The 72,089-nt window shown below is 39.1% G+C and overlaps 3 protein-coding genes across 3 annotated transcripts; 1 reads left to right on the plus strand and 2 right to left on the minus strand.

Annotated features, from left to right (window-relative positions):
* Window positions 1-3,924: 3,924 nt before the first annotated feature.
* Window positions 3,925-4,907, minus strand: LOC143568926 (uncharacterized). Its single transcript, XM_077054957.1, has 4 exons — window positions 4,758-4,907; window positions 4,606-4,685; window positions 4,177-4,474; window positions 3,925-4,104 (listed from the first exon to the last, which is right to left on the minus strand). Exons 1-4 carry the CDS (start codon window positions 4,905-4,907, stop codon window positions 3,925-3,927), a joined length of 708 nt encoding a protein of 235 aa, XP_076911072.1.
* Window positions 4,908-7,375: 2,468 nt separating this feature from the next.
* Window positions 7,376-12,690, plus strand: LOC143568929 (auxilin-related protein 2-like). The gene is made up of 8 exons (XM_077054961.1): window positions 7,376-7,940; window positions 8,676-10,119; window positions 10,748-10,889; window positions 11,306-11,406; window positions 11,508-11,573; window positions 11,671-11,760; window positions 12,271-12,447; window positions 12,633-12,690. Exons 1-8 carry the CDS (start codon window positions 7,549-7,551, stop codon window positions 12,669-12,671), a joined length of 2,451 nt encoding a protein of 816 aa, XP_076911076.1. The 5' UTR covers window positions 7,376-7,548; the 3' UTR covers window positions 12,672-12,690.
* A 1,197-nt stretch (window positions 12,691-13,887) lies between these two features.
* LOC143568923 (reticulon-like protein B2) lies at window positions 13,888-42,487 on the minus strand. Its single transcript, XM_077054954.1, has 5 exons — window positions 42,119-42,487; window positions 24,070-24,250; window positions 23,781-23,922; window positions 14,654-14,723; window positions 13,888-14,067 (listed from the first exon to the last, which is right to left on the minus strand). Exons 1-5 carry the CDS (start codon window positions 42,234-42,236, stop codon window positions 13,922-13,924), a joined length of 657 nt encoding a protein of 218 aa, XP_076911069.1. The 5' UTR covers window positions 42,237-42,487; the 3' UTR covers window positions 13,888-13,921.
* Window positions 42,488-72,089: the final 29,602 nt, after the last annotated feature.

Genomic DNA, 72,089 nt, shown 5'->3' on the forward strand with positions numbered 1-72,089 from the left:
TATATCAGAGAAGAAAAAGAGCAGCTGAACAAACTGAACAAGAAAAGACTGCTAAGAAGGGAAAGTGGGATGAGAAAAATAAGTATTTTGTTGAGACCCCTGATGATGAAGCAAGTCACATAAGGGCAACACCTTTGCAAACACTAAGACCTGATGAACATGTGCAAGGTGTCCCTGATGTACCAACTAGAGATGAACCAGATCATCCAGCTCCTGATGAACCAAAGATAGATGCTATGAATGAGCTGACTGAAGAAGAGGATGACTCTGAGAACTCTAATGATGACAATGATGATAACCCTGAGAATGATGAAGGGAAAGTTGGTACAGTTGCTAATGTTATGTCCCCATAAGTTGAAATGACTGATGTACACAGGGCAAACATTGAGCTGAGTATGTTGGAAGCCAAAAGGCTTATGGAACAAAAGAGTAGAGATGCCAAGAAATACAAAGATTATCTAAGAAGGCACAACTACTCTGAAAAAGATTTGTCTCATTTTACTTTTAATCAACTCCAAAATCTCTATAACAGTGAAAAAGAAGAAGTGATTAAAAAAGCTGTAAGAGAGAATGAAGAACTTGAAAAGATGGAGGAATTGAAGAAAAAGTTTGGAGGCATGTGTGGATATTTATTGGAAAGGGGGATGAAGCCTGAAATTGTAGAGAATTTATCCAGAGAATCAGTGGTGGACCAATATAACAGGCTGAAAAGAAAAGAAAAATCAAAAAGGGTCCAAGGTGAGAGCTCCAAGCAGGCTGAAACAACTGATGAACCCCCAGCTAAGAAAAGAAGAATTCAGACTATAAGGGATAAAGAAAAGGAACAAGTCAAACATGTTGAAATCCCTATTCCTCAAGAAGATGTGAAACCTGAACCGGAAAATGAACCATTTCTGCCTTGGGAAAATGAAGAAATGATAAACATCCTAAGAAACATAATGATAAATAAGAGAGGGATGACTGAAGCAGACTTTAATGTCTTAGAGAAAGAGGATTTGAAGACTCTTTTCTACCTTCAAAAGGATGAGTGGGAAAAAGCATTAAGAGAAGGAGAAAATCCAAGATACTATACTGATGGTAGGTTTGTACCTGCTGGATTGGCAAGAACTCCTGGAATGATAAAGATGTTAATAGAACTTGAAGCAGCAGGACAGGATATTGTTGAATTAGCTAACCTTCCTACTGAGATGGTGGAAGCTATTTATGTAAAGGTTTTCAACTTGGGACCTCAAAAGCCCAAGAAGTCGATTCCTTTTAGACCTCCAATTCACAGAAGATTTCCAAGAGATGGAAAAGGTCAAGGAGGAAGAGGTGAATCAAGCAGCTCAGTACAACACATAACAAGACCACAATCTGATGTGGATCTACCAAGAGAGCTGTACTATGATTCGGTCACTGATTCCCTCAAGGTGATTATGGAAAGCAGATTACTAAGAGAGATTATGGTCAGAAGTGACTTCCGTGAGTTTAATGAAGAACAGTTGAGAAGGATGGTCACACTCCATTTGTATGACTACAGAAACAGGGACAGATCTGCATGTAGACAAATGAATGATCTATCAAAGTACCTGCATGAAGAAGCTGATAAAGGATTCCAATTCTTAAAAGAAAACAGGAGCTGGAGATTGATTCAGTCTCACAAATCAAGAAGGATTTCAAAGTTGAGAAGAATGGACATAGCCGAGAGAGACTATCAATGGATAGGCCGGAGCTAATTCCGGTGGCCGGAGTTGATGTATGATTATTAAGGTACGCGATGTTTTAAAATAAAGAAGGAAGTTTATTGTTGGTTTGCATGCCAGCTCGTGATACTGAATAAAGTGAATATAGACAGCTGTATGCTTTACTAAAAAGACAATACGTATAACACAATTCTTGTAAGCTTTCTTTTTGAATTAAATTATTTATTTAACTTTGTATATAGTGTCAACTATTTTCTTTTCCTGTATTTTACTTTTACTTGTTTTATATTATATTATATATTATTTTCCAAATCAAAAAGTTCAAAATCCATAACAAAAAGCTTTAAGTGCTTGTACTTTATTCTATAAAAGTTGTATCTTGCTAACTACAACTTTGAAAATATTATAACCTTTCTTCCCTTATATAGATAAAATGTCAATTTGCCACCCTGGGTTATATCATCGGGAGATGGAATAACCACTGAAAAAGAATTTGCGAATGTTGCGCCACTATGTTTCTCCGGCGGGTTTTTCTGACTCTCGACGTCAGTTGACCAGGCGTTGACTCGTTAAAATTAAGCAAAATTACTATGTTACCCTTCTATCCTTTTATAACATAACACCTACCCTGTTTCCCCCTCTTTCCCTGTATTATTCCATCTCAGGCGACCGATTCCCCTCTTCCCCGTATTATTCCATCTCCCGGCGACCGATTGACAGATGTCTCAATCCAAGTCAAGTCAATACTCCTCGGGGTCACCTTCCAAGCCTTCCCGTGCAGATGACCTTTGTGTGAGATGCCCATGTGGTTCCGCGACATGTTACCGGATATCCAGGACCGATGCAAACCCGGGTTGTCGATTCTTGTGCTGTGTAGGTGTTTAGTTACTCACGAATTGGTGTTTTAGTCTGTTAATCGATGCTGATTCCTTTAATTTGGCTTATATCAAATTTAGGGGTAATTGTTCTAGTCAGTTAATCGAATTAGGGTTTTTTGTTTTTTGATATATTAAGTCCATTACAGAAGGGGAGTTGTGGATGGCTAAAATGGGCTAATGATCCCACATGCCCTAGTTGTGAAAAGGTAATTCAAGCAATGATGAAGATGTGAACAAGAAAGATGAGTTTCAAGAATGAAAACCAAAGAAGTAACACGCTTGGAGATGTTGCTAGGAATTAGTTGGTTTTTGTTCTTTGTTTATGTTTGTCTTTATTGATTAGTTGTTAACATCGTATTTGTAGTATGGGATAATGTAATCTTTGTTGTTGTTAAATGTTTAGAGTTTCTTGTTTCATCTATTTTCTTTCCACATTATCAGTCATGTTGCAGTCATGATGAAAATGAGAAGGATGAATTTGAGAATGTTGAGGATCAAATTGAGAATGTTGAGAATGTAGTGCAGTTTGACAATGAAGCAAGTCAAAAAGAAGACAAAGAATGTCAATTGGGAGAAGATGAGTTAATGGCTTATTTGGTGCAAGAGGATGAATTATTTAGACCAACTGAATAACATGAAATGGATCCGGGTGATGATTATGACCCTAAGGTTTTGAAAGCAGCTTTCGACTACACCAGTGAGCCGGAGGAAGATTACTATCATGATCCATATGAAGATGATCCAGTGTGGGACTCTGACTGGTCAAATGATGATTGCCATTGGAAGTAGCATTGTACTTGGTTTGCATTTGAAATGTATTGTAATGTGTTACATGAAATTGACATGATTAAATGTATTGTAATGTTTGCATGATTTGACTACATACTACAAGTTTTAAAAGCATTAAACACAAACTGTCAAAATAACATACAAACCATCATATCCCAAAACAAACATACATGCCACAAGTTTTAAATTGTTTTAAACACAAACCATGATGGTTTACTTAAATTGTCTCAAAAACACACCATCAATGTTACTCAAACACACCATTATGGTTGGCTTGGCGCCCTGCATGTTCTGATGTTGTGTCCGTAAACTCCACATCTTCCACAACTTATTTCGTGCCCCATCCTGGTAAGTTTGCCTTCTACAGAAAACACTTCCTGAACCTCTTCAATCTTCATTTTCCTCTTCTTGCTAGCTGCCAATTTCTTCTTCTCACATAGTGCCTTCTTCCTGCTCTTCTTCGGTCTGCCAATTTGAGTATGATGTTTAGGTGGAGTTAATATTGTTGGGCATTTTGAGGGTGTCCACATATCAAGGCCTGGTATGGGCCTGATTTGGTGGTTATACACCTTCTTTCAAGTGTCTAACCAGTAAGCTTCATCAACCCACTTCTCCAATGGACCGACAGACATGTTGTTTTCTATTATATCATATAGGGCTACCACCGCATGTTTGCATGGCATACCTGTCAAGTCCCATCTCCTGCATGTGCAAGTCCTATCCTCCACATTCACCACACATTGGCTTCTCAGAATCTTAACTTATGAACATAATTGCATATTAATAAATGTTTGGTTGTAATATCATAATCAGGTAAATAATGATACCTGGTAAGTCACTTCATCAACCATCATAACCACCAATTTGCTTGCTTCTCTTTGGATTTCATCCCATGCTTTTGTTGCTTGCGGTGTTAATGGGCCCCTGGCAGTGGCTTGCATCTTCTTCACATTCACAATCCTCATGGTCATATACTCTCTAATATACTCCAAACATGTAATGATTGGCTTGTCTCTTGCTCCAACAAGTTGCTTGTTGAAAGATTCACAAAGGTTGTTCAACAACATATCACTTTTTGCCCTGCCTAAAAAATGTGATCTTGACCATCTTGTTACCAGGATGTCACTAAGCCAGAGAAGCATATAAAGATTTTTAAATTCCTAATCTCCTCCATTGCCATGTTGAAGTATGGGACAGAAGTGGCCGATGCTGCCCTATAAAACAAGCCTTTATACAAATCTCCCCTCCAGGTTTGCCTCAAGTTCTCATGGATGTGTTTGCAACAAAACCGATGCTCAGCCCTAGGAAAAACACTCTCAACTACTTGAATAAGTCCCTATAACAGTCAAATCAGCATAATTAGTGTACATGAGTTTGCCTATTATAAATATATGCTAAGTGTACATACCTTTTGTCGTTCACTTATGAAAGTGAAATTAGCATCATGAGGCAAGTCAAGATCATCTCCAAGGAGATTTAAGAACCATTTCCATGAGTCTGTGCATTCTGCTTCCACTATTGCAAAGGCAACAGGATACAAGCAATTGTTACTATCCATCCTGACAACAGTCAAAATCTGTCCGGGGTATTTCCCTTTCATAAAACAACCATCCAACCCAAGAAGTTCTCTACCAAGCAATTTAAATCCTCTAACCAAAGCAGCATAACACACATATATTCTTCTAAATCGCCTTGTTTTAAGGTTAGGGTTAGCAAATGGTTCAACATATAATTTAATGGAACTACCTGGGTTTGCTTTAAGAAGCTCATCAATATAGGATCTGAGGTGGGTGTATTGTTTGGTGTCGTCACCATTCTTCCTTTGCTAAGCTATTGTCTTAGCTCTTCGCATCTCGGATTCAGAAAGTTGTATTTGATGCCTCTGCTGGAATTTGGCCTTCAATTCCTTGGCCGCTATGTTGGGGGGTGGTTTGTAGCTCAACCTTAATCTCTTTGGCAATAGTAGACATTGTGTACAGACCAGTCGATCTACTTCTGAGACACTCGTGTTTTTTTGGAATGGCCTTCACACACCAATTATCCTCAACAAATTGTCTTGAGATGTGCATCGTCCAAGGGCAAGTGGGTTTCATATCCCTTTTTCTTACCTTCAACTTTTCTCCTGACTTGACACATTTGGCCCCTCACCAGCAACCAACTTTGGATTGGTCCCCAAACAAATCACCCTAAACCTTAAAGGATCATTCTTCTTGATATACAAATCCCTTCTACCATGAAGAGCATAACTCTTAACCATCTCATTCAATGTTTCCTTTGATTGTATTAACTAACCAACAAAAAATGGGCACTCATCATCATTATTCATTTCCTTCCCCTTGAACTTTCTTAGCATACTATTCAAGACACTCAAGCCCTCATCATCAGAGCTCTCATCACTAATATGATCACCTACTATCCATGCAAGGATTTAAACCATCATCATCACTAATATGATCACCTACTACCTTATCCACATCAAAATCTACAATAGCTTTATACAACCTCATGTCAACTTCTACATCCTCCAAGGGTGTTTGAAAGGCAACCGTATACTCAGGATCACTTTCATCTGATCGATCACTATCATAACTGTCATCATCTTCCTCTTCATCACTACCTACACCCTCACTAGAACTATTTTCACTACTCACTTCATGAACACTTTCACCACTCACTTCATGGACACTTTCACCACTCACTTCGTGAACACTTTCAAAACCAGGTACAAATCCAGAATCATATACCACAATTTCGGTACCACTAGTCCTGCCATGTTCTACAAAAATATCAACAATGTGACTACCTACACCATCACTACCTCTAACCGTAGCACAAACATCTTGAAAATGATAATATTCAATCAATGGCTTTTTAAACCCAAATCCAAACTGACACGCGGATGTTTGTAATGAAAACAACAAGCTGTATCACAACCATATTGTAACTTACAAAGTATTCCAACCAACAAACATTTACAAATTCAGAAACTTGAACTTCATCGACGTAAGTTATCTTCTCCCCTTCGTATCTTCTTTGCCCCTCGATAGTGAAATACCCTCCATGGAAAAGTTTTATGGTGAACGCATGTGAATAATTTTCACCTATAACAACCGTTCAGCCCGTTAACAACATACAAGAAAAAAAACAAAAAGTTTGAGCAAACAGTAAAACGTTACCATATAGGTCTTCCGGGTCACATACTTACTGTCCGGCCTAATAGAATACGAGCTCGGCATTGCGATGTCTGAAGATGTGAAGTACGATCGGAAAAATTGGGGGGGGGGGGTTCAATGATGTAACGTTGGCCAAGATTTCAATTTTTTGATGAAAATTGCCCTAATTCGGGGGTTATAATGGATCGGGGGAGAAAAACGAGTGCAAAGACGAATTTACCCTTCACCACAACCGTCAACCACCCACCACCACCACCACCACCACCACCACCATCGACCACAACCAGCGTCCACTACCACCACCCACCGTCCGCCGCCGCCACCACCCACCATCCGCTGCCACCACCACCACCACCACCACCACCCACCACCACCGTCCACCACCCAACACAATCGTTCCTCACCACCACCACCCATTGTCCGCCACCACCACCGTCGGCCACAACCACCGTCCACCACCATCCACCACCACCCATCGTCTACTGTGATATATATGATAGGTAACTAATTTTCAGCTTATGCAGACGATATCCAGTTTATAAAACAAACAGTATTATATTTTCAGATTGCAGACCTTCAGACCGCATCTTTAGTTGCAAACATTAAATTAAAGAAATCAGATTGCAGATAGGTTTTGTTTTCAAAAGCAAATAACACCTTAAAAAGACTCAAATAAGCAATCACAAACACCACCTAAGATGATACGGAGTTTGGAGAGGATGTCACTACTACTAGTCATTGATTTGACCCCCAAATAATGGTTGTTTAAAAATCAAATATTAATATTTATTTTTGATACGGACAATAGAAACTCAAATCAAAGGCAGTGAGTCAAGACCCAAAATAGTCCAAAGTCTAAACCACCACCGCCACGCCGTGAAATCAACAGCCGTCATCTTCAACCCTAAACCCACCGATCACTTCAAACATTCAGCAAGATCTTGCAATTACTTAAAACCCACTCAGATCTGGTGAATCCAATTGACTCAAGATTTCGGATTCAAGCCGCAAGGTAAATCCGCTCCCATGAAATCCGACAGATCAACCATGTCCAACGATATTGATTATGATTCCATTTTTAATAATAATAATAATAATAATAACAATGAAGTGAAAAGCAAATCTGGGTTTTCGAGTTTGCCCGTGTACGATAAGCCGGTTTATGATGATGACATTTTTGATGGGTTGCCGGGTATGAAGAGTAAACCCATGTATTCGGGCTCTGGAAGATTTGATGATAATGTTTTCGCATCGGTGGGTGGTTCGCGGAGTCAACGAAATGACGATTTTGATGATCTGATGGGGAATTTAGGTCGGACGGAGAAGCAGAAGGCTGTGAGGAGTCCGGGGGGTTTCGATGATTTGCTTCCGGGATTTGGAAGTGGTGGTATTGCATCCGGCAGCAGGGGCGGTGATTTGTTATAGCTGCGGTTTAGTTTTTTTTGTTTAATTCATTTGAAGGCCTTGACTTTAGGGAAACTGGATTCGTTAGTATAAGTTAAGGTGAATCGTGATTGTTTGTATTTTATCTTTATGTTGATTGTCGCCCACACCAAGACATAGTTGTTAAAGGAAATAAGTCTGACTTTTGATGTTTAGAAAGTGTCACTAGAACTATTAAATGAATGTAGAAGAATGCCCGGTCTATGTTACAATTCAGTTCGGGTGTCGTTTCTAACTTTCTATCTATAAGTCTCTCACATAGATAGATGCACAAGTTATTGATCCATCGTCATATTCCCTTGGGGGTTGTAGCTGTCTGTTTGCATGTTCATTTTAAGATGTGCTTTCATACGCTGTTTGCTAAAACTAAAATAAGAACTTGCTACTGTAATTACAAACAAAACAAATGAGATGTAAAAGATCATTGATTAGAAATAGTTTTCTTTTTTCTAAAGCAAAGTTCTATGAAACATTATAGAATGAAAGTAAAAGATAGGTAGTGCGGTATGTTTTTGTTATATTTGTAATAAAACGAATCGTTTTCTCATATTCAAGCATGATTGGCATGTAAGCTAGTTCACAGTGACAATTGTGCGACAGTTTATTAATTGTGAATTATACCAAGTATACGACATTTCGGAATATGGTTCTTTGTTCCTCTTAAATTCAGTTAACTACTTGTCCATAATATCACTTTTTTTTCCTCACAGATCAAATTCAGAGTCGGTGCCAGCATCAACTAGCAACAACACAAAGGCAGCTTCTAATGCAATGGATGATCCTTTTGTGGTTCTAGAGTCTACATCAATCCCTGTCACTTCATCCCGGGATGTTTTCATTGATCCACTAGAAAACATTCACAAGATTAGTAAATCTGATAACACAAATGCTGCAAGATCTGTAAATAGCAATATGTTTGATGACATAGACCCCCTTCACGGGTTTGGTAAGCCTGCACCCTCATTCCCAACTGATTCTAAACAAGAATCAGGTTTTAAGTATTCTGAAAATGAATCACAGAAGGTGCCAGTAGAAGATTTTCAAGAATCTCAGAAACCCATGCCACCTTTCTCTCAGAGACGTGTTGATCGGGCTACATCTCCACCTGCCTACACCGAGACAAATTCTCAGGCAGACATGTCTCCCTCATCAGAAGAAAATGTGCAAGCGGTTGACGATATATGGCTCACCGTGTCAGAAATACCTCTTTTCACACAACCTACCCGGGCCCCACCACCTTCAAGACCACCCCCTCCGAAACCTAGACACGCTTCAAAGTCTGTAAGAACTTCATTTGCATCAAACACCACAACGTTCGGTAACAGTTACTCTGATTCTCCTAAATACTCGAGCTTTAACCCGTTCCAACACGAGTTTGAGAATTTGTCAACGGGTAATGGTGAAGAGACGGATTCAAACTCGGCTTCTGCTGCAATGAAGGATGCTATGGACCGAGCCGAGGCTAAATTTAGGCAGGCAAAGGAACTAAGGGAAAGAGAACATGCAAAAGCTTCTAGAAACAAAGAATCCATGAATCTTAATAATGGCAACTTGTCTACAGAAGACGAGAGAGAGAGGGAAGAACAAGAGAGAGAGAAAACCAGACTTGAAAAGGAGAGGATGAGAGAGATTGAAAGGGTAAAAGCTAAGCAAGCTGTAGAGAGGGCTACACGAGAAGCCCGTGAAAGAGCAGCAGCTGAGGCCCGTGAGAAAGCAGCTGCTGAAGCCCGTTTAAAAGTTGAACGGGCTGCGGTTCAAAGAGCACAGGCAGAGGCTCGTGAGAGGGCGGCCATGGATGCAAAGGGAAGAGCAGAACGAGCTGCTGCAGAAGCCAGGGAACGGGCTTCAGTTGAAGCTTCTGAAAAGGCGGCTGCAGAAGCCAGAGAGAAAGCAGCAGGGGAGAAGGCTGCGGTTGCAAGGGCTGAGGCCGAGGCCAGGCGTAGAGCGGAACGGGCTGCTGTCGAAAGGGTTAATGCTGAGGCTAGACAGAGGGCGGCTTCTGAGGCTCGAGATAGGGCGGCTTCTGAGGCTCGAGATAGGGCGGCAGCGGCCGCTGCCGCCGCCAAGGTGAACCAACAAAAGAATGATAATGATCTTGAATCATTCTTCAGTTCCCGACCAAGCAGTGCTCCGAGACCTAGGGCGACTTCTTCTGTGAGTAGTAAATGGTGTTTTATATGTATACATCTTTACATACAAACACATATGCCGATATGCTTATACACACACACACATAGTGGAGGGTTCCACGCAGAAGGCTTTTATTTTTTTTTGTGAGAACAGAAAGAACAGAATAAGCTATTCATTTTTTTAATTAAAAAAAATAGATATACAAGAAAATGATTGATATAAAATAGTTATTCATCTCTTCTAATATTTTAAAAAAAATATATAAACAAATTTGTTTATATAGAGAACCTACGCGTGTGTAAATTATGTGTAGGTAACCTTTTAAAGATGAAAAGAATACATATGAACACATAACCTACACATGTGTAGGTAAGCTTTTAAAGATGAAAAGAAAACATATGAACACATTAGTCTATTGTTTTTATGTACATAAAATTGGCACTAGTATGTAAAGTTTTTGAAAATATGGAACCATTAATAGAAAAATGTTTAATTGATTTAGGTTTGTTCTTTTTGTTCTCGAAATAATTTAGTCTCCCGTAACTAACCTCCTATGTGTGTGTGTGCGCGTGTGCGTGTGTTCATGTTCTAGATATAGTTTAGAAAGTTTCTATTGCTAAATTGTTTGGACAATGTCTTGTCTGCATTGCAGGACCCTGCGCCTGATCCACTGTTCCAAAACAGACGAGGACAGGAAGGACCGCAGAGGACATCCTCAACTGGAGTATCCTCAAATATGAGGAAAGCATCTTCCACCACTAACATTGTTGACGATCTTAGCTCAATATTTGGAGGTATATCTTTATTTAGTTTAGTTTTATAGATGTAATCAGCGTTATTGTTAAATCTTTAATTACCAACTTCGGTGCCATAGCGTCACCACTAGTTAGGCGCCACCTCTTGCTGAAAGGTAACCAGCGCAGTTGGTTAGAGCTGCGACCTTTTTTATTGCCAATTTTTTATTCAACTTTTGTATTTGTATTAGAAGAACAAAGGGTGTCCATGCCCTAATGGATAAGACACCTGAATTTCATAAATTTGCTTATGAGATTGATGCCACTAGACCCTTAACTGTTTGTTTTTTCTTCTTTTACTTCTATTAGATCATCAATGTATTTTGCTACTATTATTAGTTTTGTTATTGAACTATAATATATTTTGCTACTACTGACTTTTTGTTTTTTCTTCTTTTACTTCTTTTTTTAAAAAGCTGCCCCTTCATCTGCTGGAGAGTTCCAAGATGTTGAAGGTGAAACAGAGGAAAGACGAAGGGCTAGGCTCGAAAGACAACAACGTACTCAAGAACGTGCGGTATGTGATTTTTGGAATCTCTTATTTATAGTTTAAGATTTTGCCCAAAACGTTAATATTCATGGATTTTTAGTTTTTACCATTGACTCTTTCATGAGTAGGCTAAAGCACTGGCAGAAAAGAATCAACGTGACCTCCAGTCTCAGAGGGAACAAGAAGAAAGAAATGTGAGTATTTATCAAGTTTCTTTTTCTTTAGTGCATCAGAAGACTACTACTTTTTTCCCCCTTAAAAACATCATAAAATATATGTGTTTTTCCTCAGAGGATCTCGGAAACTCTAGATATTGAGATCAAGCGTTGGGCTGCAGGGAAAGAAGGAAATTTACGCGCATTGCTATCAACATTACAATATGTACGTATTTCTCAGTATTTATTCATGTAGGGGTTGCAAAAAAAACGTGGCACATTCGAGTGAGTAAAGGGATTATGAGATTAGTTGTAAACATTTTAACGGGTTTGGGGTGGGTATGGTCTTAGATGATACCTGTCTGATTACCCGAACCTGTTTGCCTGAATATATTAGTATATTATATAATTTTAAAAAATATAATAAACAGTATATTGAAGTTAGAAACTTGAAAGTATTAAAGTTATAGAAGAGTTAAGAGTGTAGTTGAGTATTTGATATTTCAAGTTGGTTTCTAGGTGAGTTTAAGATTGTGTTTTGGGTAGTGGGCATCCCAATGGGTAACTTTTAACCACATAAAATCAAAAACAGGTATATTTAATACCATAAACTCGATGTGTGATGATTAACGGGTACTGATGGGCTACCAAAACTATTATAGTTCATGAATGTGCTGTTCTGTGTAAAATTATTATATTTTTCATCCGTGCTCTTGTTATCTTGATTGATTATTAGGTTTTATGGCCGGGGTGCGGTTGGCAGCCTGTTTCATTGACTGATTTAATAACGGGTGCTAACGTCAAAAAGTCGTATAGAAAGGCAACTTTGTGCATCCATCCCGACAAGGTGCAACAAAAAGGAGCTAATCTTCAACAGAAATACGTAGCAGAAAAAGTGTTCGACTTACTTAAGGTGAACCACGTTCTATTAATATACATCACGATACCATTAAAGCAATCAGTCATTCAACGTATATTCAATTTAAAGTTTAAGTAACACATTTAATCCGTTATGATACTAATTGTCAAAACAATTACTATAATGCGTAGATAACTATCACTGTTAAAGTGTATCACAATTTTGAGTTTGGTTAATAGGAAGCTTGGAACAAGTTCAATTCAGAGGAGCTCTTTTAATTGATGTGATGATGATTCTCTATATATCTACAAAGAAACACATATCGCAAAGGGTGTTGGGATCTTTATTTATGTGCCTCGAAGCAAAGATAGATTTGACCTTTGTGTGAGGTCGAGAGGTAGCGGTGATGGGGTGAGCGGGGCGTGGATGGCGGGAAAGTATTTGTTGATGATTGTAGAGCAAGACTGTATTTATTATTTTATACGTGAAACTGAATGATGATTGAAGTATGGAAATTCTTTTTGTGTGTATGTATACCTCCTGGTAATATTTTAATCATACTGATATAGCAAAAATGTTACATAATGCATTTTTTTTGGCTATTTATATGTCTGCTTCTTGTTCATAATTTGCAAACATACACACATCAGTCTCTGGTTATTATAACTTTAAATGACAAAACGCATTCGGCACAATCTGATCGTTTGATTCAGAAGTCATGACCATATAATAGATGTTTTTGAGTAGAGAATTTGTGAAAATTGTCTTCAATCTTAACAATGGCCTTGATAATAACATTTCCACCAACCATATGCATAATAAGCATGTGATAGGTTACAAGCACATATGAAAAGCGAAGACATGCTAGTCATATGCGTGGCCTTGGTAAAAAGTGCGCTAAACATTAGACGAAGAAAGCAGTGTGGAAGTGTCATGATGCCTTGAAGCGATTGATTTTACATGAGGCACGCAGGAACAATATTCACGGGTTTGGGACGGATATGAGATTAGGTGGTACCTATTGCTCAAACCGACCATACGGTGGGTTAAAGCTCAAGTTTGGAGTGATAAGAATCCCAAGGGTAAGTTGTAACCACATAAAATCATAAAAAAAGGATATTACTAGTCATAATTTTACAAGTAGGTATGAAAAATCATCTCATATCCCTAGTTGTAACCAATGAGGGAGAGATTCTTGATATTTGGGTGTATTGTCATAATCATATTTGTATGGTAATTTCTCAAGTTCTAATATAATTATAATAAATTAAGATTGGGGCAACAAGATTGAACTGCATTAATCTTGGTAATTCTAAACCCAATCTATACATATGTTTTGTGAGAACATTTTAAAGACTAATCAAACTAAGAAATAAAAGATGGAATTACACTTTTTTACATAAATGTTCAACTTTGAACTTAGAAATTAGGTCTCAAAATGTAAACCTTCTATAAATACCATAAAAAGTGTAGTTACAAGTTACAACTAATTAACCAAATAAGACATGGACAAAATCCTAAGAAACAATCAATGCTGTTTGTTGTTCTTCAAAAATGGCAGTGGAAGTTTATGGAGAGCCTCCATGATTTCATTGCCCGCCTTTTCGCCATAAGCATCCACCAGGCTTTCATTCCGCTCGTACAACAGTGGTGCAGTCAACAGCACCACAAACACTGAGCCATTTACATATGAATAGGTCGATTCAGCTTGTCATTTAACTTTACGCGTTAAATTAAGCTAAATGATTTAACAAAAAAGAGAAGGATAGTTAAATGGGTCAAAAGTCGTCTCAAGTGTTACTATGGCTGTTCAAATCTCCCAGCTTGAACCTCGCTCTTACGAAATCGACTATTTAGTAAACGAGAAGTTAAACTGGCTCATTAAAATTTGACAACCAGAATTTAACTTGTTTAAACTATAACCCACACTTAATATATGTAGGTTGATTATTCTATAGCTTATAATTTTGTTGTGTGAGTTAAAATTCAACTTTTTTTGTTTTTATATATGTATCGATATGTAAAAAGTTACAAAGTTGTAAAAATTAACAAGGTAGCTCGAGCTTGTTACGAGCCAAACTCGAGCTCAACATTTTATTTCGCCAATTAAGATAAACGGGCCGAGCCAAATTGGCAAAATTTACTTCAATTAACACGGCTTGTTTAGAGCCCTAACTTTGAGCCACCTTAAATTCAACGAAACGATACAAAAATATGCAGCAAAACTGAATTGTTTAGGGTTCTAAACAAATGAACTCACAGATATACACGAGGGTCAAAAACTCGAAGCAGCCACCGATGACCGAGACCAGCCACAGGGTGAATATCACCTGCATTCCCACAATTTATATATAAAGTTAAAGTTAGTATAAAGTGTTGCATTAAGTTGAGGAATTTATTAGATTATACTATAAGCTAGATTATTATTATTATTTTTATTATTATTATTTTTATTATTATTATCATCGTTCCTATGCATTTATATAGATTAGTTTTATATTTATGTTACATTATATTACTTATGATTATACCAATCAGAATCATGTTGATTGGATAATCCTTATCTACACAAAAGGGGTATATATATCCCTCCCTGATGTACATGATGGTTATCAAAGAATAATATACCAATTCTCGATTATCATTCTCTCTACACATTATTATCAAACAAATTGTTTATCTGCAATAAACTGGTATCAGAGCCAGATTGCATAAGCGATACACTCGATCACGAAACAAAGCAAAATCACAACAATTCAACATGGCGATGCAAGGCAGTGGAATACAAACACAAATACCAAAATTATTGGGAAACAACTATTATCACCTGCTTACTTGGAAGAATATGAAAGTCATGATTCAACGTATCACCCAGATGACGTCAGTTATTACAGTGGTGATAGCAGACTTCACCTACGAGGCGGAACGAGTTATCCGCGAGCGGTAGTCCGTCATGCGGAATACCACAACAATGCTGAGGAAGACTTCTCTAAGCCTTAACGCCCAGCTGCATTTGTTGAAAAATCAAAATTCATTGCACGAATTGCAACAACTCTGTTTCCGGTTAATGCAAAGATCCCAACATCTGTTGGAAAGTACGATGGGATAACTGATCCCAGCGATCATCTAATGAACTTTGTGGCTGTGGGAGGAGTCAGCGGTTGGACTCTTCCCTACTGGTGTCATATGTTTGCTTTAACATTCACTGGAGCAGCACATGAATGGTTTGAAAAGTTACCGGACGGGCAAATTAAGAGTTGGGACGACTTTGTTGCCAAATTCTCCCAACATTTCAGTCAACAGCGGAAACACACTCGCGATCCATCCGAGATATTAGATGTGGTTAGGCGGAACAATGAATCCATTAAGGACTTCATTACCCTCTTTAACAATGAAAGTCTCAATATCGGTGGTGTAAGTGAAGACATGTTGTGGGGAGCTTTTCGCAAAAATGTAAAGAGTGATGAATTAATCTCGACTCTGACTGGCAGAGACGGAATGCCGACGTCTTGGAATGATATCATGAAGCGAAACTGTTTGTAAGGACTCATAAGACTTTGGCGAATAATGGTCAGAAGCAGAACCTTAAGGTTGAATTCCAGACCCCGCGGCCAAACAAACAAGCGAAAGGAACAATTTGGTCAAGACTCCAATCGTCGGCGGAACCATCAAAGCAATTTGATGCAAGATCTTTGATTGGTAACAAGAATAAGCAGAAATCTTCAGTGCGGTCCTCCAACAGTTGGACTCCATTATCGAAAACACATTCAGAAATCATCACTACTGAAAATGTGAATTTCAGGAAGCCCCAACCACTCACAAGGAGATCGTTCTTTCATGCCAAAAAGCATTGCTCATTCCACAATGATATAGGGCATAATACGAACGAGTGTGTGGCCTTGAAAAATGAAATCGAAGCAGCTGTAAAGTCCGCCAAACTTGAACATTTGGTCAAAGGTGCAAAACCAGGGACTGGTAAAGCTCCCGCGCGAGACAACTATGGCCCGTCCAAAAAGCAAGTCAAGATTTGAATGTCCACATGATTCAAGGCCGACATAGGGTTGGAGGAAAGAGGAGAGAGTTCCTGAATAAGGAGTGGAAAAATGAACCAGTGATTTTTCCACGGGTCAAGGGCGGACCGTGCAATAAGAACCATTTGATAAGCACCGCCGTCTTTGGCCACTACCGATCGTAGTATGTTTTCTTTGACACTGGTAGTACATCTGACATTATATACGAGTAGTTCTTTGAACAATTAGATGAGGAAGACAAGGAGAGGTTAAAACCAATCCATGCGCCTGTCTCAGGATTTGGAGGGGAGGTGATGCACCTGCGAGGGATGATATCTTTTCCGGTCACTCTCAGTGACGGAGTACATTCAAGAACCGAAGAAGTTGAGTTTCTGGTTTTACCAGCAACATCCAAACATGGCATCATTTTGGGGCAGGAAGCAATTGGTGACTTTAATGCTCACCCGTCCACAGCTCACGGTGTGGTAGGGGTTCCAAACCGCACCGGCTTGGCAATTATTCATGTCAATCGACACTGCTTCACAACGGAAAGTTCAAAGACCAGCAAAGTCCCAAAGCAAACTTAGAGGACCGAGTCGGAAAAATGGGTATTGAACAAAAAGTTCCCGGATCAGTCAGTTGTGATTGGAGCTGCTATTTCAGAGATAGTGAGAACTTTCTTGAAGTAGTTGTTGACCAAGAATATAGACATCTTCACTTGGCCACCCACGGGCATAACTGATGTCCCGCGGAGTGTTGCAGAACATAAACTAAGGGTAAACCCGATGTTTACACCGATTGTTCAGAAAAAGCGAAAAGTGGGTCCGGAACAAACCAAGGCTATGAATGAACAAGTGCAAGATCTTCTTCATGCTGGTATCATCCGCGAAATTAAGTACCAAACATGGGTAGCTAATCGGGTCATCGTTTCAAAGAGCAACGGAGCATGGCGGATGTGCATAAACTTCAAAGATTTGAACAAGGCGTGTCCAAAAGATTGTTACCCACTGCCGGAAATTGATCTCAAAGTAGACGTTGTGGCCCCGTTCAAGTTTAAGTGCTTCCTCGACGCCTACAAAGGCTATCACCAAATCCGCATGGAGGCAGGTGACGAGGATAAGACAGCGTTCCGCACGGACCAAGAAGCATTTGCTACAAAGTGATGCCCTTTGGATTGAAAAGCGCGGGTGCCACATATCAGCGACCGATGGATCAAGCTTTCAAGAATCAGATTGGTCGAAATCTTGAAGTCTACATGGATGATTTGGTAATAAAAAGTGTGGAAGAAGATCAAATGTTGAGGGACATCGAAGAAACATTCGAAACCTTGAGAAGTATTAACATGAAGCTGAATCCAGCTAAATGTTCCTTTGGGATGGAGGAAGGAAAGTTTCTTGGTGTGGTCGTTACGGGCGCGGGCTTCAAGGCCAACCCAGATAAAGTCCAGGAAATAGCCCGCATGTCATCTCCTTCTTCCCTCAAAGAAGTACATACACTTAATAGAAGATTGGTTGCATTGAACAGATTCTTAGCAAACCATGCAGCCAAATCTTACCCATTTGTTTCAACATTGAGAAATTGTATCAAGAAAGCACAATTCAGGTGGACTGCGGAAGCTGAACAAGCGTTCCAAGAAGTCAAAAAATTCTTGGAGGATTTGCCTACTTTGAAAGCACCTTATGCGGGAGAACCTTTGACCTTATACATGTCGACGTTTGATATTGCCATCGGGGCTGTACTACTGACGGACAAGAAGAATGTTCAAACACCAATCTACTATGTCAGTAGGACGTTGTCAGATCTGGAGACCAGATACTCAATGCTTGAAAAACTAGTCTTGGCACTGGTTTATGCTTCCCGACTTCTCCGTAGGTATTTTCAAGGTCATCCCATCAACGTGTTAACTGGGTACAAACTCAAGAAAGTATTGAGTAAGCCGGAATTGCCTGGACGATTGGCAAAGTGGGCCATCGAGCTGGGTGAACACGCGATCGAGTATAAACCCAGACCAGCAATTAAAGGGCAGGTGTTGGCGGACTTTGTCACTGAAGTCCCGCAACACAAAGAAAAAGAATGTTTGATCGAGCAACAACCCCAAGCACCTCCTGAACAGGGACAAATTTGGTCATTGTTTACGGACGGAGCTTCAAGCAGTGAGGGATCTAGCGCAGGTCTCAGGCTAGTCAATCCCGTGGGCTATGAGTTCACATACGCCATATGTAGGTTGATTATTCTATAGCTTATAATTTTGTTGTGTGAGTTAAAAGTCAACTTTTTTTTGTTTTTATGTATGTATCGATATGTAAAAAGTTACAAAGTTGTAAAAATTAACAAGCTAGCTCGAGCTTGTTACGAGCCAAACTCGAGCTCAACATTTTATTTCGCCAATTAAGATAAACGGGCCGAGCCAAATTGGCAAATTTTACTTCAATTAACACGGCTTGTTTAGAGCCCTAACTTTGAGCCACCTTAAATTCAACGAAGCGATACAAAAATATGCAGCAAAACTTAATTGTTTAGGGTTCTAAACAAATGAACTCACAGATATACACGAGGGTCAAAAACTCGAACCAACCACCGATGACCGAGACCAGCCACAGGGTGAATATCACCCGCATTCCCACAATTTATATATAAAGTTAAAGTTAGTATAAAGTGTTGCATTAAGTTGAGGAATTTATTAGATTATACTATAAGCTAGATTATCATTATTATTATTAATTATTATCATCGTTCCTATGCATTTATATAGTTTAGTTTTATATTTATGTAACATCATATTACTTATGATTATACCAATCAGAATCATGTTGATTGGATAATCCTTATCTACACAAAAGGGGTATATATATCCCTCCCTGATGTACATGACGGTTATCAAAGAATAATATACCAATTCTCGATTATCATTCTCTCTACACATTATTATCAAACAAATTGTTTATCTGCAATAAACTGGTATCAGAGCCAGATTGCATAAGCGATACACTCGATCACGAAACAAAGCAAAACCACAACAATTCAACATGGCGATGCAAGGCAGTGGAACACAAACACAAATACCAAAATTATTGGGAAACAACTATTATCACTGGCATATCCAAATCGAGTATTACTTGAATCACAAGAACTCTGGAATATCGTTGAAACATGATACAAGGAATTACCAACGAATGCAACAGATGCCACAATAACCAAATACAGGGAAAACCTAAAAAAAGATAAAAGGGCTTTACATATCTTGTTCCAGGCATCAAGTGAGACAATATTTGAAAGAATTGCAACCGCAAATTCATCCAAAGAAGCGTGGGGTATACTACACAAAGCCTATCGCGGTGAACAACGAGTACAACGGGTAAAACTCCAAACACTAAGATGTGAATTTGATATTTTTCATATGAATGTAACTGAATCTGTTGAAGAATATTTCAATCGAATAACTTCAATAATAAATCAATTAAGAATGAATGAAGATAAGATTGATGAACAAAGGATTATTGAAAAAAATTTAAGAACCTTGACTCGAAAATATGAGTCTGTTGTTGTTGCAATTGAAGAATCAAAGGATGTAACAACATTAACCACTGAAGAATTAATGGGAATTCTACAATCCTATGAATTAAGGATAAAACAATATGACACCCAACAAATTGATCAGGCCTTTCAATTACAAAACCAAAATTCAAACTTTTATAACAACACAACAAGAAACCAAAGAAATTTTGTGCCCAGTAGAGGTGGAGGAAGAGGCCGAGGGGGTAGGTTCTCACCCCAAAACAGAAATCAAATAAGATGTTATAGTTGTCAAAAGTTAGGCCACGCAAGTAGAAATTGCCCAAACAGAAACATTAAAGAAACAAGGGAAAATATATTAATGCATGAGAATGAAGACAACGAAGATAGTGAAGATACCATGTTTATGATATTCAACATGGAAGAGAACACAACAGAAATTTGTTCGTATTTAGACAGTGGATGTAGTAATCATATTACTGGAAATAAAAATGCATTTATATCATTGCATGATTCAGAAAGACGAGAAGTAAGGACAGGAGATGATAAGAAACTTACAGTGTTAGGATGTGGAGAAGTAAGTATTAATCTACAAGGAAAGAAGAAGATAATACCAAATGTATTTTATGTTCAAGGATAAAAACATAATCTTTTAAGTGTGGGACAATTAATACAAAAAGGGTACGAGGTATATTTCATGAAAGATTATTGCAAAATCAATGATCAACGGGGATGCAACATAGCTAATGTCAAGATGACCGAAAACAAGATGTTTCCATTAAGTTTAGATCGTGATATTGATCTTGCACTAAATGTCACCACAAAGGATGACTCAACCTTATGGCACCAACGATATGGACACTTGAATTATGACACTTTAGTAGAAATGAGTAATAAAGGAAAAGTTGCAGGCCTTCCAACAGTTCACAAAAATGATCAAGTATGTGAAGGTTGTGTCATGGGTAAACATGCAAGAAAGGCATTTCCAAAGAAAGCATCATGGCGAGCACCCAAACCTCTTGACTTAATACACTCTGATATATGTGGTCCAATGAGAACCCAAACTATAAGTGGATGTAAATACTTCATAACCTTTATTGATGATCACTCCAGAAAATGTTGGATCTACTTTCTAAAAGAAAAATCAAAAGCATTATACTACTTCAAGATATTCAAAAGTCGGGTTGATAATCAAAGTGAAAGGAAATAAAGTCTTAGAACAGATAGGGGAGGAGAATATTGTGGCCATGACTTTCAAAATTTTCTAAGTAATCATGGAATACATCACCAATTAACTACAAGTTACACACCACAACAAAATGGTATTGCAGAACGAAAAAATAGAACAATAATGGAAATGAGTAGAAGCATGTTGAAATCAAAATCAAATAACTTATCCAACTGTTACTGGGGAGAGGCTGTAGCATGTGCAGTATATATATTAAACAGAACTACATCGAAAAGCATGCCAGATATTACTCCTCAAGAAGCATGGTCAGGAATGAAACCAAATATAAAACAACTTAGAGTATTTGGAAGTTTAGCTTATGTTCATATCCCACAGCAAATGAGAGGAAAATTAGATGACAAAACTGAAAAAAATGATACTTGTTGGGTATAGTGAAAATAGCAAAGGATATAGACTATACAATCCAACAACAAAAAGGATTATTGTAAGTCGAGATGCCATTTTTTTGACGAAAACAGAACTTGGGAAGATAATAGCAACAAAAAGGTGTATGAAATACCTTTTTGGTTTTCAGAAAATGAGAAAGAAAATATACAAACTAGACCTTCGCAAATTGCATCCACCGGACAAAATAAAGATTTAGAAGGAGACAATAGTGGTGAAATAAACATAACTAGTGGTTTAGACAATAATGAGTCGCCAATAGCACAAAATAATATTGAACAACTAGCTGTTGGAATTGAAAACACCTTAGATGCCACGGTCAACATGGATGATCCTCCAATCAAAGTAAGAACACTAGATGACATATACCAAAAGACGAAGGCACTCACCCCCAGACAATTAGCCAGGTTACATAGACAACCAGGTGAGACATCACAAAATACAAGGAGCAGATCACACTTTGCCTTATATATTGAAAGTGATCCACAAAACTTTGAGGAAGCATATAGGAGTGAAAAATGGAGACTAGCAATGGTTAGCGAAATAGAGTCCATCAACAAAAATAACACTTGGGATTTAGTAGATTTGCCACAAGGACATAAACCTATAGGAGTTAAATGGATTTACAAAACTAAGTACAATGAAAAGGGAGAATTTGATAAATACAAAGCCAGATTAGTAGTTAAGGGGTACAAACAAAAATATGGAATTGATTATCAAGAAGTATTTGCTCCTGTTATTCGTTTTGAAACTGTAAGACTGATCATTACATTAGCGGATCAACATGGATGGCACATGCACCAAATGGATGTAAAATCAGCATTTCTAAATGGAAATCTAAATGAAAAAGTATATATTGATCAACCTGGTGGTTATATTAAACAAGGTCAAGAACATAAGGTATGTCTATTGAAGAAAGCTCTCTATGGATTAAAACAAGCATCAAGAGCTTGGTATAGTAGAATTGATGAATACTTTCAAAAACATGGCTTCAACAAGTCCACATTTAAGCACACATTATTCTTGAAATTCAACAATAATACTAGACTATTAGTGTGTCTCTATGTAGATGATTTAATCATAGCAAGTAATTCTCTAAAGGAAATCTGTATTTTCAAAGATGACATGAAGGCCGAATTCGAAATGACTGACATGGGTTTCTTACATTACTTCTTGGGAATGGAAGTATCTCACAATGAGAACGCAATTAGCACTTCACAACAAAAGTATGCTCAAAATTTATTAGAAAAATTCAACATGGTCGATTGTAAATCTATTGCTACACCAATGGAGTATTGTTTAAAACTATTCAAGGATGATCCGAAGGAATTAATCGATCCTAGTCTCTATAGAAGCCTAGTGGGGAGCCTCATGTACCTAACCAACACCAGACCTGATATAATGTATGCAGTAAGCAAATTGAGTCGTTTTATGGAGGAACCTACAAAAACGCATTGGGAAGCTGGGAAAAGAATATTACACGATTACGCGGGAAATCTTGACGATTGTAAAAGCACATCGGGATATGCATTTCACTTGGGTTCAGGAATAATATCATAGCAATCCAAGAAACAAAAGGTGGTAGCACTCTCGTCAAATGGAGCATAATATATAGCACTTTCCCTAGCAGGATGTCAAGCCTTATGGATCAAAGGAATAATAAGAGAACTCGAACTTGATGATGAACAACCTACAAAAATGTTATGTGATAATAAGTCCACAATCTGCCTTGCCAAAGAACCAATGTATCATGGTAAGAGCAAACACATAAGAGTAAAATACCATTTCATTAGAGATCTAGTGAAGAGTCAAGACATTGAAGTTCAATACTGTGCAACCAAAGATCAAATAGCGGATATACTAACCAAAGCACTTCAGCCAAAGGACTTTCTACGCTTTAAAAGACTTGTGAAGGTGGTTTCAATCTAGCTTAGGGGAGGATATTAGATTATACTATAAGCTAGATTATTATTATTAGTATTATTATTATCGTTCCTATGTATTTATATAGTTTAGTTTTATATTTATGTAACATTATATTACTTATACCATGCAGGATCATGTTGATTGAATAATCCTTATCTACACAAAAGGGGTATATATATCCCTCCCTGATATACATGACGGTTATCAAAGAATAATATACCAATTCTCGATTATCATTCTCTCTACACATTATTATCAAACAAATTGTTTATCTGCAATAGAATTTAATGAGTGTTGGAAGATACACTTAAAAAACTTTTGATGTCCCTCCTTGTAGTCATGTCCCTCAAGTACAAGCAGCCTTCATTGATCTGATCTTCTAAAAGGATAGCAATACACTCACACATTTCTCGTGACAATCTTATGTCAGGGAACTTTGGAGGAGACCTAACAAAAGATATGTTTATTTTATTATATTAACATGCAAGATTACATTTGGTGATCCTTAGAACTTGTTAAAGAATTGGCTTCAGATAAATAACATACCCAAAATATCAACAAGAAATCAATTGTAAACAAAAAAAAAAGGCTCACTTGTTAACAAAGGAAGAAAGATTGGACCACAGGAACAATATTGCGAGAGCAAGTATTAGAAAGTGGCACAAAAATGGAAGAAGATGATAGTCTATCCATTCAAACAGAAGCCATATCACAGTTGCAGACACAAAAATGGCACCAGACATCTGCTTTTGTCTCCATAGTAATATATCAGCAGCTGAGAATTAATATAATTGCATCTTTAATCTATCATTAATGAACATGTCATCAACTGATACAATGTGTGCTTCTATAATGCCCGCATAAACAAACATATTTTCTCAATATTATTCGTTCGTTAAAAAATATAGGTGTTCGCACCTGTTTATGTTATTAATATTAAAAAGTAACTTGAGCGAACAAACGGGACATGTGTTCAGATGATCATACTAGTACATGTAATTAAATGAATAAAGGGTTTTATTTATGTTCATTTATTTAACAAACATATAAACAAAATTTCCTTCGCTTCGTTTGCAACAGGATCAGTTTATGGTTTTAATCCATTATAGTTTGGAGTTGGCTATAACTCGTTTAATGGGCTGCTATCTTATTTAGTTTGTGTTTAAACATTATATTAAGTATTTTGTATGTTTATTATTGCAAATAGGAATGAGATGGCAGTAGAGTGGATGCCATGCAACAGTTGCTTGTAACAGGCAAACATTAATTGATGCATGGCATCCAAGAGACACCGGTTCAATTTCTGTATATGTATCGCTTTTAAACATTTTGTAGTTAATGGATTGTATATTTCTTCTCAACTTCAAATATCAATTGGCAATAGCAATTCAAGCAGTACGTGTGTGTTGTATGTTCTTATCAACATTTAAACAATAAGTAATACCAACAAAGGAAAATCCAAATTTCAAAGTTCCGCCCGAGGCCTCGAACATCGATGTTCAGGCAACTATTCGAAACCAAACTTTGGAAACAAAGTAATCACTTTGGGGCTAGCAGAATTACGGTTGGTTTCGAACCAAAGGAAGGCATGAAAAAGAAGCAACACAATGTTTCTGGAAAACCGAAGTTATTGGCAGCTCGTAAGGCAATCACCAGGGCAAAGGCCTTTAAGCAAAACTGCAATAACAGGATTATAAGTAAGACCCACGAATAAGAACGATTCGGATCTCAATCAAATGAAAAAGGTACGATTTTTCAAATGAAAATACCCAATGTTGTAAAAATCGTTAGCTGCTAGTTGGGCGGTGGGGTGGGGACTAGCGATTAATCGAGATTAATCGGATCGGAATTTACTGTATATTTTTCAGTTTTATATATACACACACACAATTTTTTATGTAATTTTTAGTTTTATACACACATAAACATATTTTGGCCGGAAATTGGTTTGAATCTCGCTGGAATCTGCTGGAATCTCGCCGGAAACCGCTGATTTTGGTCGGAATCTCGCCGAACACCGCTGATCTTGGTCGAATCTCGCCGATTTTGGTCGGATTTGACCATTAACCGATTAATTGGCCGACTAGCCTAAAATTAATCAGTGGAGTGGGGACTAGCGATTAATCGGGGATTAATCAGTGCATAGTCGGGATTTTTGCAACACTGCCAATACCCATGTTCTCATGGCTGCCAATTTCCTAAGTAATTACAAATAAAACCCCTCTTAAAAGTGTTGTCCCAATGATTATCTGGCCAAGGGTACTAAATATAGAAGTTGGGACAAGATGTTGGTTGTTGATCTTTCATTTAAAAAAACGCACGACGGGTGATAAATCCATGTTCAAAAATTTGGAAAAAAATGTCTATGTAGAAACAAGCACCAAAGAACATGAGATCTTGTTCTCTCGTGGAATAGGAGAGGTTGAGATCTTTATGAATAGAATGACGAGAATAAATACCAAGTGTCAAATTCGTACCAGCCTTAAAGAAAAAATTGTCGAGTTTAACACAACTAAATGATCAAGGATATGTGACCCAAACCTAGTCTCTGCTGCTAATAGATCCAAGTAACCCGTATAGATAATCATTAGATTTGCGTCAAATGTTTCTTGCAAACCCAGTTTGTTTGGAATTTGGACTTTCGATGTTCTTTGATGCTTGCTTATACATATATATAAGTCGAGTAATCCAATTTCATAGCCGTTTGGGAATTTTTGGAGGATATTCTTTATTGGTTTGGTTAAAATGTTCTTCGTAGAACCATTTTACAAACCTAGCAAATTCCTATCTTAAGGATTCTAGCATTTCATCGCATAACATGGTATGTGTAAGGTATCCATGAATGTGACCCAAACTTCTTGAGTTGATGAATTCGGTTTAACATCCTAGACCTTCTTCAAGTACCAAAAGTATTTTTGGAATCATAAGAACCCTCAAGATAGCATTCTAATTCTCTTTTCTCTATTTCAAGCAGGGTTTGATCTTCCAAAGCATCAAAACAATTACTAGTGTAACATTTTCAAGATTAATGTAATTGCTTTCTTCATCATCACAAGAATCTACCACTTTGTCAAACATACCGTCTACGTAACCCACATCTCCCTTGAGTGTTACATTATAGCCTTGATCATTTAGTTGTGTAACTCAACACATTTTTATTTTAAGGCTAGTACGAATTATTCTTGTCTTTTTCATTCATAAAGTTCTCAACCTCACGTATTCTACAGGAGAACAAGATCTGAATCTCTTTCGTTGTTTCTACAGAGAAACAATTTTTTTCTCATATTTTTGAACATGGATTCATCACACGCCATGTGTTTTTATAAAAAAACACAACCCACATCTTGTCCCAATTTCCATATTCAGTCCCTTAATCAGAAAATTATTGGGACAAGAGTTTTCATAAGAGGGCCTTTTTTTGTATTTACTTGGGCAATTGACAGCCATGTTACCATGGGTACGACATTTAAAACATCGTACCTTTATCATTTGCTTGAGATCCAAATCGTTCTTATCCACAGGCCTGGATGCGATTAAAGTTTCACTTAAAGGCCTTTCCCTGGGTGATTGCCTTACTAGCCCCATGAAGTTTGTTTTTTCCGAAACCATTATTTTGCTTCTTTTTCATGTGTTCCATTGGTTTGAATCCAACCTTAACTCTGACAAGCGCGCGATTACTTTATTTTCAAAGTTAGGTTTCAAATCATTGGCTGAACATTAACATTCGATGCCTAGGGTAAAACTTTGAAATTTAATTTTTCCTTTATTGGCATTACAATCGCATAATCGCTTCCTTTTTTCATGCGCTATGATATACCACTGTTAGAAAGTGGTATCTCTAGGATCGTCTTCTTTTTTTTTTATTGTTTCATGATCGATAAGAACATACACCCCACATACCAACTGATTGAATTGCAATTGATATTTGAGGATGAGAATAAATTGAACATAAGATATACACATACAATTTATTAACTACTTAGAAGAAAATTTCACCTTGTATGTCTACAACATATAAGTTATCGCGTTAATGAAAAACTTGGTCTTTTAAGGAAGAAGAAAACATATTGACACCCATTATCATTTCATAAGGGAATGATTTGAAAACAATTACATCATTGTTGAACACATAACTGGAGAACTTCAAAGAGTATGCATCTTAACATAACCATTGTCCAAGTACCATAGACTCTCATTGGTGGTCGTAAAGATGTAAGGCTGAATTTCCTTTTCGTTTAGGAAAGTTTCTTGATCAGTATCTTGTTCACTTAGAACGGCCATCAACAAAATTGACTCATCATCCCCTTCCACTAAATTGGATTGTTCATGTGCTTGTTCATTCTAAGGACATATAGTGGCATAACGAGGCCTTTTACACATATAACACTTCATCTTATCCACATCTTTATGAATTTTCTTAGGTTTATTGTGATGGGAACTGGGAAGCTTGAGAGGACTTTTCATCCTTATTATCTTGATTTCCCTTGTCATCGCATCAATTCCTTCATGATAAATTAAAACCTTTATGTTCCATGGTTTCCAAAATGTTTCTGAAGAAACACTAAGTGACCCCGGGCAGATTATGGGTAATCTGGGGGCTAAGTAATGTTTCCCACGAAGGTTAGGTCCAGCAGAGTAAGTTGTACTTCAAGGAACCTGCAAAACAGACACCGTAAGCTCGTCACTGAGAAGGGGGGGGGTTCCTCCTTGTGACCACCCTCCGGCGTGAGAATCAGTCTATATTGCTCTTTAAATATAAAAGTATATGAATACTATTAGAGCAATTATCAAGTAAGTTATACGAGATAGTAGATGATGAAATGATAATACCATTTGCTGTCTTTTATAGCCGAAGGTGGGTTTCCAAGGGGTTTAGCCGGCCCAACACGCTACCAACTGTAACCTATGCACGTGCCCTACCTGTGAGTGGTGGATAGGTAGCGGCTGACACAGAGCAGGCGTGCCGTGCACTCTTCGTCTTCTACCAACTGCAGGCTAGGCACGTGGTCTGGCAGGAGTTGGTGGGCAGGCGGCGGCTATTGGTCACAGTGCTGTGGCGTGCTGTCTGCCACGCTGCTGTCAGTGAGCTGTCGCATTCTTGGTCAGATCTTTTGTCTTTACCTCGTCAGGTATCACGCAAAAGATCCTCCATCATACAGACTGGCCCATTTTGGCGGGAGTTTTCCCCCTCCCGCCTCTGCTCATTCTTTCAGGTGACACTGAATATTTGTAAGTGTTAAGCCTTATGCGTGTAGCTATGCTGTGCGGGTAGCCTTCCCTGATGGCTTGTATCCGCAACTGCGGGAACAGGCGGGTTACTTTACCATTGGGAGGCTTTTCCCTGCGTATGCAGCTTGCATACTGCGCGTAGGCTTCTCTGAGCATGGTGGGTCCTGCGGGAGTAGATGGTCTTTGCGCAGACATCCCTGTTCAAGGTGAGTCATGCGGGACCAACTGAGCCCTGCTGGGACCTACCTCTTCAAGTCCCCCCAGTCCAATGTTCTTTTCACGAATGTCTAATAAAGTGAGGTGAACTTTTGGACTTAAGCAAAGGGTTTTGAAAAGGGGTTTTTGTAAGGTTTTCCATGGGGGTTCTTCCCGCGGAAGTCCTTGTCACTTGCAGAAATTCCCGAGTTTCCTGCTTGGTCTTTGGGTATGATGCGGGTAGGTCTGTAACCTCCTCGCAAGTCAGGAGCATTGAGTCTTAGTTGTGCGGATTCTCCCTGTGGTTCTGGTAGTTTTTTGAACATAGTGATCAATTATGTTTAAACCACCAATTCCATCTTGGAGCTTCAAACAACGTAGTACTCGATGTTCCCGCTATGCGGGGATATTATTTCCGTTTTCACAAGCATTGCCCAGAAGATCCTTCCTGGTTTCAATTCTCAGCGGGTGCTAGGTATGTGAAGGGTTTTGCCTTTACACTGTACCTGCATCCGTCTTATGGTTACTTTACTTCCAAGGTATTCCTGGCGTCCATTCCCTGCGGGTGCTAGGTATGTGAAGGGTTTTGCCTTTACACTGTACCCGCACCCGTCTTATGGTTACTTGGTTGCCAAATATTTTGGCTTCAATTCCCTGCGGGTGTTAGGTATGTGAAGGGTTTTGCCTTTACACTGTACCCACACCCGGCTTATGGTTACTTGTTTGCCAAGGTAAGGGGTATTTTCCCGCTTACTTTTTTGAACCTTAGTTTTCAAAAAATTTTTAAATTTTGAAATTTGAAGAGTTGGTGGATGGATAACAACCCAATACCTCAAACGTCGTGCGACGGTTTCTTCTGACTGTGTCAGGACGTGCCAGAAGTTATGGCGACATGACATTATGTGATCATTCCAGTTGCTTTTTCAGGCGCGTGGGCACGGGATTCCGGGCGCGTAGCCGCGAAATCTCTGGCACACGTCCTTTTGACAGCTGTTGCCAGCTTGCCTTTGCCACGTGTCATAGTTTCATTGCACCTTTGACTTCTCTCTCTTCCGTATTGAATTCACCGCATTAATTGCGATTAGTATATAAAGGGGGAGAGGGTTATTTGCAATTCACACTTTTCACTTTCATATCTTCTTCTCAAGTAATTTCCGGCGAATTTTTCTGTTCAGTAAAGCATTACCCTGAAATCTCTTTTCATCTTTCTTCCACCATGCCTTCTCACGATGCTGATGACCAGAAGACTGCTGGCGAATGCCAGTGCTCTCTTCCTGTCGATCTGTACCAGTATATTGTCAGGAAGTTCATGCTCGAGTCTCTCGAGCCTGAGTTTCCTGAACCCCACCATACTGTGTACGATGCCCCTAGTGGCAAGATCGGGGTTTATGCTGCATTCTTTGTCTACGGAAACCTTAGGTTTCCGTTGACAAAGTTTGTGTACCGTGTTCTGGAGAGGCACGGTGTGCACCTGACAGAGGTGCACCCCATGGCCATTGCCAAGGTCCGGCACTTTGAATGGGTGTGCCGGATACTGGGCCTTGAGCCCCTCGTTGACCGTCTGATGACCTTCTACACTTGGAGGTGCATCCAGGGGTGGTACACTCTTACAACCCGTATCAAGGGTTTAAAGATTTGTACCACCGAGCGGAGTCTTCGCTCGTGGAGAAGAGAGTTCTTCTTCATATCCGCTCGCGCCATCCCCATCGCCATGAAGTTCAAGAATGGCCAGGCGCTTCCGAACCTTCCCGCCCTCAACTACGAGGAGGCGGAATGGTTCTCGAAGATATCCCGGGTCCAGTCCCCGGTTTTCCGTTTTCCGGAGTCGGCGATGGTGATGCTGGGGATGAGCCGGGTGTGGAAGGCGGCGAATGCGGATAAGGTTCCGATCGTCCTTGAATATGGTTCGAACTCTGTCCCTTATGGTACGTCTTGTTTCATTTTGCTGACTTCGATTTTTTCTAACTTTCTTGTTGATTTCAGAGGGGAACGATCTTCAGTCGCTCCTGAACCCGCGGGAGGAAGATGGTCCCGCGCGGATGGGTACTCGTGCTCTGGACGAGAACGAGTTGCCCATCTTAGAGCAGACCGCGGGTCGGTTCGTGGAGGTTTACCCGCCAGGCCAAGAGATCCTGAGCCACCGACGGCCAGGTAAGCCTATCTTCTACCCTGAACCTCTCAATGCTGTGCCTGCTGCTGGAGTTGACATTTCTTCTTCTGAGGAATCCGCAGAAGGTCCTCCACTGGTGCGGAAGTAAAAGGCTGCCGTCGGGAAAGGCAAGGAGAAGGTGGCCTCTACGGCCGACCCGGTAGTCCTATCTGACTCGGAGTCAGATAGTGCAGAGGTGGCGGGGGAGCCCGGTGGTGAGGAGACCACCGCTCCGGAGGCTGTAGCTGTTACCTCCGGGGAGGCAGCGACGACGACGGTTACCGGTGTCAAGAGGCCGGCTCCATCGGGTTCGCCCCCGCTCGTCCGTACGTTCAAGCTCAAGAAACCCCGTAAGTGCCCCCATAATTCTTGTCTAGATTTGTTGTTTCAAATAAATTTTCTAACACTTTTGCTTGTGCAGGTGTGGATGTTGACGCATTCCAGGGTGGAGTTGGAGCAAGTATTCCCCCGCCAATGAGGGAAGGCTCGGTCAGCCTTCCCGAGGCGTCGACCCAGGCGTCTGTGCCTGCTTCCGCTGGTTCCAGCCTTCCTGAGGCTGTTCCAGCTGAGAAGTTGTCTCCGCCGGCCGTGAGTGCAATTTTTACAGCATCTTTCACGGAACCGGCGGTTACTGTTGCTGAGGAGGTGGCGCCAACAATGGCTACCACAGCGGCTGCCACTATACCTGCGCCACCGGCACCGATGGCCGGACCATCAGGTACGCGCCGGGCTTCCCGCCGATCTATGCCACCTTCCCGTCTACCTGACCTGTTGGATGGATTTCCTTTGGGTTCAGGTGATGGGTTTGGCGGCTATCGGCCTGTTATTGACCCTACAGGTACGTAGGGTTCTTTTTCCTTTGTATATTTTTATCATCTTTTCCTAACTGCCTTTGTTTCTTTTGCAGTGTCGGATTCCAATGAAGTGTATGTTCCAAGATGGAACATACGCCGAGGAACAACCCATCGTACCCCTGTGGAGTGCGTGGACTGGGCTCGCCACGCTGCTCCTCATGGTGCGTTGGGGGAAGCCATGGCTAGCTACCAAGAGGGTAGGCTAACCAATGAGCTTCGGGTTCTCCAGGCCCGGACGCAGCCCCGCGTCGAGCTGCTTTGTCGTGAAAACGACAAGTTAAAAGCAGCTCGCGCCAAAGATGTATCTGAAGCGCGGGCTCTTCGGGAGGAGAACCGGCAGTTGGCCGCTGCCGCAGCCGAGAAGGAGAAGGCATTCAAGGCCCTCGAGGTTGAGGTCCAGGCGCGACTCGAGGCCCGCTCCAAGGCTGCCCAAGCTGTGAATGAACAGCTTCGGCTGGCTAAGGAGACTGCGCGAAACTCAACTGAGAGGGCTGCCAAGGCTGAAGCTGTTGCTGAGCCGCTTCGCGAAGAGAATGAGCAGCTTAAATGCAAATTAAAGGCTCTTCAGCATGCTCATGACGCCTTGGCAATGGAAGATGCCAAGAAGCTGCAGGAGATCCTTGACCAGAGGGGGGTGCTTGACCGCACTGAAAGGAAACTCAAAAGCGTCGAAGAGGCTGCCGCCAAGGAAGTTCAACTTGCCAACCTTGATAAAAGCGGAGCCGAACGTGCTTACAAAGAAAGTCAAGCTACCCTCCAATGGCTGCTTCGAGAAGCGTTGCCTCAGGTATCTTTATCTTTTTCTTTACGCTTTCCGCTCGTAATTAGAAAATGTTCTAACTTGTATTCTTTTGTAGGTTGTGCGTCGGGTCCTTTCAGAGACCTCTTATGACGATGCGATGAGCGCAGCCCTCAACGCTTCTCATGAGGATGGGGAGAAGACTGGCTTCCTGCTTGGTCTAGGGTTTGCTGAGAGAGGCTTTCCGCCCTCCAACTTCCCTTTATTCAATGTTAATACTGAAGCTGCTTATGACCAAGCTGTGAACCAGTACGCTTCCTTCCCGCATCCAGTGGTGGAAAAGGTGAATGAAGCTGCTGCTGCTGATGATGGGCTAAACATCCTTAAGGCTTTCCTTGGGCAGCCGCGCTCTGACGGTGCTGGTCCAAGCGGAGGTGGCCCTGAAGCCTGATCCTGAAGATCTTTTCCCACTGCTAGGATAGACTTGGCTTTGTATAGATTTCTTTTAGGCGGGTAGTTACCCAGCCATTCTTGTAATAGATTGTGAAATATTAATCTTTTTGCGTATAAGATTGTTATTTCCTTCCTTGGGTTCCTTGCTTTATAAACTTATGACTTGCATACTTAGTTTGAATTAGCAATTTTCCAAGTGTTTAGAATAAGGACCTTTGAACGTGGTTGATGATGGGTTAAAGTTTTGCCTCCTCCTTCGTGATTGTGCGGGTAAAACCGTCACTTGCACTTGGTAGGATGGCTAATCTTTACCCTCTATCTGACCTGCGTGTAGGTTTTCCTTTTCGAAATTTCTAAGGCATTAAGTTAAACCTTTGAACGTGGTTGATAATGGACTAAAGTTTTTGCTTCCTCTTTCGTGATTGTGCGGGTGCAACCGTCACTTGCACTTAGTAGGATGGCTTTAACTTTAGACCTATATCTGACCCGCGTGTAGGTTTTTCTTATCCTTTTTTAAGTGTTCATAAGTTAACCTTTTAACGTGGTAGATGGTAAGTTAAGTTTGGCTTCCTTGTTTGTGATTGTGCGGGTAAGACCGTCACTTGCACTTACAAGGATGGCTAAACTTTACCTACATCTGACCTGCGTGTAGGTTTTCCTTAGAACTTTTTAACATTTTGGCGTTGTGTTTATGCGGGTATTGCCGCCTTCCACACGCAACTACTTCTTCCCGCAAGGGAAGTTCATAGGTTACAAGCTATCAATACATCATGAAAGGAGAATCATTTCCATTAGAAGTGGCTCTAGGCCTTTTCTTTACAAGTTGGAATTGATCTACATATAACATTTGCGTAATTGAGCTCCATTCCATGTTCTAGGGATGGGAGTGCCATCGAGCCTTTCGAGCCGGTATGCGCCCTTTCCCAGAACTTCTTTGATAACGTATGGCCCTTCCCAAATCGGGGCCAACTTTCCTGGGCGTTGTTGGTTCGAAGCCTCGTTGTTACGCAGTATGTAGTCTCCTTTATTGAAATTGCAGAGTTTTACCCGCGTGTTGTAGTATTTTTGCATTTGTCGTTTGTAGTTTTCTTCACGCACGGCGGCTAAGTCTCTGCGCTCTTCGGTTAGCATAAGGTCTAACCGTCTTTCCGCATCATTGTCTTCTGGTTGGATTAAGACCCTTGGTGAGGGTAAACCGATTTCGACTGGGATCATGGCTTCAGTGCCATAAGTGAGACTGAACGGGGTTTCTCCCGTACTGGTCTTCTTCAGCGTTCTGTTTGCCCAAAGGACGTGTGGAAGCTCGTCCACCCAACCGGATCTATGTTCCAAGAGTCTTCTCTTTATGCCTTCGACGATGCTCTTATTTGCTCTTTCCACCTCACCGTTACCTTGCGGGTGTGCCACTGAGGTAAAGGTGTGGGTGATTTGAAGTTCTTTCAGCCACTGCTGTAGCTTCTTGTCAGCAAAGTTGGTGCCATTATCGCTTACCAAATTCTGTGGAAGTCCAAAACGACAAATAATAAATTCCCAAATAAATTTTTTGATATGCTTTGCGGTTGTTTGGGCTAAAGGTTTCGCTTCTATCCATTTGGTGAAGTAGTCAATGGCTACCACTAGGAACTGAACATTCCCAGCTGCTGTAGGAAATGGGCCTGTCACGTCAATGGCCCACTTCTGAAATGGCCACGAGGAAGTGACAGGAACAAGTTCATTTTTCGGGCGATGCGTGTTGGGTGCGTAAAGCTGGCAAGATCTGCATTTTCTGATGTATGCCAATGCGTCCATATGCATCCCCGGCCAGAAGTATCCCGCGTTGTTTAGCTTGGCTACCACAGCGCGGGGGCCTGCGTGTACTCCACAGATGCCTTCGTGAACCTCCCTTAGGAGGTAGTCGGCATCTTGGTTGTCCACGCATCTTAACAATGGGCCAAGAAAGTTACGTCTGTAAAGGATGTCATTGACCAGCTGATAATTCAGTGCTTTACAGCGTAGTTTTCTTGCCTGTGACTTCGACTCTGGTAACGTTCCTGCTTCAAGGTATTTTATTATTGAGGTCATCCATGTTTCTGTACCGGTTTGGATGACACAGATTTCCTTGTGCGGGACTGATGGTGTTTCGAGGAGTTCCACGCGGATGTCCTTTCCCAAGTGGGTGAAGGCCAGTGATGCAAGCTTGCTTAACGCATCCGCAGATTTGTTTTCGCTGCGCTTGACGTGTATCACTTTACAATCATTAAAATCGCGCATGATGGCTTTGGCCTGGGCAAGGTACAGGGCCATTGTGTCGTTCACAGCCGTGTACGTCCCGTTTATTTGGTTTGCCACTAGCATGGAATCTACATGGGCTTCCAAATTTTTTACACCCATTTTACGCGCAATCCTCAATCCGGCCAGGAATGCTTCATATTCAGCCTCGTTATTCGTACTTGGAAAATCCAGCCGAATAGCATAAGTATATTCCTGGCCTGCTGGATTTGTTAATTTTAACCCTGCGCCTGAACCCTCGTTACTAGCTGCTCCATCAGTGTAGAGTCGCCAGACCTCATTGATTTCGTGTGCTGGGGAGGGTTGAACCTCCTCCTGGCACTCTTTCTCCCGTGAAGCGGGGACTTCTGCAATAAAATCAGCCAGGACCTGGCCTTTAATGGCTGGTCTCGGCTTGTATTGAATCGCATATTCTCCCAATTCAATTGCCCACTTGGCTAGACGTCCCGATAACTCGGGTTTGCCTAGAACATTTGAGAGTTTGAAGTTGGTGAGAATAGTGATTGGGTGACCCTGGAAATATCGTCTCAACCTGCGTGAAGCGTGAATAAGTGCCAAGACCAGTTTTTCCAGGGTAGAGTACCGGGTTTCCGCGTCTGCCAGCACGCGGCTAACATAATAGATTGGCATCTGGATGCCTTTTCGTTCTACAAGCAGGACTGCCCCGGTTGCTCTATCTGTTGCGGAGAGGTATAGGATTAACTCCTCCCCCGCTTGTGGTGCTGTGAGTGTTGGGAGTTCGATCAGGCGTGATCGAATCTCCTGAAAAGCTGCTTCCGCTTCTGGTGTCCAGCGGAAGTGCGTTTTCTTTAAACAATTTCTTAGTGTTGACACAAATGGGAACGACCTATCCGCATGGTTTGCCAAAAAGCGGTTAAGCGCGACTAGTCGTCCATTCAGTGTTTGAGCCTGTTTTATGGTGGTAGGTGATTCCATTTTGACAATGGCTTCGACCTTTTCAGGGTTCGCTCTGAAGCCATCTTTAGTAATAATGACTCCCAAGAACTTCCCTTCTTCCACCCCAAATGAACACTTGCTCGGGTTGAGCTTCATGTTTATCTTTCTAAGTGTGTTGAAAGTTTCCTCAATGTCTTTCAACATCGCCTCTGGCTCGGGGCTTTTAATGACCAAATCATCCATATAGACTTCCAAGTTTCTCCCAATTTGGGCGTGAAACTCTTTGTCCATTAGTCGTTGGTATGTGGATCCCGCGTTCTTAAGTCCGAATGGCATCATTTTATAACAAAATGTGCCATCGGGCGTCCGAAAGGCGGTTTTGTCCTGGTCATCTACAGCCATGTGGATTTGATGGTACCCCTTATACGCATCCAAGAAGCATTTAAGGCGAAATGGTGCCACCGAATCCACCTTGAGATCAATTTCTGGCAACGGATAACAATCTTTGGGGCATGCTTTATTCAAATCTTTGAAATCTATGCACATGCGCCATTGTTTGTTATTCTTCGGTACCATTACGGGATTTGCAACCCACGTTTGATATTTGCTAACGCGCACGATGCCCGCATCAAGGAGTTCCTTGACATGGGTTCTGCACGCGTTGGTTTGCTCGGGCCCCATTACTCTGCGCTTTTGTACGATCGGCGTAACGGCCGGATCGCATTTGAGCTTATGCTCTGCCTTACCCCGGGGTACACCAGTCATGTCGGCTGGTGTCCACGCGAAGATGTCTGCGTTTCGCTGCAGTAAGCGCTTGAGTAAGGTGCGTGTTGGATCAACAATTGTCGGGCCAATGGTAACGGCCTGATCGGGATATTTCCCATTGAATGCCCACTGTTCAGGTTCAGTGATGGTTTGTTTGGCCATCTTCGGTTTGGGTTTAGAGGAGACAGATGCGATGCATACCTGGGGAATGCCCGTGATCATCGCTACGCCTTCAGTTGTTGGCCATCCCATCATGCCGTGGACTGAGGATACCACGGCGTTGAATCTTGCCATCCCGTCTCTCCCGAATAGGATGTCATACGTATGATGTGGTTTTTTCATTACAACAAAATCCACATCCTCCGTGCGTGAATAATTTCCATCGGTGAGAGTGACGGGGAAAGATAGGATGCCCAAGGGAGTGTTCATGCTGCCGTCAAACCCTTCCATTGAAGCGTAGACCGTCTCCAGGCGTTCCTTGTCTTCATCGTCGAGCTTGTCGAAGAACTGCCTGTACATCACTGTCGACGATGCGCCATTGTCAACGAGGGTGCGGGAGGTGATGTAGTGCCCCAGCTGGCTTTTAATGACAATGGGGCCTTCTTTGTTTGGGCCTCCCGGCACTCGCGGGAAGCGCACTTCTGCTTCCTTCCATGCGCATGGTTCGGTTATCGGTCTCTTTCTTCCTCTGACCTTACCATGGACCATGTTGATGCTAATGTCGACGGGCTTTCGTCCGTTACCCCTGTACCTGTTGTCGTTCCTTCCTCCCTTCTTGATAGATGCCACGAGGTGTGCGAGCCTCCCATCCTTGACGAATGTCTCGACGATGTCCCTCAAGGATGTGCACTCCTCAGTGCTATGGCCCTTTGTCCCATGGAAGTCACAAGACTTGCTTTGATCCGCATTGGGTTTCTGTCGGATCGCTGGGGCTTTTGGCCACGGCAGTTTTTCCGTGGCAAATATCTCCGTGACGCTCTTGGTGAGTGGCGTCCAACGGTTTTTCCGGTTCGAAGGGTGCGTGTTGTCCCTTCCGCCAACCAGAGGGCGAGAGCTTGAGGGGGTGTCAAAGTTTATCCTTGACTGCCAAATACCTTGCCGCCTCTTTTTGTTTAGCCGGGCGGTTCTCACATTGTTCTCCCTTGTCCTCTGCGTGTAGAGGTTTGTATTCTGGGGGAGATCTCTTCCCAGCTGTTTCTCCGTTTCGGCAAAGCGCTTGGCTGCCGTCATTATGGCATCCCACGTGGATGGCATGCCGTCTTTACCCGTCAGAGTGCGGATGAGTTCTGGGTATTCAGCGCCCTGAATGAAAGCGGCGCGAACGAGGTCTTCACTGATGTTGCCCAGACTCAGCTTCTTGGAGTTGAAGCGGGTGATGAAGTCCAGTAAGGATTCATCCTCTTCTCTCACACAGTTGAGGATCGTCCACTGCTCCTCAGTGTGCTTCCTCTGTTGACTAAACTGTTGACTGAACTTGTTCTGGAAGTCTGCCCAGTCATAAATGTGGTGGACCGGTAAACGGTCGAACCATGCTCTGGCTGCTCCTACCAGAGTCATCTGGAACATGTAGCACCACGTGGGTTCCGTCCAGTTACTGACGGTTGCCCCCGCAATGAACCTGTTCAGATGGTCATCTGGGTCGGATATACCATCGTATGTGCCAATATTGGACATTTGTTTGGCACTCCTCGGGGCGATTGCTTCTGCAATGTCCCTTGCAAATTTTGACCTTCCTGCGTTTGTGGCAGTAGGTCTAAAGGCCTTGGAGAAGTCACGCGAGCTTTTTTCCGTGACTGGTTGGAATGCTTCCCCAAAATTCCTTTTTGGCTGGGGATCCGTTTCCTTACGCTTCCCTTTCGCCCTATGGCGAGGGTTCGCGTCGGTGTCGGAGTCTTCCCTCTCGGCGTCTGAGTACTCGTACTCACTACTCATGTTGAGGTGCTGGCGAGTACTACCGAATTCCTCAGCTTGTTGGACTGAACGCAAGCGTTCGTCCAACTCAGCCTGAAATTCTCTTTGACGTGCCTCGGCCCATGCCTTCACTTGATCAAGTGTTTGGCGAGGGGCTCGAGTTCGTTTTTCCAGCTGGGCATCAGTGAATCCCAGTGGAATATTTACTCCACTTGCCCCTACATGAGTGACTGGGGTAGTGTTCGTAAAATGTACTTCACTTGCCCCAGCTTGGGTGGCTGGGGTAGTGTTTGTAAACATTGTGTTGCCGGTGTTTACCCCAGTGGCTGGGGTTGTGGTTACCGGAATTTCTCTAGTCATCTTGGAAGTTTTGAAAAACTGGAGAAAGATGTAGTTCTAGCTTTATGCACGGATGGCGCCAATGAAGAAACACTAAGTGACCCCGGGCAGATTATGGGTAATCTGGGGGCTAAGTAATGTTTCCCACGAAGGTTAGGTCCAGCAGAGTAAGTTGTACTTCAAGGAACCTGCAAAACAGACACCGTAAGCTCGTCACTGAGAAGGGGGGGGTTCCTCCTTGTGACCACCCTCCGGCGTGAGAATCAGTCTATATTGCTCTTTAAATATAAAAGTATATGAATACTATTAGAGCAATTATCAAGTAAGTTATACGAGATAGTAGATGATGAAATGATAATACCATTTGCTGTCTTTTATAGCCGAAGGTGGGTTTCCAAGGGGTTTAGCCGGCCCAACACGCTACCAACTGTAACCTATGCACGTGCCCTACCTGTGAGTGGTGGATAGGTAGCGGCTGACACAGAGCAGGCGTGCCGTGCACTCTTCGTCTTCTACCAACTGCAGGCTAGGCACGTGGTCTGGCAGGAGTTGGTGGGCAGGCGGCGGCTATTGGTCACAGTGCTGTGGCGTGCTGTCTGCCACGCTGCTGTCAGTGAGCTGTCGCATTCTTGGTCAGATCTTTTGTCTTTACCTCGTCAGGTATCACGCAAAAGATCCTCCATCATACAGACTGGCCCATTTTGGCGGGAGTTTTCCCCCTCCCGCCTCTGCTCATTCTTTCAGGTGACACTGAATATTTGTAAGTGTTAAGCCTTATGCGTGTAGCTATGCTGTGCGGGTAGCCTTCCCTGATGGCTTGTATCCGCAACTGCGGGAACAGGCGGGTTACTTTACCATTGGGAGGCTTTTCCCTGCGTATGCAGCTTGCATACTGCGCGTAGGCTTCTCTGAGCATGGTGGGTCCTGCGGGAGTAGATGGTCTTTGCGCAGACATCCCTGTTCAAGGTGAGTCATGCGGGACCAACTGAGCCCTGCTGGGACCTACCTCTTCAGTTTCCTATGACTTTCTTTTATTGTCATATCGCGTGAACAATAATTTCTCTTGAGCATCACTTAGATTTTCTCTTCTAGACTTAATCCTTTCTTCATAGTTTTAAGCCTGTCGCCGATAGTACATCTAGAGTTACTTTGTCTAGATTAGTGAATTACTCAACTGAAGCAATTCTATGTGTAAATCTAATGTGGGTTGGATCAATCTTTGCACCACAACTAGTTGCTTTACTAACATTTGTTAGTCTTGATGTGAAGAACTAACAGACTCATCTTCTTTCATTTGTAGTTTGTCAAACTTAGACTTGATTCTTTGTAAACATGCTTGTTGCCCTTTTGTAGCACCAATGATGTTTTAAGTGTATCACACACTTCTCTTACATTTTTCCAATCTACCACTAGCAGAAGTGGATCTTCGGGCAGAGTTTGAAACAAAAAAGCAATTGAATACTTGTTTTTCTTGACATCCGCGTTTGTTTCTCTATTAGGTTCTATCATCTCCCAAAGATCATTTTCATCTAGCATGATATTCTTCAAATCGCCAGTATTGTATATTTAGTAGATTTCAACATAGGGCATTAGAAAATCGAAAGGGATAGAAATGATTCTCTATAAGTCACAACATCATTCTTATCCTTTGGTGTTTCTAGCATCATCACCACTTAAGAGTAAAACTTATACATAAAGTACAATGATATTTCAAATAATTAAACTTAACCTTTTAAAAAAATAATCAAAATTATCAAAAAAAAAAAATAAAAAAAAAAATCGGCTCTTAACAACAAAGAACATATTTTTTTAAGTGTATGACTAAACCAACACACAAACAAATGCCAATGACCGGATTTTGGCCTAATTTGCCAAAGAAAAAAACATTGTGAACAAGAGTAATAAACACAAAAATGTTTATCTAATTTTTCAGTAAAGATCAAAAAATGTGAGAAATACATGTTGCTTTCTAGAGTCTTAATGTTATTGAGGACATATATCAAAACCCGGTTATAGTTTCGAACCAAAATAGACCCAGTTTCTGCAAGCCTTCCAAATAATAATCAATCAAGTTATGGTACTAAAAATTTATCAAATTAAAAAACATAAACAAGGAATTGATTCTATTTGATATCAAGAATTGTAACGACTGCAACAAATATATCAAGCCTTATGGCCAAAAAGACTACTCAGTTAACTGACTAGTTGGAAGGAAGAAAAGTGAAAACATCACCTTTTGTGTTGACAATATATCAACTATCACATTAATGAATAAACTTGGTGTTTAATGTGTACAAAGCAAACATATTGACACCAGTTATCATTTCACAAGGAAATACATTGAAAACAATCACATCACCATTGAACACCTAAATAGAGAACTTCAAAGGTTAGACATCTTAACAAAAGCAACATTCGTAAGGATCAAGTGTTATACAATGCGGGAACCGAGGGTGCTCAATATCTGCTTGTTCAGAAACGAGTCGGGCATATTTTCTTGTTCTTATTCATTTGTTAAAAATTTAAAATGTTCGTGTTATATAAGTTTGATATACTAAAACAACATGAATGAACAAATGAGGCATGCGCTAATTAATATGATCATATCAGTACATTTAATAAAACAAACAAAGGGTTTTGTTTGTGTTTATTCATTTATTAATTTAACGAACATAAACAAAATTTCCTTAGGTTCGTTTAGCTCACTAACCACACATTTCTAATTATACAAATATTTTTCCATGGAAATCAAATTGATCTTACTATCATGCAACAATATCAGATCACATTAGCTATGAACAAATACAATTAATCATGAATTAAAAACGTATTAAAGAGATTTACCTTTTCCGGAACCGAGAGCATCGTGGAGAGGTTTCCGGCGACCAAAGAGATGTCGACGTCCTGAAACCGATTGTTCCGCCACCGCCACTATGTTATCTTGGACGGCCTGATCTCCCATATTTACCTAAATCATGATCATTATTGTGCATGCATTGAGAAATAATGTAAATTAAATAAGTATGAAAAAATAATTTGCACAAAATGTTCTTACTGTATTTAGTTAAGAAAAATTGATTTGCACATAAATTTCTCAATAGGGAAATTGGACAGAGCAAATGGGTGAAGTAACCTCAAAATAATACAATGCATCTTGGACCATAAACGTAACCAGTTGATACGGAGTTAGATTTAAGGTGACTTTATATTTGGTCCCTCAAACTTTGCTATGATAAACAAAAACCCACAAATTAAAACAAAATAATTATAAATTACTAAACTTTGTTTTATTGTTACAATATAATAGTATATTATGTACTAGGTTAGGAACCCGTGTATTACACGGGTTGGACAATGAAAACGGTATAATTGATAAATCTTTAAATACGTTATATGATTAAAATTACGTATTACATATAATATTGAAAAATGAAAATTTCATAAATCTCTAAATTACAAATAAATTGCAAGTTTTATATATACAAATAAATTGCTACAGTTTTACTGAAATATTAACAAACCATATGTTATATAGCAACAAAGCATATACAAATCATAAACAATTTTTTTTATTTAAACTAATTTCTAGTTTCCCTAATTATTGATGAGGTCATCTGATGTCTAATTATTGCTTTTACTATTACCAGCAATTCACAACAAAAATAACCAAACTAACCATGATTTAATACCCAACACTTGTCTCATTCATTCAGTTCGATTTGTACATTCATAATCAGTCAAATAGATCGAACGAGAGAGAGAAAAAAAAGGAAAGAAAGATTGGCTAAATTCATTTTAGCTCGATTTCAAAATAATAAGGATTTTATATTCATATGTGACACCCATATTGCTAATCAAAATACTGGACAAGGAGTGTTCCGGTTCTAACCGGTCCATACGAAATTAGTCAATTTGACCTTCTACCCAACACGCTTATATTTTTGATATTGTAAATAAGGTTTTTTAGTCAAAATAACCTAGAATAATCTGATCAATTGGTTTCTATCCAACTCGCTAATGTTTCTGATCATGTTTTTATCATGGTAACATCCAAATTTGTCATTGACAAAGGATATCTATTGCACGCAACTTGGAACAAAATATAAACCAAGAGTCAATATAATTCAAGTTTGTGAGAAGAGTAAATAAGTTATTTGGGCAATCATAATAAATAAAAGGGTGGTGCAATGAACATAACTTTATAATATTAATCAAACTCCCTTAGTTGTAATCCATAATAAGGCTAGATAAGGAATGGATGAGATAAGATAAGGCTAGATAAGGAATGTTTTAAATGTTAATTAAATTTTAGTTTTAAATTAATAAATTTAATTAGAAATTATAGGTTAATACATGAGAGTGCCACTTGGCAAACTATTAGACCAACTAAGAGGTTTGTGGTTCAACCAACATTTTTGTTTATTATAATAGTAGATGTAATGATATATAAAGATAGAGGTGTACAAAAAACCCGAACCAGGAACCGGATAAAAAAAATACCTGGAACTAGTTTTTCTAATACCGGGTTTCTAATACCAGGGTTTTTAATACCTGAAAAATACCCGAAAATCCCTTTAAAAGTGCACCCCCCTTAAAAAATCTGATCTATAACCAAAAATAGGGGTTTTTCAATACCCGAAAATAGGGTATTCAAATACCTGGTTCTATACCCGATCCGAACCCGATGCATAGGGCATGGTTTTCAGAAACAATACCCGGACTGGAACCCGACCCAGGTATTGCTAATACCTGGTCATACATGAACCCGACACGCCCTGCAACCTTGCACGTGGATTTAGTTGTCTGGTAGTTTCGAAGGCAGTTGCGAGGGTCCTTGCTGGGTGGCCCGTACGTCACCCAAATTGCGATTTCGCTGAGGTACGGACCACAGGTAAACGATTTACGTATCCTATGAATCTGTCCGCGCCCGCTGGACCGCAGTCATTGCTTGAGCATGCAATTTGTTCATGCATTTGCGAAGACCGACGACGCGTTCGACCGTCTTGTGGCCGAGGTTGGGGCACGCACCCCTTACGTCCCGATGCCTTTAGTCCAGCCTCACCCACTCGCGACAGCGGAGGTGTGGATTATCGACCAGCCAATCGAAGAGGGTGCTGAGGTGTGGATCGGCAGATGCAGATGCTAGTGGGGGGATATATATATATATATGGAGGGGTTATCCTAAGAAGATGAGTGTGTCTAAAAAGTGTAGGTAGTAATATGGATGATTAGATCTTGGTAGTCAATGGTTAAGATTAAAAGATGGAACTAGATGAGGAGTGTTTTATTTTAAAGGGTTAGTTTGGTGTGTTAAAGGGTAGTTTAGTCATGTTGGTATTTAGAAGCTCCTACTTTTAAGCAATGGTTCCCACAATCATCCAAAATATAGTTAACAATATAATATATTTTTATTCACAATTAGACTCTCAATCTACTTTCTCTTTAAATATTCCACCGCCGTCCAAAAATAATATTGTGCAAAAGCATGTCAGTTTTGAGTTGAAGGTGTGTTTGTTTTTGTTTTTTTTTGAGTCGAAGGTGTGTTTTGTTTTTGTTTTAGTGTTTTTTTAGTGGGTTCTGTTTTCATATAATTGAAGGTTGATCTGTTTTGTTCAGAGGATCTCAAAGTAGTTGTCATTGTATGTTAATTGCCGGAGTAGTAATTAGGTGGTTGTTTACGTGGTTGGTGGTGTGTTTTGTTTTTTATTTGCTTTGTTTATTGTTGTTTGAGCTTGTTTGTAATATGGGGTTCCGTGTTAATTATTTGTTCCAATTTGTTGTTTTGATGTTGTTTGTTATGTTTTGTGAAGTTCGAATAAACGTGGACGAGTGTTAGGGAAACAAAAAGCAGAGCTGAAGATCTGACGGAAATACGTTGTGAAGCATTTACTTAGCGATGTGAACGTGTCGAAGGATATGGATTTAAACCATATGTTAGATTATCAAGGATTGTCTGCAACTGCGAATGGGAACATGGAAAATACGGCGCCGAAGAGGATCTTGGATTGATTGAATCTAAGTTGAAGTTAATGAATAATTTGTTTTAACGGCTATGAGGTCTGTGAATGTTTTTTTTGTTTTTGTTTTTTATGATTGGTAAACTTCTTTTAATGATTGTGTTTGTTGGTTTAAAGCTTTAGTATGCTTGATAGATTTTTTGGGTGTGGTTTTATTATGTTTATCAAAACATGGATTATGGTAAGAACTTTTGTTTTGTCTATTATGGTTATTTTTTGTGAAACACACTCCAGTACATGTTGATTGTTGGTAGATAGATAATAAGAAAACTCTGTAAGTTTGAATTGATTGATTGTGTAAAATGTATAGCTATGTTAAATACAAAAAAAAAAATGAAGGCATGAGATTGTGTTTTGTGAGAAAACTAAGTTAGAAAAAACATTCTTCACAACACGAAAGACAAACCTGATATGGATAGATAATGTGTTTAAGTTAAAGTGTAAATTGAAAATGAAATGACAATTAATCCGAAAAAAGTTGATATACATTGATGCAAATTTATAACGAGTGTACAAAATAAGTTCATTGAGATGGTACGAAGGTAAAACAAATTTGATTTATCTATTGTATATTGAGAAGAAAAATAGACAACAATTTACAAATGAAACACAAAACAACCAACAATCCAAAAAAAGGTTCATCAACAATCATGCAAATTGATAACAAAACATCTATAGACATATAACTGGTTACCGGTGTCTTAGACAATAAAAAGTGAACATAAACCCATGAAAAAGTTTATAGTCTTATAAAAAACAAATGAAAATATAACAAAAGTCGACCAGAAGTTATTCTTCCATATCATCATGTTGCGATAAGCTCAATTCCTCTGAAGTGTTTTCATTTATATGGTACTTGTGATGATTACGACCATTATGGGTTTGAATAAGAAAGAGAATGGAGAATAAGATAAAAGAAAACACAAGGTAAGTTACTAAAACACACTAGCAATAAAGAGTATAACAAATACACACCAACAATAACTTGTTTTAATTTTTTACATTATTTATGAAGAAACTGAGGATCTAAGAACATTAGGGATGTAACTATCAAGCGTACTTGTGTATGTAAACTAACCACATGTATAAATGGTAACATAAAATAAAAGGAGTGAATGAATTAATGATAACACATTGGATATATGTACTGGTAGAATTGTAAACCAGTGAATGATAATTACTTGTAAAATAAATACACACACTACCAAGGATATCTAAAAGGATGTTACACACACCAGTACTACTACATCTATTTTTGTGCATAAAACACAGTATTCTTCATAAGAAAACCAAGACAAATCAAACATAGTTTAAAATAAAACACAGTGTTAACAAAAACGGACTAATGCTGATACACAAAGCAAAAATAGTAAAAGCGTTCACACAATTGAGTATTACATAAACAAACTTCAGTATTCAAACAATTAAAATAAAACACAAAACAAACATCATGACCACACCCTTTAATGATTAATCAAACAAAAATTAATACTCACACAGAAAACACATGAACATAATCTATATTGATAATAACATAACATAAACAATTTGTAAAACGCAAAAATTAGGGTCGCCTATATGGATATAGGTTTACCTAGTTGATCGTCATCCTTGAAGTTATCCATACTGAATATTTTCTTGGTTGTTAATAGAGATTATCATAAATTTTGGTTTTCATGATTAAAAGTGTATTTAATAAGATAATGAATTGATTGTTAATTTTGATTATGATATAGAATTAAATAAGGGATATTGAAGCTTATAGTAACCGACGAATATGATGGCTATAGATGAGCAAAAAAATAGGGATAAATTTTTTTTTTTGTTATTTACATTCCATAGCTAAAAGATTTAAATGATTACGATCCTATCCTTAGTTGATCTATTAAATCTAATGGTCCATAACTCTTCTTACACTTTCTATGAAAAACTTACTTTTTATTATAACCTTGATATATATATATATATATATATATATATATATATATATATATTATAGTAACTAACATGTTATTTCATAGCGATTAAGCGATTAACCGAACGATGTTGTTTATAACTCGTATATATACTGGGGGGTATATATAAGTGATATATATTATAGTTACAAACATGTTGATATTAAGACCCCGATACATACAACACCGCTTAAACGAAAAGAGTTTCGTTTAACAATACGCTGTGAACTTAAACGCGATCGTTAGTACCAAAACAAGCATTGTATCATCAGTCAAGCCGAAAAAGACTTATTGAAAACTTATATAAGATGTTCTAGCAATCCGTGAAAATATTTTGGATTTTCAGAATGAGCTAGTATGTTTTTTCTTATTTTACAAAATTGAGTCTAAAAACACTCATTTTTGCGTCGTTTGTAGCACCCGAACTATTTTTCGTATCAAAAACCAAACCTGAACTAAATTTGGACTCGGGATTCCACCTTCAGCACGTAAAACGAGGCAACTGTGTCCATCTGAGGGCCCATGGTGTAACAACTCGGGTTTTTCTCAATTAAGATTTTATCCGTTACCCGACCCGTTTTATGTTCGGGAAATTTTATCAATAAAATATCGCGTTTATTGAGTAATTATTATTTTATTATTATTTGTTATTATATATATTTAATAGATAAAAAATAACTTTGGTTTATATACAGTTTTAACCCTAAACAATAATTTAACCTATTTTTGTTTCCGCATCTAAACTAGAGGGACTAAACTGCAAATCTGTTATATTATAATCCATTAACCCATCTACCCATTACCAAACCCGTTTATCCGACCCATATCACAAACCCGTATACCCAAATTGATTCCTTGAACCACAATACTCGTTATAATCTTGGAATTGATCTGGGGTTATTATGCATCTTACCTATTTCGGCCTCACCGACGCTACAATTAGGAAAACTGTATCAAATTTGATACATCTTGGTTAATATTACGAACCGCCATTGACCTAATTTGTTAATATACCTTAGAGACAATCATAACACAATTAATTTTGCCTGCACCATCCTTATACCATCGCCTGTTAAACCCCCTTTGTTAATTTAATTTTAACCACCATCTGGTACTGCTATTGATTCAAGTTCTTGTCGTCATCATATCGCTATAATTAATCATATGTTAAACTTCAATAAAGGTAATTAAATCATGGTTTTGATTCATATTTAAGTGTTTTACAACAGCCCTATGAACAATCGGCCAATCACCTAACGATTTGGTCGATTGATTAATCTAGGGTTCTCATATTAATCTGGTATGCGGCTGTATGTGTTTTTAGTTAAACGGTTTCGTGTTTATAATCAAACAACATCCTAACCCATATGGCTAGGGTGGATGCATTAAGGGTTTGCTTTGGCTGGGGAGCGCAAGTTTGAGCCACCCCCGGCCGATATATTTGGTAATTGTTTTGTTAAATTCATTTATATATTGTATCCATCTTTTAATCAACTAATTAATATTACAAATATTATAAAATCATAAATAATCAATATTTTCTTAAAGCCGACATGTTAATTAGTCACGTTTACGAATCTTGGTTAAAATCATACATATATGTGTGTGTGTGTGTGTGTGTGTGTATGGTGGGGTTAAAATAAGAAGTGGAGTGTGTCTAAGAAGTGTAAGAAGTAATCTGGTGTAAGGCTCCGTTACCGGTGCCCTACGTTTAGTGTTTGATTTACTCATAAACACAGTTCTAAATATCAGAGTTAATTAAAATCTTCGCGGAATAATATAAAACATCAACCATTCATTACACTCATCCATTACTTGTCTTTTAAAACATAACATAAATATAACATTCAAAACATCATGACAATCTTCAGATGCCATCCTCTTCAATCCTGCCATGTGTCCATCTCAAACTAGCTGTCTCAACCTGTTAACCTGCGTGCATACTAAAAGTCAGCTACGCTGAGTGAGTTATAGTTAATCACACATTATACCATACATACACTTACCTTCAATTATGCATCCGAAGACACATAATTCGCTACTAATTTACTTTCATTACATGAGTTCATACATATGTTCGTACTTTATTACTTTCGTACTATATAAATTATTGTCCTTTTTATCTCGGATATTATTAGGGTCCGATCCCTTTCTTTTCTATCTCAGATATTATTAGGGTCTGATCCCTCTTTCCTTTGTCTATCTCAGATATTATTATGGTCTGATCCCTTTCTTGTCTATCTCAGATATTATTAGGGTCTGATCCCTTTTTACTTCTCTATCTCAGATATTATTAGGGTCTGATGCCTTTCTTCTTTATCTCAGATATTGTTAGGGTCTGATCCCTCTTTCTTCATCTTCGTGCATACTGTCTTTACATACCCATAACATACATATACTTTCTTTGATCATTCATACATATTCATATATTGTACATATATCTATCATACACATTCATCTATCATAAACATACCTCCCTTGTTAGCACGTGCAATATCCGAAGATCGTTCACGTACTGACAAGCTTTCGTTCACACTCAAGATATACATACATAACATATAAACCATATAAGGCATACACTTACCAGTTAAGGTAAGTGTATTAACTATCACATCGAGTATGAACACAGCCCCGAAAACATAACAAGGAAATGGGGCTAGAAACTCACCTGAATGCGATTACGTTCACCGTTTATAGTTATTCATTTCTTGAGTTGTGCATGACTAACTGTATAACATTTACACGTATTAATAAACTAGCAATACTCGTATCGTATTTCTATCTTTATGTAACCCACAACGAACAGGGGTCCGGGGGCAGCGCCCCTGGCAGCGGGGTTCTAGGGGCGGCAGCCCCTAGCAGGGTCCAAGGGGCAGAGCCCCTGGCTGGGGTCGAGCTACTAGGTCAGCTTGGAAAAATTTATTTCCATTAACTGTCTTAACACATTTTCCACTAGAATTTTGAATCGTTAATTAATTTGCTAACTTAAAAGTGCAAGGGTTTATTTGCAATTTAATCATTCTTTTCTAAGTCCAGGGGCCATTCTGACATTTTATTAAACTTCAATTCGTCATCAAGTCCTTAACGAATTTGGGGTACATTCGTTACTTCTGTGTCTCATAACGAATCGGCTAATTCGTTACTTTATAACGAATTGATCTTTATAGCGAACTGAACCCTATAACGAATTGGACCTTATACGAATTGAACCTGGTAACGAATGACTCCCTTTTATAACGAATGACCCTTCTAACGAATGAGGGTTCATTCGTCATTTCCCATAGCGAACTGTCTGACGAATTGCGTAATGAATTACATAACGAATTAGGCTAATTCGTTACTTTTCCTTAACCAATGAGTGTGCCCAGTTCGTTACACGCGCCTAGGGTTTAGGGCGCGTCACCGCGGCGCCGCCTTTCCGGCGCCGTTGTCGCGGGAAAACCGGAAATCTCGCCGGAAAAACGAGATCTCTTCGTTTCTCCACCATTTTTCACCGTTTTTCGTCCCGTTCGATCCAGATCTGAGCTAGGGTGACCCCTAAGGTCATCTAAGGTTCGGTTTATATCCGATTCCATTCGGATCTCATGACTTAAACGGTTTAACGGTGTCGGATCGTCGTTTCCCGATTATATCTAACGGGTTAAGCTCATACAACAACATACTATTATTACCTCGGGTCACGATCGATTCCTCTTTCTTGGTTCGGCTAGATAAGGAGAGAACTAGTGAGAGATCTTAAGTGTGTGTTTTGGTGGTGTATGAAATATGTGTAAATTAGTGAATTAATTGGGAATTAAGGTTTATATAATTATGGATCATGGGCTTAAGCCCATGGTCTTTCCTTCTTTCATTCTAACCCAAGTCCATTACACATATCCATTTAACCAACACAAGCCCAACTCATATTCTATTTATCTAAACCGATAACGACCCACTATAAAATAGACGAAATTTATTTTATTAATTCATAACGAAAGCAGGATGTTACATCTGGTGCGTTAGATATGTTGATCTGACGATTGATATTGAAAATGTGTTTATTGTGTTGTGTGTTTTATATTAGTTGTGGTGTGTTTATTATACGGTGTGTTTTATTAGATCTAATGGTGAAAACACACTTTCTACTCTTTTTAGGAAAAATCTATTTCTTATTATAACCTTGCGCTCTCTCTCTCTCTCTCTCTCTCTCTCTCTTTATATATATATATATATATATATATATATATATATATATATATATATATATATATATATATATATATGTTATTATTAAAAGATTGATAAAGGTTTTTAATAAAGATTTTAATAAAGTTTTAATATAAAATACATAGTAAAATATAAAATATTAGCGGTCAATGTTTTTATAAACAACGGTATTTTATATTTATATATTATTTATTACAATTTTAGTAGTTATAAGTACAAGCATTTTTATAAACGATTATATTTTAATAAATATTATTATTAATTATTAATTAATTTAAAAAATATTTATATAATAATAATACAAATGTATTTTTATAAACCAATATTTAATAGTGTTGAATACAATTTTATATAAAAAATAAATTCTTAAAGAAAAGGATTTATTTTATCATATTATAACCGTTATAAAACAAAACTATAAATAAATTATTTTAACTTCCAAATACCCGCTCATACATAGATTCTCTTTTAGCTCATTTATTAATTCATAGTAATTCTTCGCTATTAATACTCTTAGTATTTGTCTGTTGATATTCTCGACAAGCATTACGTTTATTACTGTTCATATCGAATTCATTCTCGCTTTGCTTATTTTATAAGGTGACTAATCACTCCCCTTTTTACTTATTTTTAACCTTTTGGGGACATATGTGTATTTACAGTATTTACATATTATTTAGTATCCACAATTTCAACTGTTTAATCCTTGTGTGTATATCAGTTTGATGCCTAACTTGCTATATGTTTATGAGCTTTATTTTACTGCATTCTGAGAGGTCCATCATAATAGTATGCTCATATGACCGTCGTAGTGGCCGACGTCCAATCACATGACAATGGTTTTACCGACAACTCACTTTTGGTAACCAATGCCCGATTCGTATGGAAACGGTTTAACCCATTATTTATTATCTGTTTGAATTGTGTACATGCTATGACTTAATTGTTATCTCAAATGAACAATTTGCGTTTTCTTTTATAGATTATATTGTATTCAAATTAACTGGTGTTTTATTCACTCAACATGTGTTATTATCAAATTTATTTTTATTTTATACGCATATGCAGGTTATCGTGTGAATTGATATCAGGACTTGTTGAATAATATAGGATTACTATGCTAGATGAAATATAATCAAGACCTATATTTGTATTTATTGTTTTGTTTAATGAGTTGTACTTTGTTATTTGATTTTATTTCAATATTTAAACAAATTAAATAGATATTGTCACATTTAATTATTGCATGATAGTACCTTGAGAGCTGTGAGCAATCTGCTCACGCCCAGCATTTCTGCCTTAGGTTGGGGTGTGACACATGGAAGAACCAATAAGGGCAGCCGCAAGTGGGGTCCACCCCTACGTATCTTCTTGAATACTCTTCTTTCCTTGATCATTTTCACACCAAAGCTATTAATAGATTCGGCCAACCTCTAAACTCCATTCTTGTTCAAAAACCACAAGGATAATGATCTATTTTAAAGAGTTTTAACCTTGTTTTAAGCTTGTTATGGTTATAACCATAAGAACATGTTTTGATTAGTAAAAATGATAACTAACCATGTAAAACCCTTAAAAAGATCCAAAAATATGTTTTGGTATTATACATGGTTAGTAATAAAAAAACATATGTTTTTTTTTGTCAAAAACACGGATTAGAACGTTTATATCGTGTTTTTACGGTTTGAAAACTCGATTTCAAACCCTAACCGAAACCCTAATTTGCATGGATTGATTATTGATATTAAATGATTGGTTTTGTGTTATATTACTTTTAGATATACTAACTAGAGAACCAAGAACCCGAGAGGCGACAAAACAACCTAAACACTCGAAAAACCGCAAAGGTAATAACCGATTACTCATTTAGGGGCTGTTTAGGATTAGATTGTGAAGTGATTGTAGTTATCCTATGAAACTTTTCAGGGACATTAGGGACAATATGAGGGAGTCCATATACAAATTTGGTAATTGCTCAATAAACAGAGAATATTTGGCGATTTTATTACCGTTTATTAGTGATTTATTATGAAAAATAGTAAAACAGTTTGAAAAAATCTGAAAATTTCTGAAGAACTCGGAAATGCCATTGTAAGAACACACAAAAAATGTTGGGTCACTCAGAAAAATAATCGGATATGGTTTGTGCATTCTCGTTTAATCGAGTTTTAATAGTCGAATTATGCGCAAAAAGGTATTTTAGCTAAAGAGTTAAGTTCTGGAAAACTTACAAGAATTATTTGATAGCATTTTGACCACTCAGAAAAATAATCGGATTTTTTGGGTATCGTTTGGTATAAACGGGAGATTTATCGGATAAAAATAACATATAAAACGAATTTTGATAAGTAAATAAACAAGTTTAACAATTTTGGAATAATTTTTATAAAAATATAAATATTTTAATTTGTTTGTGTAAAATTCTCATAATTTATATATAATTATATAAAGAGTAATGATATATTTAAGATTTAATTTATATATGTTTCGATAAACCGCATCATTATGTTTAACAAACCGACTGGTATATCAAAATGTCAAAAGTGTTCAAACATCATAGTTTTGAATGGATTTGATAAAAAAGAACTTTTCAAGAGATTTCCGGACAATTCGGGAGAATTGTACGCGTTTTGTTCGATCAAACCCGTATGAAAACAGAAACGAACCATGCGACCAATCCAAATACTGAAACCCTAATTTTCTTTTATAATCGAATTATTTTATCAAACAGTATGTTTACTTAAGTTTGTGTGATCTTACCTATTTCTGAAACGCGTAAACGACCAACTTGTCAAGGCACAGAAAACGGTGAAACTTAGCCAAAACCGATTTTAATTATTAGACATTGCACAACGTCACAATCTAAGACTGCTGACATGTTCTGGGTGTAACAACCATACCCATACTAGATATACAGTCTGGTTTGGTTTAACGGTTGTACTAGTATTAACAGTACAATACCGATTATAGGATACGAGCTATAATCGAGGCGTATTATTTATAGCAGTGTGTTACCCATACGATACTACAATAAGGTGTGTTTCATGAGCCCGCTTTTTAAACTGCTTTACGAACATTTTGGGTGGAAAGCATGTGTGTGTGTATCTAGAAACGTGTTATGATGTGATTTGTCTAAGTGCTGACACTTGAAAGTCCCACAAACATGAGTGATTAATCTCGAACTGGTGACATGTGGATAGTACTATTGGTTTGACAAACCTAGAGTTGACAGGGCCGGTGGGGTATGCCGGGACATTTTACAATTGCACATGACCATATAAACTTGTAACATGCTATGTGGTGTTAGACATAGTCCTTTCGAGGTATGTGGCAGTTGAGGCCACGGGGAGTGTGTGGGTAGTGGAGGCCACGTTGTATAGCACGTCAAGGGTTCACTTGTGGCTTAGCATTTACATCATATACATACATACATACATACATACATACATACATACATACATACTGTGAATGCTACGATTACGTATACCGATATCGTACAAACTTATGAAACTCGCCAACGATTCGTAGTTGACCCGTTTAACATGTTTTTCAGGTGAACCAAAATTGGAATAATGTGAATATATGCTTTGTGCTAGAGTTTGAGACTGGCACAGTGTAGATATATGCAAGTACACTATTAAAGAATAAATGGCCTAAAGAACCGGTTATGTGTATTTCACTTAGTCTGTAAACATAGTACGAAATAATGTAACATTATGTAAATTAGTTTGTTAATTTTCTTTACAAACAATGTGGTTGATACCAGAGGTGTCTGTACATTCCCGTATTACGCTTCCGCATTTACCTAGTCGGGGTGTGACATTGGATACCTCGGTTACAGCTAATGGAGCGAGGGATGCTACAGATGCATCGTCAGCTGACCTGGGTCGTTAATAAATTGGCTGCCACTCAACGTGGTGAGATTTACACCCCCACTAGTCTTGTGTAACATCCTGTTTCCTGTTTCGGTTAATAAAATAATAATATTAGTTATTATGAGTTGGGCTTGTGTTGGGTTAAATAAATGTGGGTAATGGACTTGGATTAATAAGGAAGGGAGAAAGACCATGAGCTTAAGCCCATGATAAACCATAATTATCCATAAATCCATCCATTTCCACCCATTCCATACACCACCCAAAACACACACTTAAGCTCTCACTCTTTCTCCATCCGAAACCAAAAAGGAAAAACCGAGCATTGATCCGAGGTACGATAATATGATCTTATATGGATCCAAGAACTCCTTACCACCTAGCGCCATCTGGGATGAAAGAATTGATGTCCCAACTACAGGAACTCCTCGATAAAGGTTTTATAAGACCAAGTGTTTCCCCGTGGGGTGCACCGGTGTTGTTCTTTAAGAAGAAGGATGGAAGTATGAGAATGTGTATAGATTATCGTGAGTTGAATAAGCTTACAGTGAACAACGGATATCCGTTGCCACGGAATGATGATTTGTTTGATCAACTGCAAGGTTCGAGTTGGTTCTCACGAATAGACCTTAGACTAGTCTATCATTAGCTGAAGGTGAAAGAGGCAGACATACCTTAGACAACGTTTCGATCGCGGTATGGACACTACGAGTTCCTCGTGATGTCGTTCGGTCTAAGGAATGCTCTAGCAGCATTTATAGATATGATGAATAGGGTATGTCGGCCGATGTTAGACAAGTCAGTTATCGTTTTCATTGACGATATATTGATTTATTCAAAGAGCGAGTCTGACCACGCAAAGCATCTAAGAGAAGTATTGGAGATTTTGAAGGAAGAGAAACTGTATGCTAAGTTCTCGAAGTGCGCATTCTAGTTGCGTGATGCGTGTGTGCGTGTGGTATAAAATATATATGATGGATGGGATGATTTGCTTTTGCACAAGATCGTGTTTTAAATTTATAAAAGTGATTTCTACAAAGACTAAACACACACAAAATAGGCAAGTGTACCTATCGTATATGTAGAATAGTATTGGTAAGAACCAAGTATCGATCAGTGGACACAAATGTTTCTAATAACAAATCGTTGTTTTACTTTAATCGGAGGTTTTAATCATTTTGGGGTTAATTTTTGAACTTTTTATAAAATATAAATGCTTATATATAATATATAGGTGACCAAGATGAGAGATTCTAAACAAGTAGTTCAATTACGTGAATGTTACCATCTAAGATCAAGAATCCACTCCGTTTTAGCATTGATAATTAATATTAAAACATGTGGTAAACTTGCCGTAGCAATATATGATAGATAGCTCCTTAAGCCATAAATGAGCATCTTTGGCACAAAGGAGGTAACATACGCATTTTAAAGTCCATCCTTTCCTAATGTCATGCTACCTCAAGAATGTCAATTTAAGTTGGCAAGTAGTTTCGTAGAGTAGAAAGACTAGGATTGACTTCGATTTCTCAAATACCAATTCTAACAACTTCGAGTGGTTGTAGTTAACTCACACAACATCCCCTAGGTTGATTTATGTAGGTTATAATTACACATTCCGTTAACATATGACTTCTTTAACTAGCATGATATCCTAAGCAAAGCTATTTTCGTATTACCATGACTTAGAGAAATATATAATAACTTATATCTCATCATTTCTAAGTACAATATAAGGATCCATGTTTCGATAATGTATCAAAGTATTTCTATCTTTCAAGAACATGAATTGATTATGAACGATTGCCAATATAATTGACAATCACCAACTTTGAATTTGTAATTTAAGATGGTGAAACATTTCTCATCAATAAATAATTGTAAGACAACCGTGTACTTTACTAGACTACACCACATGTTTTAAATAATCATCAAGTAAAACAAAGCTTCTTCATAGATTTTAGATGGTAAATGGAGTTTAGCTCATAATGAGCATGGTGATTAACATTAGGATGGATGATGATAACAAACACATGATTAAACTAGAACAATCTAACCAAATGTAGATGAATCTTCCTTCTTAATGATGATGATGATGGTTGATGGTGATGACCTCCAAGCCTTCGAACTCTTCACTAAATCTTCTATGTGAGTGTTAGTGTGTATTTTTATAAGAGAAAACCGGATAAAATTCTTTTCAAGGCACACCAAATGAGTGCAACATGAGCCACTATTTATAGGCAATCTGGAGTGAGAGGCACGGCCCCGTGCTTACGTAGGCACGCCCCCAGGTATTTTTATGACATGTGCCAAATTCATTTTTTTTCTTTTCTTGTAGACGACCGCGGCCCCGTGGTTGAGAGGCACGCCCGTGCTTTTGTTTCCAGTTTTTGTATTTTCTTGTAGATTTTTGTCTTTTCTGGTGTTCAGAAGCTTGGGGACGTGTTTGTGAGGCATGGGGGCGTGTTTCTTGTTTTTCTTGTGTTTTCTTTCGTTTTTCTTCGTATTTTTGCTTGTTTCTTCGTTTGGGGCTTGATTTCACCTGAAATTACATTTTATTATGACAAGTAGTCTTTTGTGCTATGTTATTTAATAGAAACTGCAGATTTTAGAGATTATTTGATGCCGAAAATATGTATAATTTTATGTACATCATTGCGTGAGGTATAGTTTCTAGGTCACGTAATCAATCCTGAAGGGATTACCGTGGAACCAGCTAAGATTGAAGCGATAACGAATTGGAAGAATCCGTAGAACCCAACTGATATACGCAGCTTCTTAGGGTTGGCTGGCTATTATAGGAGATTCATTAAAGGCTTCTCCAAGATAGCTGCACCACTGACCGGAATGACCCAGAAGTCTGTAGTATTCAATTGGGGTAAGTTTCAGGAAGAAGCTTTTGAGGAATTAAAGAAAAGACTCACACAAGCTCTAATCCTTGCTCTACCCGATGGTGATGAGTATTTGGTTGTTTGTACTGATGCCTCGAATCGTGGGATAGGTTGCGTGCTAATGCAACTAGGAAAGGTTTAGCTTATGCGTCTATACAGCTAAAGGTTCATGAGAGTACCTACCCGACGCATGATTTAGAGTTAGCAGCAGTAGTGCATGCTCTCAAGATATGGAGATATTATCTGTATGGTACTAAATATACCATTTATACGGGTTATAAGAGTTTAAAGTAGTTCTTTTAGCAGAAAGAGCTGAACAGAGAAGATGGTTAGAGTTGATAAAGGACTATAACTGTGATATCAAGTACTACCCTGGTGAGGCTAATGTGGTTGCTGACGCCGTAATCCGTAAGAACGAAGAAGTCATTGCAACAATGAAGTCTTATAAGTTGATCATTAACTCATATCTCTTTGAAGAAATCATCAAGGTGCAGTCTGAGGTACTTGCAGATGAAAGGCTAATGAAGAAAGATAGAATTTTCGGACAGGTTAACAAGCTAATGGATAACACTCATGGTGTGAAGACTAGGTTTGACCGTATGTGGATTCCATGCCATGGAGATATTAAAGGCCGAATCCTAGATGAAGCTCATAAGTCAAGATACTTGATTCATCCGGGATCCACCAAGATGTATCAGGATCTTAAGAGAGACTACTGGAGGTCGGGTATGAAGAATGATGTAGTAGATTATGTCAGTAAGTGCTTAAATTGCTTGCAAGTCAAATCAGAGCACCAGAAGCCCTATGGGAAGATGCAGCCATTAGAGATACCAGAATGGAAATGGGAATACATCACCATGGATTTCATAACTAAGCTACTCCGTACAGCTAAACATCATGATACCATTTGAGTGATTGTGGACCGTTTAACGAAAAGTGCTCACTTTCTGCCTGTACGAGAGGCCATCTCGTCAGAAACGTTAGCAAATGTGTTCATAAAAGAGGTTGTGGCTAAGAATGAAGTACCGTTGTTGATCGTGTATGATAGAGATACTTGTTTTACTTCAAGATTCTGGAAGAAGTTCCACGAAGCTATGGGGACAAGATTGAACATCAGTATGGCGTATCGTCCTCAAACAGATGGACAGTCTGAAAGGACTATTGAAACCCTTAAGGATATTTTACGTTCTTGCGTTCTAGATTTTGGAGGAAGTTGGGATGATCATCTGCACCTGGCAGAGTTCTCTAATAAAAAAAGTTACCATTCAAGTATTGGTATGCCACCGTTTGAGATGTTGTATGGTAGATGTTGTAGAACTTCGGTATGTTGGGGAGAGATAGGCCGCAAGGATATTGGAAGCCTAGAAGTTGTGCAAGAAACCTCGTCAAGGTTCGATCAGATCAAGGCAAGAATTAAAGTTGCGCAAAACCATCAGAAGTCCTATGCTGATAAGCGGCGACGACCAATCGGTTTAACGTTGGTGACAATGTGATGCTCAAGGTCTCGCCTTGGAAGGGAATTTTCCGTTTTAAGAAGAGAGGAAAGTTAAGTCCAAAGTATATTGGGTCGTTTAAGATCATCGATCACGTGGGTGAAGTGGCTTACAAGCTAGATTTACCCGAGGAGTTAGAGGGAATTCACTCTACCTTTCATGTTTCTCATCTAAAAAATGTCTAGCTGATGACATGTTACATGTGCCATTAGTAGACACTGAGGTTGATGAACATTTAAACTATATCGAACAGCCTGTGAGATAGTCGACCACAAGGAAAAGCAGCTTCGTCATAAAGTTATCTCTTTGGTAAAGGTGATATGGAAGCACCGTAAAGGATCATATGCCACTTGGGAAGTTGAAGAAGAGAAGCACAAGTTTTACCCGGGATTGTTTAAGTAAAATTTAGGTTTCGGGGATGAAACCTCTTTAAGGAGGGAAGACTTGTAACATCCTGTTTCCTGTTTCGTTTAATAAAATAATAACAATATTAGTTAGTATGAGTTGGGCTTGTGTTGGGTTACATAAATGTGGGTAATGGACTTGGATTAATAAGGAAGGGAGAAAGACCATGGGCTTAAGCCTATGATAAACCATAATTATCCATTGATCCATCCATTTCCACTCATTCCATACACCACCTAAAACACACACTTAACCTCTCTCTCTTTCTCCAACCGAAACCAAGAAGGAAAAACCGAGCATTGATCCGAGGTACGATAATATGATCTTATATGGATCCAAACCCACTAGATCTAGTCTCGAAACGATGAACCGACACCCTCAACCATTAAAGTCACGAGGTCCGGATGAAATCGGGTATAAGCCGGTGGAAAGAAGAGGTTAGGGGTCACCGTAGCTCGGATACGGATCAAACGGTGAAGAAAGGTGGAAAAACAAGTGAGATCTCGCTTTTCCGGCGAGATCCCGGTTTTATGGTGATGACGGCGCCGGAGATAAGGGAATGTTCTGACATTCTCTAACCTAACCCTAGGCGCGTGTAACAAATGAACTACCATTCTCTAAGGAAGAATAACGAATGAACTGCCATTCGCTAAGGAAGAATAACGAATGAACTGCCATTCGTTATGCCATTCGTTGTGGAGAACTAACGAATGAACTCCCATTCGTTGGAAGGTCCATTCATTAGCCAGATCAAAACGAACGAGCCCATTCGTTATAGAACCCTCATTCGTTGAGAGGTCATTCGTTAGACCGGATTAACGAATGAGCTCACATTCGTTAGATGCTCATCTATTAGTCCAGTCAACGAATGAGCCCCCATTCGTTAAGTGTAAAAGGACGAATGAAGTTTGATAAAATGATAGAAAGGTCCCTGGACTTTGAATAAATGGTTTAATTACATAGAAGCCCTTGGACTTTATAAATTAATGAAAAATAATTCAAGGGGTCAATGTATAATGATTAACTAACCAGTTAGGGATCAATGAAGTAAAACCGGCTTAGATGCTTAAGATTAGTTAAGCAGGCAGTTTAGAATGACTAGAGCAGTATTTGATATTGTGTTTATTAAACAGTTAGTCGTTCACATCTAAAGAAAGGAATAACCATTAACGGTGAATGTAACAGGACTCAAGTGAGTTTCTATCCCCACTTCCTCGTTATTTTTTCGGGGCTGTGTGCATACTCAATGTGAACGTTAATACACTTACTTAAAATGGTAAGTGTATTCTATAATGATTGATATGTTAGTATGTATGAATGTTATGAATGAATGCTTGTCGGTGCGTGAACGATCTTCGGATATTGCACGTATCGACAGGGAAAGTGTTGTGTAGTATGCCTCATATGAAATAGGTGCATATGGAAATATGTAATGAAATGAGTATGTACGAAAGTATGATTATATAAAGAAAGGTATGTATGGTTATAGAATAGATGGAAGGTATGATTACAAAGGGAACATACCCTAATAATATCTGTGAATGTAGGGAACAAACCCTAACAAATATCTGCGAATGTAGGGAACAGACCCTAATAATATCTGAGAAGATTATAAGGCGAAATGCTCTTTGAAACGTATATGTATGAATGAAAGTATGTATGTAAGTATGAAAGAAAGAATGAAAGTACGTATGTATGTAAATATGTATGTGAGGAAAGATGAAGTATGTACCTTCGGATACATATGTAAGTATGTGAAGGTATTGTATGTTGCCTGATTAACTAGAACTCACTCAGGGTAGCTAACTTTTAGTATGCACGCAGGTTAATCGACTGAGACTGCTGGCTTGAGGGGGACACTTGGCAGGATTGAAGAGGCTGCATTTGAAGATTTGTCATAATGTTTTGATACTATATCTTACGTTATGTTTTAAAAGACAAGTTGTAAATGTTTGTAACGAATGGTTGACTTTTATTATTATTCCGCGAAAGTTTTAATTCACTCTGATATTTAGAACTATGTTTATGAGTAAATCCAAAGTTAAACGTAACATCACGGAAATTTTGAGCCATAAATGTCAAGTTTTCGAAGTCTAGGGATCTATTCTGCCAAATTCCAAACTCCAAGGTTGAAAATGAAAATTTTGATTTCCTGACCCATCGCGCTACGCGATGGATCAGAAGAAGGACTCATCGCGTACCGCGATGGGGTGTCTGACAGCAAGACACGTGGCACACCGGTCGCCACGTGTCCCGACACGTGGTCACACGTGGCACGTCGTCTGCCACGTGTCAACACGTGGCACACCGTCTGCCACGTGGCGACACATGGCAGGACTACCCTGTGACTCATCCGACCTACGTCGCGATACGAGACGGGGTCAGAAAGTCCGTCTTGTACCGCGATCGGACCCAAAGTTTTGCCTATAAATAGCAGGTCCGGGGTCTTCACATTTCACACCAAAAACACACACACAACTCTCTCTCTAACATCTCTCTACACCTCGATATTCGTACCCAAGATCCACCTCGATAAACGTGCTATAATTCCTCGATTTGCATGCCCGATTCCTTGATTTCCGTGTCGACGTTTCTTCGAAGTTCGTGCCACTCTCCACCCACATACAACCAAGAAGGCGTTTGTTATCATGGCGATGAGTCTCAAAAAGCGTGTCATCGAGTGTTGAAGATTGGTATTTGACAACAAGGAGGAACGCTGATCAAGTAGCGTGGGAGTGCTGCTCAAGTTCCTAAGGTGTCTAAAACGCCATTAAGGTTAGGCGTAAAGACAAATGAATATAATATAATATTATAATAAAGGCTTAAGCCTTAATTCGAGGTTATACTCGATACCTCGATAAAAGAGAAATAAATATGACAAAGAAAATAATAAAAGATTGAATTGTAAATATATATATGTGTGTAAGTATATATGTATATTCTTTGTTATGAAAATATTATTTAAGTAATAATGAGTATTCTTAAATAATAAAAGAAAAGAATACGTTTCTTGGAGAAGAAGAAACGTCGGGTTTTGTAAATAAACTAAAGGTTTATAATTACTTTTAAACTAAAGGTTTTCAAGTAAAAGAGAATTATGAACTAAAGGTTCATCGAGGTAAAGATATAAAATAAGACTAATGGTCTAAGCCGGATTGTATATCCGACTAACAAATGGTTATACTCGTACTATAGGTGCGAGATAGCAAGGGAAAGACCCTCAGACGGTGTTGAAGCCGATCCTAAAGAGAAAAGGTGAATACGCCCCCAAACTTTTTTAAACTTGTTTTCAAATAAGTCAAACATGTTATATGAAAACTGTTTACAAGGAACTACGTGTTCCTAAAAACTGTTATAAATAAGGGTATAAGCCTAGCCCTCAGGCTGTAGTATATGTGTGTCTGGATCCTTACATATGTGGTAGTACGCGGTGGGCATATCGCACCACGCTTGGCCTTAGGACGCTTTCCTATTGGAAGCACGACCATGTGTATACTTACGGGTACTTAACTAAGTCGAACGCTGCGGTATTTGCTGAGGTGACCTAGTGTAGAGGCTCGAATTTATAATTGTGTTATTTTAACTTTGTTATTCCTAAGTCACGATGGGTCGAGGCAGGCGTAGTCTCGAGGGGTAACAAAGTAAAAGAAAACATTTTAGCGTCAACGTGTTCACCAGCATTCGTTGCTGACGTACTTTATCTACATTTTGCAGGTGAACAATGATAGCGCTTGGAATGACGAAGTGCTACTAATATCCGATGGCTCGGATTTATTTTGTAAACTTAACATATTAAATTGGTGGTTTGTAATTATAAACAAGAATTGTTTTGTTAACAACTTAAACGAGTATTTTATAATCCCGTCTTTTGAATATTTATATATATGTTACAATTTGATCCTTAAAGTTTCATGTAGTCTTCCGCTTACACACGTAACTCTGATTTAATTTAAAATTGTGATACCAACTGTAGTCATACTCCTAGGCCCTATATGGGGGTGTGACATCAAAGTAGGGCATCGGGTTTAGGGCCTTACAAGTTGGTATCAGAGCATAAGTTCGAGAGAATTGAGCATCCTACATGCTTAGACTCGAACAGAGAATGGGACATAAGTAAGAAAAGAAAGAAGATGTCAGTTCGAGAAGGCCATGTGTCACTCAAGCAAGCTAAGTAAAGGTGAAGTACATGATTAATTCATGTGTAATGTGAGAATGTGTAAGAAAGTTAGCTTAAATGTTAGGGATAAGAGTATACGATTATATGAACTGTTTGATTGCCTAACTGTTAAAAGTAGAACTAGCACAAGTGGACTCACAAAGGGAAAAGTATAGGACACGGAGAGTAACGTAATCAGCTAATCACAGCTGGCCACTGTTATTACCTGTTAGTCTTACTATTCTTGTACTAAATAGTTCCTGAGTGATAACGTTTGTGTTTCCTATAGAATACGAATGGCTGGAGATAGGAAAGTTACCAGACAAGGAGGTCCTAATGGACTTTGTGGTAGACCATGTATTGTCTGAGAACCTTTTGTGGAACCCATTACTAACTCAAGGGAGGAAGGAGGTGCAGCTGGACAGAATCCAAGCAACAATGAAGGGTATCAACTGGATCCTATGGTTCAGGCCGCCATTGCTCAAGCTGTAGGTGCTGCAGTGAAGAACCTGCAACCTGAAAAGTCTGCTGGAAGCCATGTGAGGACCGTTGAGAGGGCGGGGAATGACGGTAAGAAAGCTGATGATGGAGAAGGGGAATCGTGTGAAGTTCGATCTATGAAAGTTGATGAGAGGAAGTGAGGCCGAGGTGGGTGTAACTACAAGTTGTTCAAAGGTTGCGACCCACCAAAGCTGACAGGTTTGGGGATGCAATCTCTACTCTCTAATGGATAACTACCATGGACAAGGTTATCGTAATTAGAGAGTGTCGTCCTGACCAAGCCGTGGGTTATGCCACCCAATCGTTTGGAGATGAACCTATGTACTGGTGGGAGTCGGTGGAGCAGAGAAAGACTCGGGAAAAGATTAAGGCTTTGAGGTGGGATGACCTGAAGGAGTTAGTGATGAGAAGGTTTTGTGCTGATGCTAAGGTTGAAAGGGCTGAGTTGAAGTTTCTAAACTTGAAGGCGGGAAAGATGGTACACCGCGAGTATACTACCGAATTTAACCACATGTCTAGATTGGTGCCTGACATGGTGGATACCGAAGCCAAAAGAATTAAGTGCTACAAAATAGGAATTTCACAGAACGTTCGCACATTAGTCAGGGCAAGTAAACCTCTACTTTTGACTCAGTCATCAAACTCGTAGAGATGGTTTACGATGACCTGGCTGTGGATGATGGCGTGTTAAAGGAGAAGAGAGAAAAGAAATGGGTTGTTCCTGCTAAGCGACCCGGTACATGATGTATATAAAATTATACATCTTTTCGGCATCAAATAACCTCTAAAAACTGCAATTTCTATTAAATAACATAGCACAAAAGGCTACTTATCATAACAAAATGTAATTTCAGGTGAAACCAAGCCCCAAACAAAGAAACAAGCGAAAAGACAAAGAAAAACATAAGAAAACACAAGAAAAGCAAAGAAACACGCCCCCATGCCTCAAGAAACACGCCCCCATGGTTCTAAACACCAGAAAAGACAAAAACTGGGAACAAAAGCATGGGTCCGTGCTCCTCAACCACGGGTCCGTGGTCGTCTACCAGAAAAGACAAAATGAATTTAGCACATGTCACTAAAAAGCACGGGGGTGTGCCTACATAAGCACGGGGCTGTGCTTCACACTCCAGATTGCCTATAAATAGTGGCTCATGTTGCACTCTTTTGGTGTGCCTTGAAAAGAGTTCTATCCGGTTTTCTCCTATAAAAATACACACTAACACTTACATAGAAGATTTAGTGAAGAGTTTGAAGGCTTGGAGGTCATCACCATCAACCATCATCATCATCATTAAGAAGGAAGATCCATTTACGTTTGGTTAGATTGTTCTAGTTTAATCATGTGTTTATTATCATCATCCATCCTAATGTTAATCACCATGCTCATTATGAGCTAAACTCCATTTACCATCTAAAATCTATGAATAATCTTTGTTTTACTTGATGATTATTTAAAACATGTGGTGTAGTCTAGTAAAGTACATGGTTATCTTACAATTATCTTTTGATGAGAAATGTTTCACCATCTTAAATTACTAATCCAAAGTGGGTGATTGTCAATTACATTGGCAATCGTTCATGATCGATTCATGTTCTTGAAAGATAGAAATACTTTGAAACATTATCGAAACACGGATCCTTATATTGTACTTAGAAATGATGAGATATAAGTTATGATGTATTTCTCTAAGTCTTGGTAATCCGAAAATGGCTTTGCTTAGGATATCATGCTAGTTAAAGATGTCATATGTTAACGGAATGTGTAATTATAACCTACATAAATCAACCAAGGGGAGGTTGTGTGAGTTAACTACAACCACCCGAAGTTGTTAGAATTGGTATTTGAGAAATCGAAGTCAATCCTAATCTTTCTACTTTACGAAAATACTTGCCAACTTAAATTGACATCATTGAGGTAACATGACATTAGGAAAGGATGGACTTTAAAATGCGCATGTTATCTCCTTAGTGCCAAAGATGCTCACTTAAGACTTAAGGAGCTATCTATCATATATTGCTACGACAAGTTTACCACATGTTTGAATATTAATTATCAATGCTAAAACGGAGTGGATTCTTGATCTTAGATGGTAACCTTCACGTAATTGAACTACTCGTTTAGAATCTCTCATCTTGGTCACCTATATATTATATATAAGTATTTATGTTTTATAAAAAGTTCAAAATTAATCCCAAAATGATTAAAACCTCCGACTAAACTAAAACAACGATTTATCATTAGAAAAATTTGTGTCCACGGATCGATACTTGGGTCTTACCAATACTATTCTACATATACGATAGGTACACTTGCCTATTTTGTGTGTGTTTAGTCTTCATAAAAATCATTTTTATAAATTTAAAACACGATCTTGTACAAAAGCAAATCATTCCAACCTCTTGTATTTTACAAGCTACACGCGCATCGCATCAAGTTTTAGGCGCCGCTGCCGGGGACAAGGTACGTTTCTAAAAACGATCCAAGTTTTAATTTAATCATTATTTATAATTGTACAAATTTTTAACTTTTAATTTACTTTACTTTAATTTTTTCTAACTATTAAACTATATAATTTTACGGCTAGCCTAATTTTAACCTTTATTAACCTTACTTTTACTTTAGCTTAATTAATTTAGACCGTAGTTTACTTTAAATAGCTTAGCCTAACTCGTAGTTTAACTTAGACTGACCTTTAGTTTAACTTTAGCTAACTTTTACTTTAGTTTTCATTTTGATGTAGTCCCATGTATGTCCTCTACTTTTGAGCCTAAGCTTGTTTCTCCAATTTCTGATCCGGAACGACTCTTTCGTCGACGAGCACGTAAACGGATTGCAGAAACCGCCGAAGCAATCAAAGATGAATCAGTAGACGCCACCACATCAGGAGAAAATCAAACCGAAGAAATGATGGCGGCCCAGAACAATGAGCCGAATATGAGCCAGTATGCCAAGCCAACTCTCGAAGGCTACGACAATGGAGTGGCTCCACCCGAAATCACCAAAAATTTTGAAATCAAATCAAGCACCATTCATATGGTAGAAAATTCAGTTCAATTTCATGGTCTCCTCGACGAAGACCCTCTTTCTCACATATCTCGATTCCTACGAATCTGCGGAACCTTTAAAATCCAAAACTGTTCAGACGATCAAATCAAGCTTAAACTCTTTCCTTTCTCTCTAAGGGGTCAAGCCCTGGAATGGATAGAATCTATTTCCTCTGGTTCCATAACTACTTGGGACCAAATGGTTGAACAGTTTCTCCTCAAATATTTTCCTCCTGATAAAACTACCAAATACCGAGCCAGCATTACCGAATTCCGGAACGATGATGATGAGTCGTTACACACAGCATGGGAAAGATACAAAAGTCTTATGAGAAGATGCCCACACCATGACTGAGCGTATGGTTACAAGTACAAACTTTCTTTGACGCACAATCCCGTCAAAACAAACAGGCCATCGACCAAATCGCTGGTGGAGACCTGGGATCCAAATCACCTAACGAAGCATTTGAAATCCTGGAGAAAGCCGCAAAGAAGAGTTTAGCTTACAACCCACCAAGTTCTACATCTGACCATAAAGGAATACACCATGTTGATTCCAACACTCTTGTCAAAGCACAGCTTGAAGCCCTTTCTAAAAAATTCGAACAACTTCAAGCCGAGCTATCAAAAACCAGACTCACCTGTGACACTTGTGGAGGGAGTCATAAGACGAGTGACTGTAAACAAGTCATTATGGCCATGGAAGAAGTCGATTTCATCGCTCGACAGAACAACGCTTTCAGCAACAATTACAATCCAGGATGAAGAACCACCTGAATTTCAGTTGGAAAGACGGAGGTAACACTCAACCCTTACCCGGATTCTAAAAAAGACCGATTAATCAACCTTTCCAACCAAAACCCCAATGTCAAGATCAAAGTTCTAGTAGCCATCAAGATCCGAGCTACTCAAAAATCGAAGAAATGTTAATCCAACTCATGACCAAAACAAATGAAGCAGATAAGAAGGCCGACTCAAGAGCTGTTGATATCAGCGGAGTATTATTGAAACATGAAGCCGATCTCAAAAGTCAACAAGCATCACTACAGAATCTTGAAACTCAAATCTGAAAAATTGCCCGACAATTATCCGAAAGACCACCCGACACTCTTCCAAGCAACACAATCACCTATCCGAATGCAACAACTAACGCTGTTACACTCATAAGCGGCACAACTCCTATTACCTCACCAACTTCAGGACCAGTTACGGAAAAGGAGTCCCCTAATGAAACGCAAGAAAGACTGACCCCAACGGGCACCGTACAACCCAATGAGCCAGTTCGAACTTATGTTCCACCTATTCCATACCCTGGAAGGCTGAAGCAGGAACGACTGGAAGCTCAGTACGGGAAGTTTTTAGAACTCTTCAAACAACTCCATATCAACATCCCTTTTGTCGAAGCCATCGCTCAAATGCCAAAATATGCCAAGTGCTGACAAACAAAAGGAAGCTGGAGGAACCCTCTCATGTCACTCTGAGTGAAGAATGTTCAGCATTCCTCCAAAGCTAGCTGCCAACAAAAATGGCCGATCCAGGGAGCTTTACTATCTCTTGTCTTATAGGAAATTTGTCTGTTAGCAATTCCCTGTCCGACCTAGGAGCTAGTATTAATTTAATGCCTTATGCGGTTTTTGCAAAACTAGGGATAGGAGAACCAAAGCCCACCCGCATGAGCATTCAGTTAGCTGGCCGATCTGTTAAATATCCTCGGGGCATTGTTGAAAACATGCTTGTCGAAATTGACAAATTTGTTTTCCTAGTAGATTTTGTGATTCTAGACATGGAGGAAGACAAAAGTGTTCCTCTGATTTTAGGAAGACCCTTTTTAGCCACCGCAAAGGCTATTATTGATGTTTGCACCGACAAACTCACTCTCAGGGTCAATGACGAGGCAATCACTTTTGACATAGGAATATCTATGCAATATCCGCAACATCACAATGACACATTATACTGTGTTGACATCATCGATTCTATCGTGAGTTTCTATGTGCGGAAATCTTCCCTTGATACCTCATTAGAAACATAAATCACAACTGACACTATTACCAAACCCATTTTAGAAAACGAAATCTCAATGATGACTATCAGTAAGCATCACAAGTAGTATATGAGATCACCGAATGTAATGAAAAATCAAAACAATCAATTGAAGAACCACCAGCCTTAGAGTTAAAAGAACTACCAAACCATCTCGAATACGTCTTTCTAGAAAAAGACTCTCAACTCCCAGTAATTATTTCATCTCACTTTCTAAAGAAGAGAAAGACAAACTTCTTACGGTTCTTAAAAACCATAAGAAGGCTATAGCATGGAAAATCATGGATATCAAGGGCATCAGTCCCTCTTTTTGTACTCACAAAATTCTCATGGAGGAAGAATACAAAACCGTGGTCTAACATCAAAGACGTCTCAATCCCATCATGCAAGATATGGTGAAGAAGGAAGTAATCAAACTACTTGATGCCGGATTAATCAACCCAATCTCAGATTCACCTTGGGTTAGTCCCGTTCAAGTAGTACCCAAGTAGGGAGGAATGACGGTCGTAATGAACGAGAAGGACGAGCTGATACCAATGAGGACCATCACAGGCTGACGAGTTTGCATTGACTACCGGAAGCTTAATAACGCCACAAGAAAAGATCATTTTCCACTACCTTTCATCGATCAAATACTTGAGCGATTATCAGGAAAAATGTTCTACTGTTTTCTTGACGGATTTTCCGGATATTTCCAGATTCCCATTGCTCCTGAAGATCAGGAGAAAACCACTTTTACATGTCCATACGGGACCTTCGCCTACCGAAGAATGCCATTTGGATTATGTAATGCTCCAGCCACCTTCCAACGTCGCATGGTGGCCATCTTTCATGAAATGATCGAACACTCTATGGAAGTATTCATGGATGACTTCTCAGTCTTTGGAGATTCCTTCGATCATTGTTTAAAAAGCCTCAACAAAATGTTAACCAGATGTGAGGAAGTAAATCTAGTGTTCAACTGGGAAAAATGCCACTTTATGGTCAAGGAAGGCATTGTTCTCGGTCACAAGATTTCTCAAGACGGACTAGAAGTTGATAGAGCCAAAATAGAAACCATATCCAAACTTCCATCACCAACTTCAGTCAGAGCCATTAGAAGTTTTCTAGGTCACGCAGGCTTCTACCACTGCTTCATAAAAGACTTCTCCAAAATTGCTACGCCTATGACCAAACTTCTGGAGAAAGACGCACCATTCATTTTCTCTGAAGAATGTGTTGAATCATTCAACATATTAAAGGACAAACTTGTCAATGCACCAATCATGACTACACCCGATTGGACCCTTGCATTCGAAATCATGTGCGATGCAAGTGACTTTGTAGTTGGAGCCGTACTCGGACAACGCAAGGAAAAACACTTTCACCCAATCTACTATGCCAGTAAAACTCTTAATGATGCACAAGAAAATTATACCACAACAGAAAAAGAGTTACTAGCAGTAGCTTTTGCCTTTGAAAAATTTAGATCATACCTCGCTCTTTCCAAAACCATAGTTTACACCGATCATGCCGCAATAGGTTACCTCTTCAATAAGCAAGATGCAAAACCCAGACTTATCCAATGGATCCTACTACTCCAAGAATTCGACATAGAAGTCAAAGACAAAAAGGGAGCAGAGAATGTCGCCGCAGACCACCTCTCACGTTTAGAATGCCCAGCTTCAGAAGAACTTCACAAGAAAATTATCAACATTAATTTCCCACATGAAATTCTCATGCGTATCCAAGCGGTCATAGAGGAGAAAGACGAAAGTCCTTGGTATGCCGACTTCGCAAACTACCTATCTTGTAAAATCTTAAGAAAAGGACTTACTCATCAACAGCGGAAGAAATTCTTCTCCAACCTTAAGTTCTACTTCTGGGAAGATCCATACTTGTTTAGGATAGTAGCCGATCAGGTTATTCATAGGTGTGTAGTAGGAAAGGAAGCCTTAGATATTCTCAAACACTGCCATGAAGGACCAACTTGTGGGCACCACGGTACCGCCACTACGGTCAGAAAAGTGTTTAATGCAGGAATCTTCTGGCCCACCATATACAAAGATACACATACTTTGATCCAAGCATGCGATGCTTGTCAAAGAGTCGGGAACGTCTCAGCCAAAAATGAGATGGCTCAGAGAGGCATTCAAATTTGTGAAGTTTTTGATGTGTGGGGAATAGATTTCATGGGCCCATTTCCTAACTCATTCAGAAATAAATACATCCTTGTAGCAGTCGAT

Source organism: Bidens hawaiensis, unplaced genomic scaffold, assembly GCF_021521415.1.
Source record: "Bidens hawaiensis isolate Kalapana, Puna unplaced genomic scaffold, B.hawaiensis_p1.1 tig00024253_1, whole genome shotgun sequence".
Classification (NCBI taxonomy): domain Eukaryota; kingdom Viridiplantae; phylum Streptophyta; class Magnoliopsida; order Asterales; family Asteraceae; genus Bidens; species Bidens hawaiensis.

Excerpts from the sequence above, each read along its gene's own strand:
- LOC143568926 (XM_077054957.1), bottom strand. The coding sequence starts at position 4,907 with ATGGATAGTAACAATTGCTTGTATCCTGTTGCCTTTGCAATAGTGGAA. Across the intron at positions 4,475-4,605 it reads CACATCCATGAGAACTTGAG|TGACATCCTGGTAACAAGAT; the intron begins GCAAACCTGGAG and ends TCTCTGGCTTAG. Across the intron at positions 4,105-4,176 it reads TTGATGAAGTGACTTACCAG|ATTCTGAGAAGCCAATGTGT; the intron begins GTATCATTATTT and ends TCATAAGTTAAG.
- LOC143568929 (XM_077054961.1), top strand. The coding sequence starts at position 7,549 with ATGAAATCCGACAGATCAACCATGTCCAACGATATTGATTATGATTCC. Across the intron at positions 10,890-11,305 it reads TCTTAGCTCAATATTTGGAG|CTGCCCCTTCATCTGCTGGA; the intron begins GTATATCTTTAT and ends TTTTTTAAAAAG. Across the intron at positions 11,574-11,670 it reads GGGAACAAGAAGAAAGAAAT|AGGATCTCGGAAACTCTAGA; the intron begins GTGAGTATTTAT and ends GTTTTTCCTCAG.
- LOC143568923 (XM_077054954.1), bottom strand. The coding sequence starts at position 42,236 with ATGGGAGATCAGGCCGTCCAAGATAACATAGTGGCGGTGGCGGAACAA. Across the intron at positions 23,923-24,069 it reads CTTTCTTCCTTTGTTAACAA|GTCTCCTCCAAAGTTCCCTG; the intron begins GTGAGCCTTTTT and ends ATCTTTTGTTAG. Across the intron at positions 14,724-23,780 it reads ACATCAAAAGTTTTTTAAGT|GTGATATTCACCCTGTGGCT; the intron begins GTATCTTCCAAC and ends GTGGGAATGCAG.